We start from the raw sequence: 72,089 nt of genomic DNA on the forward strand, positions 1-72,089 counted from the left end.
ATTAACCATTCCTGACTGCTAAAAACTACACATTTTAAAACTGTATATACTTTATTGGACATTTTATGTTTTCTACATATATATGACGGTTAACCGGTTTAACCGGTTTTTTCGATGTCGGTTAACCGAAAAACCGGTTTTTTAAAAAAGACCAATTTTCGGTTAACCGACAAACCGGTTTTTTAAAAAGTCGGTTTTTTATAAACACTAATGTTGAGTAGGCGAAGTTGAGCTTCAATCATATGTCTTTGAGATTCAATTGTGGTTATTTAATCTGCATCTTTGAATATCAAATTGTGTGTTTTAGAACTCCAATCTTGGATATTTAAGTTGTTGAATTTAAGGATCAATCTTGAATGTTTGAGTTGTCGATGTTGAGTAGGCGAAGTTGAGCTTTGAGATTCAATTGTGGTTATTTACGAAGTCTAAGTTGTCGTGGATCTGAAGTCTATGTTGGCTTTATATCATGAATCTTTATGAAGTGTAAGTTGTAAGCTTCAATCGTAGAGATTTTCCTACCATTTTCAGTAAGATTTCGTATTTTTTTTAACATTACATTTTAATAAATTAAGAACCTTTTCGTGTTTAGATAGTGGTAAGTAAACTGTGACATATATTTCTAAATATATTCTACCTTATTGAAAATCTTAATACATTTATTAAAATATTTAGATTTATTAACCTTGCTCACGAAATCATGGTAGGATACAGCTAATAGCTACCTACTATTGTACGAAAACTACACTAATTGGTATTATTTCTATAAAAAGTCTATACAAATTGTATAGCATTAAAATCTATTTTTATAATAGGTTTATTTTTAGCAATAGACCCAAATTAAATTCAAAAAAACACACGAAAACAAATAAAATTACACAATTTCATAAGAGAATTTAATCATACTCGTACTTGCGCTACTCGAAATATGTATTTATTGCAAAAATACCAAATTTGTGTGTGCTAAAAACCTACATCTTAAACCTAGAAATACTTGTATCTGGTAGATGTAGTAGATGTTGGATGAGTTTGGCGATGGCGGAGTTGGTGGCGGGTGGTTGACAACAAACAAATATAACGTGATGCCTTTAAGGCGATAAACTTTGACTTGAAAAATTATATATTTTTTTTGTCTTTGGTTTCAATAAAAAACAAATTATTTGTAAGATTTTGTGAGAAGAAATAATTAATAAACTCGCAGATAAAGTCAGTATCTGCAGGGTTTTTTTTGATTTTTGTTTATGTTAGAGATCTTTTAGTCGCATGTGGATTTAATAATTCATACATAGATGTAACACAACTGTCAACAATATTAAACAAAGAAATCTATGTAACAAAATTGGAAATTATTTTAATAATTTATATAAAAAAAGATAAAGTTTCTTTCTTTTCCATTTCTTGTAAAAGATTTCATATTACAAAATTATGTAAATTTCATTAACAGGCTTAAGGTTTTTTTTTGGTTTGGTAAAAGAAAATAACGACGCCAAATTCAATTATATGAATTTGATAAGAGTGCGTTTGTTTTGTTGTATTTGGAATTAATTAAAAGGTTTTTTGTATATAGATTCAAAGAGTAAAAAGTAATACTTCCTACAGACTGTTAAGGGGAAAAATAGAAGAATACAATAAAGGTTCACTATTGAAGCTCAGGTTAGACTATATAGATCAGGTTAGACTATATAGATCAATAACAAAGATTTTAGACTACCTAAATATACAAGATAGAAGCTCAATTCATACTTCGCGATTCAAGCTCATCTTAGACTTTATAAAGCCACATGATTGAATATGAAAGACCCAGGATTGAAGCTCAACTTAGACTTCATAAATACCCACGATCGAAGCTCAACTTAGACTTCATAAATATCCACGATTGAAGCTCATTTTAGTCTTCATAAAAATACATAATTGAATCTAAATGACCAAGGATTGAAGCTCTACTTAGACTTCACAAATATCCACGATTGAAGCTCAACTTATACTTCATAAAGATACACGATTGAATCTAAAAGACCCTGGATTGGAGCTCAACATAGACTGCATTAAGATCAACGATTGAAGCTCAACTTAGAATAAATAAAGATCTACGATTGAATCTGAAAAACACGTGATTGAAACTCATTTTAGACTGCATAAATATCCACGATTGAAGTTGAACTTAGACTACATAAAGATCTACGAGTGGAGCTCAAATACCCACAATCGAAGATCAACATAGACTTAATAAATATCCACGATTGAAGCTCAACTTAGACTTCATAAATATCCACTATGGAAGCTCAACTTAAACTTCATTAAGGTCCATGATTGAAGCTCATTCTAAACTTCATAAAGATACACGATTGAATCTAAAAGACCCAGAATTTAAGCTCAACTTAGACTTCATAAATATCCACGATTGGATCTAAAAGACCCTGGATTGGAGCTCAACTTAGACTTCATAAATATCCACGATTGAAGCTCATCCTAAACTTCATAAAGATACACGATTGAATTTAAAAGACCCAGGATTGAAGCTCAACTTAGTCTTCATAAATATCCACGATTGAAGCTCAACTTAGACTTCATAAATATCCACGATTGAAGTTTAACTTAGACTTCATTAAGACCAAGTGATTGAAGCTCAACTTAGACTTCATAAATATCCACGATTGAAGTTTAACTTAGACTTCATTAAGACCAAGTGATTGAAGCTCAACTTAGACTTCATAAATATCCACGATTGAAGCTCAACTTAGACTTCATTAAGACCAAGTGATTGAAGCTCAACTTAGACTTCATAAATATCCACGATTGAATCTAAAAGACCCAGGATTGAAGCTCAACTTAGACTTCATAAATATCCAAGATTGAAGCTTATCCTAAAACTCATAAAGATTCACGATTGATTCTAAAAGACCCAGACTTGAAGCTCAACTTATACTTCATAAATATCCACGATTCAAGCTCAACTTAGACTTCATAAATATCCACGATCGAAGCTCAACTTTGACTTCATGAAGGTCCATGATTGAAGCTCAACTTAGACATCATAAATATCCATGATTGAAGATCAATTTATATTACATAAAGATCAACGATTGAAGCTCAACTTAGACTTTATTAAGATCCATGATTGAAGCTCAACTTAGACTTCATAAATATCCAAGATTGAAGCTCAATTTATACTACATACAGATCCACGATTGAAACTCAACTTGGACTTTATTAAGCTCCATGATTGAAGTTCAACTAAGACTGCTTAAAGATCGACGATTGAATCTGAAAAATCCAAGATTGATGCTCAGCGAACGACTAACCGATTGAAGTTCAACTTATATCAATAATTGAAGCTCAATAAATTATAAAGTACAAGGTGCATTCAAAATTTGGAGAAACCATTCCTTAAATCTCTCATTTTGTTTCATAAATTTTTAGTGTCATTGTAAATTTTTTGTTTATGTTATAAAATTTTTAAAAATTTTCCGGTTTTTCAATTATTATTTTATTGAATTTCTTACATCGAAAATAATTTTTGAATATTGTATTGTGCGGCTGTAAAAAAAGACACAGAAAAATATGTAATTTAAATGTAAGGTTGTTATTTCTTGTTGTAAGTGTAGAGGCAGCAGTCGCAGAAGTAACAACTGCAGCAGCGGCAGTAATATGTAGTTTTCTCTTGAAATTTCCGAGGAACCAGTTTCTTTTGGGGATACAATATTGAACTAAATACCAAAGTACGAGTAACAACCACAAACACCAAACACCAGCAAAACTAAACCTAAGTCAACTAAACCACACTGGCTGCCTAACTGCTTGCTACCACCACCAGCACCAGCACCACTAAAAAGAAGTTTTTAATGTTGAATGCTGTAGTTGTTGCTGGTGATGCTGTTTGTGGCTGATAGTAAGTAGTTGGTGGCAATGGTTTGGTGTTGGTTACAACGTTATATCACTTTTGGTTTCAGTTTTTACTTTTTTTTTTTTTTGTTCATTTCAATTTTCATTGTAAACAAAATTTTGTGCTATTTTTGTATTTTGCGTTTTTTTTATTTTGCACTGTGTCGTTGCGTTTTTTTTTAACTCTGTGAGATAATTATGCAATTTTTAGTTATTTTTTTTTTTTAATTTCAAGCGAAATTTCAGAAATCAATACAAATTAAAACAATAAAAGAAATAAACAATTAAAATACCCCGGGAAGGCAAAAAATTAATTAAATAAGTTTTAAGAAAAATTCATTAACTGCAACCTCAAACTTTGGTAAAAAAAAAACAGACAGACATGCAAACATTTCAGTGCAATGTTTAGCCCCCAAAACCAACTATAGCAACCAACCTTAACTGTATAAACAGCGTTGTCATCTTGCAGCTCCCCCAGCTATTTTTGGCACAATACCCTTTTAATAAAATTAGCTGTAGCCAATAATAATGAATGAAGTCTGTGAGTGTGCTATAAAATTAGCCATATGTTGAGGTTCATGATGATCCCCATAATAACAATCAATGGCCATAAAAAAGGCTGCTAATAATATTTCTCTTAAAACTGTTAAATGCATAACAGTTTTTTTGTTTAACACATTTTTACCAAAGTCAAAAATTACATAATTTCTGGCTGGTAGTCTTCTTGTTTTTTTTTATAAAGATTTTGTTGAGTGTATGGTTGATTGGTTGAATGATTGCGCGATGGCTGTTTAAAAAGCAAACGCTAAAAAAAACTACATACAGATTTTGGGCGAGGAACGCACCTTTAACCATTACCTCAGCTTCATCGTCATCATCATCATCAACACCATCATTATTTTACTTGAAATCTGAGGGTATAGTTTAAATTAGTGTTGTAATGATATTGGGTAACGAGTAAAAATGCAGTTGTATCTTGATATGAAATTTAAATAAGTTTTTTCATTATTTTTTTTTTTGATTGATTGGTATTACAACAGTTTTATATTCCAAAGACAGGTTTAAAAGCACAGATACTTTTTTGCCAAAGAGTCAAAAAAGTGAAAAGGTTTTGAAAAACTCACTGCCCGCAAGCAATCATAAGACCCCGACATCGACGATCGAGATAATGACTAGATGCTAGTGAAATGAGTACCAAATCCAACCTATTGTACTCAGTTATCTAATAAGGTTGCCAATTCTACAGACAGTTCGTTTAGAATAAATTCACTCAGGAATGTAGGTCTTAACAAATTAAGAGCCGGTCATTCACACAGCAGATGAAAACGGGGACGAGGTTTGTATGCGCTTCCGGCAGCTAAGAGGATCGATCGTCATGACTCCGTTTTGACTAGACCACACCACTCAATGATATCGATGAAGTGGATCCAAACTATCGCATACAGGTATACAAAAAGCTCGCACAGACTGGATCCTGATACTTCACGATCACCCCATGTTTGAGATCGGTGACCTAGATCAATACTACTGTATATTAGATCGCACAGTCTGGTTACCAATACCTCAGATAGATCGTTATCCATATGTTCGCTCAGAAATGTATGTCTTAACTAATGAAGAGCCGGACATTCACAGAGAAGGATCCCAACCGTAACTGTTGATAGGAAGTTCAAGTCATTTCTATTAGCGTGGAAATGATTTCCGGTTCTTAGTCATTAGTTGCATATAAATTGTTTCTAATTTGTGCAATATTTTCAATCTTCTGAAGATAGAGTTTGAAGATTCACGTTCAATAGTTCCAAGTTCCTCCTAGTATGAAAAGTACATCTCTTTATATTTGGACTCTCGGGTTAACACGAGGATGAATGATCCAAGTAAGACAAAACGTTACAATCGACTCGTTTCCTCCACCGGAGGGGAGTTGTTAGTTCTATTTACTAGTTTTTCATATTCTCGTCAAACTTAAAAGCAGGAGAAATGGAGGAAAGAAGAGCATTTATAAGATATAGGAGGATAAGGATTGGATATCCTTTAGATGCTACTAAGTAGCAGAATCCGAAATCAACATAAAAATTCCAGTCGAATGTGAAGACAAGGTGGCTTTTGAGGACTCTCGACTCCAACCACTTTAAACTTCAAAATGGAGGAAAGGCCGAAAAAGCAGGACAGGAATTTAAACAGTTAGGATTGGGATTGGAAAAGCTTTAGTTGTTAATACGTAGCAGAATCCATAATCAATATAAACCCCACAAACCCCGTCACCACATCACTGCAAGATTGCTATCCAGCAGACAGTTAAGCCAAGGTGGCTTTTGAGGACTCTCGGCACTGCTACCAACTACATTAAACATCTAAATGGGGGTAATGTAGAAAAAGTATGACAGGAAAGGATTTAAACGGTTAGGATGGGGATTGGAAAAGCTTTAGTAGCAACAACGTAGCTGAATCCATAATCAAGATAAACACCACAAGCCACCACATTATTGCAAGATTGTTATCCAAATAGTTAAGCCAATATGGCTTTTTTGAGGACTCTCGTCACTGCTACCAACCATGTTAAACTTTTTATTGGGGGAAAGGAGGAACAAATAGGACAGGGAAGGATTTAAACAATTTTGTAAGACGAGGATTGGAAAAGCTTTAGTTATTATTAACATACTCCAACCCAATCCAAACTGTCAATATAAAGATATTGATAATGACCATAAGCTACAGCAAGGAGATAGCAGTTCACAAAACCTCAAAAATGTTAAATAGTAATGGATAAGTGGTTGGAGAAGTCACCAAAAACTTTTCTAAATTAATTTGTTTTGTTTACTCCTTATTTTTCCAACTGTACTTGTTTGCACAGTAATGCATGGATATAAAAAGGCGTAGTATTTATCATAATACAGGGATGGTCATTGTTGTTATTAACTGTGGAATTGGGGAGAACTTAACCGAATTTGAGAAAACATAACAAATAAGTTAATTTCGTTGTAAATCAAAATAAAATGGGCAAAGCTAAACTAACTTTTAACAATAAAATTTCTGACTGTGACAAGTAAAAAAATTTTTTTGAAACGATATTGAAAACTTAAAATTTTACATCACTAATTTAACAATAAGGCAGTAAATAACCATCATTTTCCTCTTCATTTATTCCAACTTTTACCGGATCGTAGGTGGGAAAGATGATACATACACGTTGGTAGTGTTACCAATATGGTTTGAAAACTTACTGTTTTGAATATTTTGCAATACAGACAGGAGGTAGGGGGAGATTAATAAGAAAACAACAGCTTTATAAAGAGAAGAAACTTAAAAATATGGAAATAAACATATAGAAATGCATACGAGTGCTAGTAAAGTATGCAGTATTATATGGGTGTGTATGCAAATCAATGGTAATTTATCATCAACAAAATATTTTTATTTATTTTTTTCTTTCATAAAAGAAAAAAATCATAAATACGGGTGTAATATTGATACGTAACGTTTATTCGTGTTATTTTAAAGTTCCGTATAAGACATGCATAAATGTCATGATGCTAAATGACAATCAATGTCAAGTATTCGAAATGAGTTTTTTTTAAAAACTACTCCCATTTAGATTAGATAAATAATAATAAAATGTAGTAGTGTTTGTTTTAAATGGAAGAATTTTTCTATATTGAAGGTTTTCAAAGTATGTATTTGAAAAGTTAAATTTCAAAATCATGAGTCATTTATAATTTCCTGCATTATGTCAATCGATCGTTAACTAAACTTAGCTAGAAATTTAGTTAATTCTAGTGGTTTTATTATAACTAGATTTTTTGGCTAAATGCGTCACTTAAATTAAAAGACATCATTAACTCATGACGTACAATATATACAAAAGCGTCACATTCATATTTAAATTAATTCTTAATAAAACAATAATCTATTTTTTCTTTGTGATCTAGCCATATTTTAATATCTTTTAGGCGAACAATATTTCCACACTGCGATTTAATGCCAATTTTAATACCCTTTTAATGAATTTTAATCATCATCTACTACTTCTTATGTTTGTTTCTATGAGTTTAATTAAAACTCCAACACTTCACTGATCAATCATCATTTGGCCATAAATGGTTACATAATCAAGAATTAACCATTAAAAATGAACAAAAAAAAAATCTAATCTGATACAAATACACACTTACACGGACATGGCTATACATTCAAAAAAACTGTCCGTTTGAATTACGTTTTTAATTCCTTTTGAAGCCATTTAACATGAATTCTAAATCGCGTATAAAATTTACATAAAATTCCACTATGAATGTTAATTAAAATTATTGCAAAATCATACTCGCACAAAATATAATAAAAAAAAAACACAATTTTGGTTTCGTTATTATTTTATTCAATACTTTTGCTAGGTTGACAAAAACAATATTGAGTTAAATTCTAAGTATCTCAAAAGATCTGTATCAGGCAGTTAGACAAACAGACAGACAGCCGATTATTTAACCACGAAAATATTATAAAGATAATCAATATATTTTTTTTTTTTAACAAAACAAGACGAATAATAATAAAACCAGTATCTTAAGGGAAAAAACACGAAATTTAAGAATAAATCATAGAGACTTTGAGTTAAGGCGAATTTGTGGAGCACTACTTGGCAGACATTTCTTTTTTTTAAGGAAATTATTCAATACTAATAAAGTTTTTGATAGAAAATTTTCAATACCAATAAATTCTTTATGTTAATTTGGCAATTGCAATAAATTTTTTATAAAAAAATTTTAAATAGTAATAAATTTCTATAAATAATGTTCAATAGCAATACATTTTTTATAAAAAAGGTTAAAAAGCAATAAATTTCTGTAGAAAACTGACAATAGCAAAACTTTTTCTATAGTAAATTGACAATAGCAATACATTTTTTAAAGAAAATGTTTAATAGCAATAAATTTTCTATAGAAAATATTCAATAGGGATTTTCTAATACAATAGAAAATTGACATTAGCAAAAGATTTTTCATAGCAAATTTAAAACAAACCTGAATATTGTATAGAAAATTGAAGATAGCAATTTTCTATTAGAAAATAGGCAATAGCAACACATTTTCTTTAAATAATTGACAATAGCAATAGATTATCTACAAAACATTGACAATAGCTATGCATTTTTGTTAATATATTGTTGTTGTAACTTATTAAGTTCTTCTTCATCTGGTTTGTTTTGTTTACATACTAATTTTCCTAACTGTGCATAGTTGTGCAATAATGCAGGGTTGTAAAAAAACGTAGTATTTGTCATAAGACAGGGATAGGCATTGCAATTACATGCAGGGTTGGTAAGAAATTAAGGATATTTTGAGTAACATAAGAAATAAGTTAATTTTAGGTTTAGTAAGGTGGAAATCAAAGAAGCAATGTATAATTTATCTTTTACAAACTTCAGGACTAACCAATCTACCATAATATATGTTTCGTAGCGCAGCTTCTAACAAACAAACAAAAAAATATATAACTAATGACGCACAAAATCATTTGTTATGCAAAAAACGTTATGAAATCTAAGAATTTTAATTAATTAACTCAAAAGAACAAGACAAACAAAATAATAAGAATATTGTAACTTTAAGAACAACAAAACAACAACATCTGTTGCGAATAAAATTTTGTATCTTTTTTTTTATTATTATATTATTCAAAAAGAACAGGAAGAATTTATCAACAAGTATTTAAAATTATTTATTTTTTTATTATTCTTATTTATAGTTGTCGCTTTGGTATACTATGTACTATTATAAAAAAAAACATTGACATGTTTTTTTTTTCAGCAACAAAGTACTTTTAAAGTACTAAATCAAGTCATTTATTTACTTAAAAACAATTTGTGTGAATTTTTATGCAAGTCCATATGGTTTAGAAATATTTCTTGTTATTAACTGCTCATATATGTATAAATATGTATGTCGTTTGGTTTGATATACAGGAATTTCAATATTCTTTTGTTATTTGTCTTTATTAATCATTTTCAATTCAATATTATATCTCAAGTTGTTTGATTTTTTTTTTTCTTTTTCCAATAATGCATTTGAAATAGGTATTTTGTTGTTCATGTAATGTGAATATAATATTGTATACACAGTAAACAAGGTGCAAATAGTAAAAAAAAATATATTTATAAAAAAAAAAACATTAAGCAAAAGTAAAAGTTTCCTTAGCTACCAAGCAATGTATGTGCTATGAATGTTGGCTATATAAAAAAAAAATAAAGTTTGAGTACCAAATTGAAATAGAGGAAAATGTGACCAACAGTAATTGCAAGGGGTCCCAGTATTAACTACAAAGACATTTACAAAAACTTGAAGACAGATCAGTTTTCAACTTGGAATGGTAGTATATAAAGAGTTAAATTTTTAAAATTGTAGGGAAATTCGTATAAACAAATCAAGTGAACATGTGAAACAGTTTTCAATAAGATTATTCATTTCAAAAAAAGGGAAAATTACACTCTGATTTTTTTTTAAACTTTTACACAACAAAAACCTGAACAAAATTCCACAAAAAAAAAATACTTTTTCTTGAATTTTTTTCTTGTGTTTGTTTTTTAAAATGTGAAAATTTTAAATTTTTTTGAAATGAATACCCTCAATGTATTATTGTTTGACAATTTTATAATATCAACGACCTTTTGGATATTTTTAATACGCAAATGTCTTTCCTTAATTTCTTTAAAACCCTGCATGCAATTACAATGAACATCCCTGTCTTATGACAAAAATTACGTTTTTTCTACAACCCTGCATTATTGCAAAACTATGCACAGTTAGAAAAGTAGGTATGTAAACAAAACAAACTAGAAGAAGAAGAGCTTAAGGATCCTAATTAGTTTGTATGTTTTATTCCGTAAGGAATCAGATTTTTTAGTTTTTAAGCAGCTCATGCTCCCACCAAATACAAAGAATTGCCTTAGCGCCATGGATATTTGGCTTCGGGTTTCAAGGTCTTTCGGCTTCAATTCGAATGATACCCAATTTCCATGCTTTTGAATGAATTCTGCAGTTCGCAAACGTTTTGAAATGCTTCTTGAGTAGCAACCAATGATTTTGCAAGCTCTTGTTGAGTATTGCAACAATCTTCAATTCTTTTTGGCTGGCCTGGCGATCTTAGCCTTCCGTGTCAAAATCACCACTTCTGAATCTTACAAACCATCTCTCGTTGAAACCGATGAAACACATTCACCATAAGCTTTGATGAGCAAAAGGAGTGCTTCAGCGGCACTTTTTTTTAAATTAAAGAACTAAAGCAAAACCTCTCGCATATGACGATTCGTTGGTACAAAATTTGACATTTTCGGAGCAAAACAAAATTTATTGTTTACACAGTAATGTTTAATAACTAAGTGAGAATAATTGACAGATATGTATACTGCAAAATTACATATACACAGAGAAAACATATTCGTGATGGCAACCGAATTTGTTGCCAATCGAATGATTCGGTTGCACACATAAAATTTTTCGGTTCTATCAACAGAGAGTCAGTTCAGAAAGAAGAATTTCGTTTGAAGCAACCAAACCTTTGTTACCCCATCTAAAATTTTGTAGCCACAACTGTAAAATTCAGTAGTTGGTCACATTATTGCCCCTTAGTTGTTGTAATATAAACTTAATACTTTAAAATTGCATTCAGTGGTCAGTTTATAATGTTCAGTTTTTTTTTTTTTAAATTTTTTTAGATTTGCAACCAAAACAACAACAAAAACCATTCCATCGACATCAACATGATCCGCATCAGCAGCAGAAGTAGCACCAACAATAGAGGAGCTTTTAGTAAAGCCGCAAACAAAACAACACCCTTGTCCACTTCTTCTTCATTTCTTCATTAGATTGTTTCTTCTAAAACTTTGGCCTCTCCTAACCACTACTGCTCCTATACTATATTTATATGAGTTTTATTGAATTTTTTTTTTAATATTTTTTCTCTACTTTATAATTTTGTAAATTATTTTTTATTTTTTTTTCATCTACGATTACAATTCACATTGGAGTACTCTTGTAGTAGCTACAATTGTATTTAGATGTAGTGTAGCTATCTACTTGTTAATACATATGTATGTAGTATTGTGGTGTCATGCCGTGTCGTGCACTCTGCAGTTTAAGTCCAGACTTGTTTCGATCGTTTCGTTATATCGAAGCCGCTCACCTTGAGCAGTGATAAAAGTTATTTATGTGTGTGCGAGCAAGCATTTTTGATATGCTTCGCAAAAAATATATATATATCGTATTTATAAATATATACAGATAAAAAATTAAAAAAAAAATAAAAAAAATATTAACCAAACAGCAGCAACAACACCATATTATTGATAGTATTTCTTTGTTAATTTGGCAAATAAAAAATAAAAGAAATAATAAAATTCGTTCCAAAATGATCAGCAAAGAAGATGATGATGCTGTAATAAATAAATTGTATTGAGATCATTATGTCTGGGTAATTCCCTGCAGGTTTCTGTGGAATTTTAAATTGTTTTTTTATTATTATTATTATTATTTACTAAGTTGGTTTTAAGATTTTTTTTGTTTCAACATTTAAATTCTGTTTATTTGTATAAGTTTTAAAGCAATTACAGGAAGTTCTTAGAATTGTTTTATATCGTTAAGTTTCATTTAGCAACGTAATTATTGGTAGTTTTTTTTTCCTTAAACCTTAATTGCTATAATTAAACTTAATATAGAAATGCCTCATATATATTGTAGAAAATTAATAATTTTTATTTTAATGATTAATTATTAAGACGGTAGTGGTTGGTTGGGCTTGATTGCTGCTGCCCTAAATATCATTTATTATCACTTGATTAAAAACACATTTTTCAAGCATAAATATTGATAGTTTTTGTAATAAATTATTAGAAAAAAGTCATTAATTAAATGAAATTGCCATAATTTGAAACTAGTTTTTGGGATTTAACACAAAATATTTGAAAATTATTTTCAAAACTTTGCCTTAAATAATAGTATTTACTGAAACAGTGTCAGAAATTATTAAGAACTCTGTACGTCGCAGTTAAAACCATTCAGAATATTATTATTGAATCCATAGAAAACATATATTGACGATTTTACCAAAATCAGGAAACCGGGGTCAAAGTTCAAAATTTTTAATATTTAATACTTTCCATAAAAAGCTAACGAATTATTAGGTATTTATTAGCAGATTTTTATGAAACTTCAGTAAAATATTTCCTGAGATATAAAGATAAAGCTTCATAAATTTTGGGGTTAAAATAACCCCCATTTATTAAAAGAAGCTTGAAAACAGTGAATTATTGAAATGTTTGAAACATGAACTTTAAAACGGTTTATTATGATTTTTTTTTAAATAAACAAATTCACCATAATATTTCTAAATCCATAGGAAACATATATTGTAGATTTTATAGAAATCGGGAGATTTTAACCATTTCAAATCCGGGTCAAAGTTCAATTTTTTTTTAATATTTCAAATTTTTCTTAAAAATGTAATTAATTGAATTTATTAGCAGATTTTTATGAAACTTCAGTGAAATGTTTTCAGAGATGTAAAGATTCAATTTGCAACAAAATTAACCCTTTGTTGTACTTGGGGTCTAAATAAAACTAATTTTTAAAAGAAGCTTAAAAACACTGTCTTATTGAAATCTTCGAAACATTAACTTTACACTTTACAACGTTTTATAATGGAGTTTTTTAATAAAACTAATTCACAATATTATTTCTGAATCTAAGGAAACATTAACCCTTTCCCCATAGGGGTAAAATTTCAAAATTTTTAATATTTCAGATTTTTTCACAAAAAAGTAACATATTAATGAACGAATGTTGTACTTATTAGCAGATTTAGATGAAACTTCAGAGAAATGGTCCCTGAAGTGTGAAGATTAAATTTTAGATAAAATGTTGTACTTGGGGTCAAAATAAGCACAACTTTTAAAGACTTTTAAATCACTACGTGAAAGAAATTCTGTTTTATTATGGATTTTTAATAACAAAATTATAAAATTTAACCAAATGCTCTTGAAACACTTTTTTAGGGTGCTAAAATATTTTTTCCATTAAGGCTTAAGTTTCTGTAGTTAATATTGATGGGATTGACGCAACATAGTAAAACTTTAGTGTTGAAAAAATTCAACGAAAATACAACTTTTCTTAACTTCACCTAAACGTAGTTTAAAAATAACTTCATTTAGCTCCTTTCATTGTTGTAAAATCGAATAAATTTTTATATCTTTACTGTGTTTAAAACACCGTTATCAAAATCGCATTAAAAAAAACACCGTTACCTTTGAATCATCATTACCAGCCTTGATTAAAATAAAAACTGTTCATTTCAAGTTAAACAAAACAAAAATTATCGATTTGAAAATAAAATGTACGTGAACACACGTTTCGTTGTTAATTTAAGCAATTGTTGACTTACTCTTGTTAATTTCATTTGAAAAATATAGTACTTATGTCCACAAAACCAAAAAAAAAATAAACAAACCAAACACGTATTAACTAAGTAATTAAGTAGTACCTGCAATTGAGTACTTTTTTAAACATAAAAAAATGCTCAACTTAGCATGTTATTTAAGAAGGTTTATAAGTAATAATATTTGTTTAAAAATCAAGAATTTGTTTATAAATAAATTTTGTTTATTTAATAAATTTGTCAGCATTTGTTTATTTTTTATTAATGCCAATTTTAATTTAATTCTTTTTGTGAAAATTAAGAAAAAAAATAATAGTGATTGTAAAAATCACCCTTATTTGCATAAAGGGCGTTTTGAATGCAAAAATATTTTTGAATTGCAATGACAGTTTATGCAATTTAGAAAGCAAACATATCACCATGATTGAAAACAAGCATCCCTCCCTCCTTGATTCTTAATAATACTTAAATATTTTCATTAAATAGGCAACAAATATTGAAAACTACAGGCATGTTTCCATTACTTAATCTTGACTTGGAATCAATTATGGACATGACTCACTATTCTAAAAATCAAATGTTACCAAAACACATTACTTAATCTTGACTTGGAATCAATTAAGGACATGACTCACTATTCTAAAAATCAAATGTTACCGCTACCCTACATTGCCCTTTCTGCTCGACTACCAATACCTCTAAAGTAGCGTAACCTTACCGAAATAATCGAAAATACCGTAACCTCTAAAATAATAAAAATTTAAAACAAGCTAGAAAATACAATAAAGCATAGTTAACTAAAGATTAGTTAAACTTGGATAAGCTGAGTTTAGGTAGAAAAAATATAAAATAAATAAAACAAAAACATTTAAAAAATAAAATCTCAAACATGTTCATAAATTCAATAAAACTTGGTTAAGTAGAGTTTAGCTAAACTTGGTGGTTAATCTTAATTTAACTGGAAATGAAATGGATTTTTATTTAAGCAAAAGACAAAACATATTTCTAGTTAACTAAAGCCTATCTAAACCTAGTAAAGTTAAGTTTATGTGAAACTGAGTACAGTTTATAGAAAAAATTTTGCTCTTGTTAAATAATTAACAATAGTCATTAACTAAAGTTTAATTAAACTGGGTTAACCTGAGTTTTACTAGAAAAAGGCTATTAAAAATAAAACAAACACATTAAAAAAAAGTTAAATCCAAAACATAGTTAAGTAGAGTTCACTTAAACTTGGTTAATCTTAATTTAACTAGAAATTAAATTGTTTTTTATTTAAGCAAGTATCAAAACATATTTGTAGTTAACTAAAGCATATCTGAACCTATTCAATTTCAGTTTAAGTTAAACTGAGTACTGCTTAAGGAGAAAATGTAGCTCATGTTAAATAAAACTGATAAAAATCATGGTGTGATCAAAGTAATCAAAGCAAGAAAATGCAAAAAACGTAGTTAACTAGGGTTTAGTTAAACTTAGTTAATCGTAGTTTAACTAGAAAAAAGTTATTAAAAACTAAATAAATAGTAAGAGAGCTATATTCGGCTGTGCCGAATCTTATATACCCTTCACCAAATTATACTTCAAAATAAAAATTTTAAATATTTTTAGGTAAACTAAATTTTTTTTTTGTTTTGCAGTTTTTAATTTTTTGGAAAAAAAAATTTTCGAATTGTTTTTTTTTAAATTTAAATTTTTTTTTAATTTTTTTAAATTTAAAATTTTTTTTTAATATTTAGCGAAAAAAACTTTTGGTGAAAAAAAAATTGGGTTAAAAAATATTTTTCCGATTCTGACCCATTGTAGGTCCAACTTACTATGGTTTTATATACGTCATTGCAAAGGTCTTTGAAATAACTATCATTAGATATCCATATCGTCTATATTAATGACTTAGTAATCCAGATATATATACTAGGTCAAAAATCGAGGTTGTCCTGGTTTTTCCCTCATATCTCAGCCATTTGTGGACCGATTTTGCTGATTTTAAATATCAAACTTCTCAAAAGCATGTCTGACAGAATTATTAAAGATTTGGATCCAGAAGATATCTGGGGTCTTCAGAAAATTGATTTCAACAGACAGACAGACCGTCATGGCTTAATCGACTCCGTTATCTATAAGGATCCAGAATATATATACTTTATAGGATCGGAAAATTATATTGTGGTAATTACAAACGGAATGACAAACTTATATGTATATACTCTTCTCATGAAGGTGAAGGGTATAACAAGTAGAGAGCTATATTCTTGAATACGATTCACCAAAGTAACATTAAGAAAAAAAATTAAAAAAAAAAATGTTCTCCAAAAATATTTTTTTTACCATAAAATTTGGATTCTACGGAAACTTGATACAGACAGGTTGACCGTTATATCGATTCCGATATCTACAACGATCCAGAATATATATACTGTTTTTGGGTAAGCAAATTTCAAACTTGTCAAACAAACACTCACGATGAAGTGTAAAAACAAATATGTGTTTAAAAATACAATAAAACATAGTTTAGTAGAGTTTAATTAAACTTGGTTAAGCATAAACTCTGATTTTTCATATTTTTCGTTACGTTTTCGTATGTAGTTTAAGAAGTTCTAGCTAATATTGGTTTTATAACATTCACCATTCAAAAAGTTCTGAGAGAGGTCACAAATATCTATAGAAAAACCCTGAAAACAAGAAATTGTCAAGGAAAAGTATGTAACCAAATTCTTTGAATATATTTAAAATAAATCATGAATTAATATCACGTATATTTCGAAAAAAAAAAAATTTCAACAAAATCTGCAATCTTTATTTAAACAACATTTCAAAATTAAAACATCAAGTTTAGGTTTTTTTCGTAATATTATTTTCAAACAAGTGCAAATAACTGACAGAAGGCGTGATTATCCAGATGACATGATAATGGCGGTTAAACACAATTTAAACAAGTCATAAGTTATAACAATCTCTTTTGGAAAATCTTAAAGATTGAAATGAAAAAAAATTTTAGGCTCCTTTGTTAAGTTAAATAATTTTGAGTTTTAAAAGTTTAATAACCTTTTTATGGAACCTATAAAATATTTCTTTATTACAATTGAAAACTGTTTTTTTTTGTTTTGTTTGTTTTTTTAACTGTTTGATATGTAGTTGGTTTAATGCAAAGTACAAAATAACTTGAGAATATTGAATTGTTTATTATTGTGAATTTGAACACATGGTGGTGGGTAGAGTTTGGTGGCTTGCTTGGGTGATTGCTAGGTAAATCTAGTAGGTACTAGAGAAATAACTTTATGCCACGTTATGAGAACTTTAAACGTGCTATGCATTACAAAATTTATTTATTAACAATTATTTTTTGTTTTTTTGTTAAACAAAAATCAACTTAAAAACCACACATTAATAAATTAAATTATCTTTATAGTTAGCTTGAGTTTATATTTCTGTTTTTGCTAGAAGCTACGAAACGTAGAGATTTAAAAATAAGTTAAAAACATGAAAATAATTAGTATTCACCTCAGGGAGTGGTGAAAATCATTATAACTTCTTACACAAGCCGGCTTTAAAATGAAATTAAATAAAAAAACAGAAATATGTACAACTTTTTTTTAAGATTAAATTATACTAAGAAAACAACAAAAAAAATGATAACATTTTGAAAACCTTTTTTTAAAGTTAAAATATAAATATTTGTAAAAATTCTAGAAACAATTATTTGTTTCTTTATTTCTAGTAAAATTTATGGGTTTAAAGGTATGACATTTAAATGGTTTGCTAATTTGTTATTTATTTTATTGTTTAAAACAAAAATTAATACAACGCCTGCACGACATTAAATGTCAATTTCATCATTACTTGTCTTGTACTTGTATGTTTGAGACACTCCTTAATTTTACTTATTTATTAATACAAAAAATACCCCTTGAAAGAAGTTTTATAATAATTTTTTTTTTTTTTTTGAGATAAATTTATGTAAGAAATTAAAAGTTTTTAAGTTCATGAGAAATTTAATTTAAAGGTTTTTTCAAACTCATCTTTTATTAAAAAAATATTTAAATAATTTGCGCAATTTTGTTGTTAATAATAACTGATTAATTAAATAAATAACAACAATAATAACAAAAAACTGGATTTGAATTTAATTTAAAAAAAAAATATAAAAAACAACAAAATCAAAAGACTTAGGCAACAAAACCTCATCAGAGGTGAGCTGTGGTGAGTTAAAGTAAAAAGGTGAATTTGTTGAAAGAGTTTGTTTTAACCCTCTTCCCCTTTAATTTTGAAATAAATTTTGGTATTTTTTTTTTATTTCTAAATATTTAAACAAGTTATATAAACTTTAAAGAAGCTCCTTTTCGAAAAAAATTCAACGCAAATAAAACCTAAAACTGGATTTGAAATTAAATTTAAATGCATTAATGCATATTAATCAGAAAAAAAGCTTTTTCTTCTTTGTTTGTATATTTTTGTATATTTAAGCAGCTTTCCCCTTTTTATTAAACCAAATATCATATTCAAAGAAATCCACCTCTTGGTAAAGAGAGAAAGATAGAGAGGCTACCAAGAAGTTGTACTCTTTTTCATTGAACTTTTTTTTAGGAGACAAGTTTATCACCTGGTTTATTGGGTTTGTTTAGTGGTTTTAACCATTATTTATTCACCATTCTGCAAAAGTTTTAACTTTGTGTGTTTTCAAGTGTTTTGTGCATCTTAATAAATAGAACTTGCTGCTAGCAGCCAACACCTAGTGTAATCGTGGCTGTGTATTGAGCAAGTACGCTAGCTAACGTTTATAGTTTATTTTAAACTATAATAATAAAAAGTTAGTATTACTAAATATTTTTTGTTTACTGGTGACAAGTGTTTAATTTTGAATTTTTTTTTTAATTTTCTCCTTTAAAGGTTTTTGTGGTTAAACCCCCCTCAGTCTACACTAAACAAAGAAAAAGCACATACGCAAAATGGCGCGTGTGTGGCCTGTTTTAGGTTTATTTATGCTGTGCTGCGCTTTAGGTAAGTGTTTGATGGTTTTTTTCATATATATTTGTAACTAAAACAAAGAAATTTTGTTAAAAAAAAGTATTAAAAAAGTGTTTGTGAATTTCAATAAAAAAATAAAATGGCCAATTGAAAGAAAAAGGAAATCAAGAGGGCGCCATTAAGAAATTTTTAAAACTAATTAGTGATGCCACCACATTTTAATTAACCATTTAAAATGGCAAACCCTAAATTATGGGCATAAATTTTAAGTGAAAATCATATAAATTTTTTTTAAAAAAGGTGTTTTAAATTTTTTTAAGAAATTAAATTATTTAACAAAAATAAATTTCAAATGATTTTATATTCTTTATATTTTCATTTTTAAATCACGTGATTTTGTCAAAAAAAATTTAAATAAGTTCAAAAATCAATTTTATTTGTTAAACTCTCTTGACCTTTAATAGTTAGAATTTTAAATCAATTTCGTTTTGCAAATCTTGTTCAATTAAAATTCTGAGAATTAATATAATTTTTTCTTTCTACAATGGCTTATAATCATTGTGTTTATATTAACACACCGCCTAACCAAGGTTAACCACTTTAGCTACAAGCTTTAAAAAAAAAAACAAACAAGAGTTTAAACTCAAGATTGACTAAACAAACGTTAACTGTTTTAACAAACAAAACACTATGGCACTATAATAAATAGTTACTGCAAGCTTAGCTTGACATTTCATTAGCTATTTTAAAAATTAAACTTTTTAAGGTGCAGTTTTTATTTAAAAAAAAAAACAAACCAACCATTCAACTTTACATTTACAGCCCCTGCTTAAATATAAAAATATATTTACATAATTAACTGTCATAATATCCTCCATCATACTAATGAACCACCTTTACTGGTTAGCTAAAACAACTCTATATTTATTTATGCAATATTCCCAAGGCAAAAACTGGTTAAACCACTTACTTTACCACTTGGCTAATGCATAATCAAACAAACCTATCTCTATTTAACTTGCATTTAAAACTTTTACTCTTTTGCCAAGCCAAGGAGGAATGATTCAGTTTTTATGCGGAAACTGCTAGACTAGCTTCATTTCCCTTTCGTTTTCTTTACATTTGTGTAAATGATTGGTAATTTAGAGGATAAATATTTCTGTTATAACCAGTTTTACAATTGTGTAATTATAAAAGCCGGCTGAGAAAATAATATTAATGACACATGTTACATATGTATGTACGTACATGTAAACAAGTTAGCAATTCAGTGGCAGTACCTTATACAAAACAAAGATTTTACAAACTAGAAACCATACTAAGTAAATGGAAATATTTTTATATTTTTTATCGTAAAACAAAAAAAAAAAGTTTGTTAGTTTTTGTTACGACCCTAATCCAAACTCTAATTATTTTCAAACTACTAGTATTTGTGACAAAGGGTTAACAAAATTCTCAAAACTAAAGAAAACTATAAAAAAATCCTTTAATATTTTGAAGTTGCAAATAAAATGTACTAATTTAGCGTTATTTGTATAAATATGCCATTGGCAATACTAATTCACACTCTCACTCGCTTTTGCTCTCTCACTCACTCCTTTGTTTATATTTGATGAAGTGATAAATGTGTGTGTTTACATTATAGCCAGGAATGGAAAAGTGTAATCGATTTTAATTTTTGTTATGCTTTTTCATATTTCAATTAATTTCTTTAGAAGATCTTGTGAATTATAGTATTTTCTTTAGAACATCTTTTGTATAACTGTATTTTCTATAGAAAATTTCTTGCATAACAGTATTTTCTATAGAAAATTTTGTGTATAACAGTGTTTTCGTTACGGAACTTTGCGTACATCAATATTTTCTTTAAATAATCTTGTGTAACAGCCTTTTCTATAGAAAATTTAGTGTATTTTCTATAATTGAATATTATTATAACATCTCTGCTTAACAGCTTTATAAACAAAGAGAGTAAAAACTAATTTTAAATAAAGCGATACAACCAAGAAGTTCAATAAAAGAAAAATTCCTTAATAAAACACTATTTTAATACTTTTTTTATAAATAATATTATTAAAAGTTTCATTACTAATTGTTTTTTTTTTAATTTTTCAACCCTTTAGCCGCCAGTCAAGATCAACGTGATAAATTAGAAGGTGTCGATGTTGAAGAGGCCTGTGCCGACAGACCCGCCGATGAATATTTCCGTTTGGATTCTGAAGGCGATTGCCGTGAAGTCTACAGGTAAGTCGTCGTTTGCCTTGAAAGGCCTATCTATACAAACAACATATTTTATTTGAATTTCATGAAAGAAAATCTTTTGAAAAACATTTTTCCCAAGATCTTTAGTAGGGCCCGATTTTCTAAAGCTTACATCATTGCTATATATATACAACATACTAGCATAATATAAATTTTATAAAATTTGGTATTAATTTGAAACTTCAAATATGGTTTTTTATGGAAACTTGCAAAAACTATATAAGACAAACTTTATATTTTTTTTACACAGTAAAAATTTTTCATAACATTCACAATGTTAAAATAAAAAGTACAATATACATATACATTAACAGTCAATTACATACATATACATAATAAATAAAATAAAAATTTTGTATTTCAAATAAAGATGTGATAAAGGTGAAACGGGTAAAACTCGTTTAGCATCAATTAAATGTTCTGGCGGTTTGGCATTTGATGTTATGAAACAAACATGTGATTGGAGAACAAATGTTAAAGATTGTGATGTAATTGAGAGTAAGTCTAATTATTCTCCTCAACATTTCTTCTTTCTACTTTTTTTTCTCGGTGTATATAATTACTTTTTTTTACTGTTATCTACTGTTAAACACATCAATTCTCTTGATGTCTCTCTCTAATCTAAACAAACAAAACAAAATGGCTAAACTATTTAATGTTGTCAGTTATATGTACTGTCAACTTTATTTTTAGTGCTAAGACTTGGTCTTTTTTTCCATGGATCTTTTGTCTATGTTTCTGTTTTGTGTGTCTAAACCTGGTGATTTGTGTATATTTTAAATAATTTTTGGAAAAACAAAAAAAAAAAACAACAAAAAAACTTCTGGCAAATAATAAAAATTTTTAACATTGTAACCAAACTTAAGTATGACAAAGAAGTCATGGGATGTGCTAGAGCTCTTTTTTGTTTGGTACTCTTTTAAAATATTCAAAAAAAATTAAATATTTAAAAATTTATTGTTTTAAGTGTTTAACTAACTTCATTTTTCGGGTATTTATTCTATATGTATATTTATATTTAAATGTATGTGTGATAATACTATTCTCTCTCTGTATATGTGTTTCTCATTCTATTTATATTTATAAAAATAAGAAAATAAGACAAAAAAAAAAAAAATAAAACAAATTTCCGCTTCCTACAAACCAAAGTTCTAAGCTGTCAAAACGCCCAACCAACCCGTTACAATTTGAGATGTTTTTGTATATAAAATAAACCAAAAAAAAAAACAAAAAACGCTTACAAGATTTTTGTGGAAAAATACAATTTAAGATTTTTAGGCATTCCAATTAACTAAATGCCATGCAATGTACCTAAAAATATGTATGTTGTAGATAAAAATTATAAAAAAAAACAAACATGACATATGAATGAAAAAGACCCTTAAATATCCTGCATTTTCCACCTTTTTCTGTGTGTTTTTAGATGTACGAAATCAGGTTTGAAAGAAATCCAATGCCCCTCTGGTTTGGCCTTCGATATTATGAAACAAACTTGTGACTGGAAGGCTAAAGTAACTAACTGCAATGAAAAAGAAAGTAAGTGGCCAAGCTTTACACTCCCTCTCCTCAATCCAATAAACAAATAACAACAGTAATTATAATAACTACAACAACTATATAAAAACAAAAACAACACAATTTGGAAACGGACACAGGGCTCACAATTCTTTTATATTTGTAAATACAATATAGAATAGAAAACAATTATTAAGAAAAATATAAATCAAATATATTATCCCTCAGTTAAAAATTAGGAACTTTGGTTTTGGTTTTGACTAAAAAAAAGAAAAAAAAAATAAACCCCCTGTATTAACCCACTCAAATCTTTTGTTTGTTACTAACACTTTAAAATAGCTATAATATATTATTATATCAATACTGCTTGAAACTAATACTTTTTTTCTAACTATCTAACTAGCTTAAACGAAAAACAAAAACTTTTATAAACAATGGAGACTAATTGAAATAAAATTTCTTTTAATAATTAGAGCCACGCAAGGTTAAGCCCATCTTGAAAACCGATGAACCTATTTGCCCCGAGGGTAAATTGTCTTGCGGTGATGGTGAATGTCTTGATAAGGAGCTTTTCTGCAACGGTAAACCCGACTGCAAAGATGAATCCGATGAAAATGCTTGCTGTAAGTTTGATTTAAAAAAGAATTTTCTTTTTTTTAATTTATAAAATTAATAATTTTTATTTTTCTTGTAATTTACAGCTGTCGATGAAGATCCCAATCGTGCCCCCGAATGTGATCCCACCCAGTGTGCTTTGCCCGATTGTTTCTGTTCTGCTGATGGCACCCGCATTCCCGGTGGCATTGAACCCCAACAAGTACCTCAAATGATCACCATTACCTTCAATGGTGCCGTCAATGTTGACAACATCGATTTGTACGAAGACATCTTCAACGGTCAACGTCAAAATCCCAATGGCTGCTCCATCAAGGGTACCTTCTTTGTTTCCCACAAATACACCAACTACTCGGCTGTACAAGATTTGCACCGTCGCGGTCATGAAATCTCTGTCTTCTCGTTGACCCACAAGGATGATCCCAACTACTGGAGCAGTGGTACTTACGACGATTGGTTGGCTGAGATGGCCGGTTCCCGTTTGATTGCTGAACGTTTCGCCAATATTACCGATGGTTCCATCATTGGTATGCGTGCTCCTTACTTGCGTGTGGGTGGCAACAAACAATTCGAAATGATGGCTGATCAATTCTTTGTGTACGATGCTTCCATCACCGCCTCCTTGGGCCGTGTACCAATCTGGCCATACACCTTGTACTTCCGCATGCCACACAAGTGTAACGGCAATGCCCACAACTGTCCATCTCGTAGCCACCCTGTCTGGGAAATGGTCATGAACGAACTTGATCGTCGTGATGATCCTACCTTCGATGAATCTTTGCCCGGTTGTCATATGGTCGATTCGTGCTCCAACATTGCCTCTGGCGATCAGTTCGGTAGACTTTTGCGTCACAATTTCAACCGTCACTACAATAGCAACCGTGCTCCTTTGGGTCTCCACTTCCACGCCTCCTGGTTGAAGTCCAAGAAGGAATATCGCGATGAATTGGTCAAATTCATTGAAGAAATGTTGGGTCGCAACGATGTCTTCTTCGTCACCAACTTGCAGGTCATCCAATGGATGCAAAACCCCACTGAATTGAATGCTTTACGCGACTTCCAGGAATGGAAGGAAAAGTGTGACGTCAAGGGCCAACCCTTCTGCTCCTTGCCCAATGCCTGCCCCTTGACCACCCGCGAATTGCCCGGTGAAACTTTGCGTCTGTTCACCTGCATGGAATGTCCCAACAACTACCCCTGGATCTTGGATCCCACTGGCGATGGTTTCTCAGTTTAAGACACCGCTCGCTAGCTAGGCAAGGGAAGTAATTTATATAATGTTTAAGTTTTTGTTAGGATTCTATTTTTGTAGAAAGTCTTCAAAAAAAAAGAACATAATAATTTTTTTTTTATATAAAAATCTAAAAACCCAGAGAATTACGTTATTAAAGTAGTTCCAACTAGAGTCTGATTAAAAAAAAACAAACAAACAAACAAAAAATCGAAATAATAATTCACAAAATATAATGCTTTATATGATACTAAATCCTAAACTTGAAAACTCTACAAAATACTCAAACGCTACCTTTCAACCTGTCATCATCTGTCAAGTAAATTTCTTTCCGTGTAGTTAATAATTAATTAATTCTTTCTCTATCATTTTTCCAATTTCTTTTTTGTTTTTTAAGTGTTACTTTTGTTACTTCTTTAAAATTGTATAAATTTTCTGTTTATTATTATGATTTTATTTTTTTTTTATTAAATAATAAGTGAACCTTGTTTCCTTTTTGTTTTGACTAGAATTTAAAAAAAGAAAAGAAAAACACACAGCTGCCTTTCCATCTCTTGTTTTCTAATTTGTTATAAGAACCAAAAAAAAAAATAATTTTCTCAAAAGCAGCTACAATAATTTTTTTTAATTATTTTAGTATTTTTTTAAGAAATACAAAGAAAAGAAAAAAACAATTTGTAAAATATAAATAAAACAAATAAAAAAAATTATAAAAAATATAAAAAAAAATGATGTTTGATTTTTTATTTAAATTGGGGAACAAGACAAAAATACAATTCTGATATTTTTTAAAGAAAATTTAACGAAACGAACTGCAAATTATCAGGATCACTTTGGAATTGAACGGAACAGCAACTTTCGAAAACCTAAACGAACGAATTGGATTGTTTTGAAATACATACTTAAAGAATTGGCATAATTTAAAGAAAATTACAATTTTCAAGAAACGAACAAACAATATGTTTAGGAAACGAACAATTTTGTATTTGAATAAAGGACTAAAAACAGGATCACTTCGAAATTGAACGCAACAGGAACTTTCGAAAATCCGAAACGATCGAATTGAATTGTTTTTAGGTCAATCGTGGGGTCAATATTAAAATACTTATGTGGTATTCAAGCAAAAATAATAAAGCCAATGGCGTTGTTCTTAACAAAACAAACATTTATTGACTCAAATCGCACTAAAATCATTGTTTGTCAATTAAGGGATGTTCTTTTTTTCGAATAATACAAATGTCAACAACATGTTTGTTGTTTTCTATAGACCTAATTTTGATTTAGCTGGAAAAACAAAAACACAAAATAATGCAGTCATTACTGCTCTAATTTGCAGGTCTTTTGTTTAACCGCCACATTTAGCTGTCTTTGTCAAATATTCGAATAGTTTTTATGTACGTATATAGAAATAAATCCAATTAAACAACAACTAATTGCATTAAGTTGAAAACAACGGCAACATAACTAATGATTTTCAAAAATCACTTGCTTAGTATTGAAACGGCTGTTACAAGGAAAACTTTACAAAAAAAAAAACAAAAAAAAAAATATCTGAATTTAAAAATCAAGGAATAAAAATAATTAGATTTTATTGAATCGCTGTAAACAAATCTAAAAAAAAAAATAAAACAAAATGCCGAAAGTCGATCCCGAAACACAAAAATTATACGATGAAATTAATGGATTAATAAAAAAATTCCAGGTGAAATAATAAAAAATGGTTTTAAATTAATAAAAATAACAATTTAAATAAAGCTATCAATAATTTAAAGATATTTTGGAGCGATATCTGGCGTATAGTATAAAATGTCAAGGATTGAAGCAGAAAAAAAATAATTTGAAAAAAAAAAACAAAAAAATATTTTTTTTACTTTTTTTTAAGAAACAAAATGAGGAATTAATTACACTTATGATTGGAATCGAATTCTGTGTTAGGATTTGGAACTAGTTTTTGGTTTAATTTAGAATTTACGAAATGCGTTTTCGTGTTAAATATTTAGTTAAATTTGTCGATTTTATACCCTGCGACTCCCATGTCCGTCTGTATGTTAAAATCAACTTTCCGTGATTGTTGCATCATGCATCAATGCATCAATATATAAATAAAATAAATAAATATCCGCTATATACCCGGTTAGATTTTAAAATCGATAAAATCAGCCCACAAATGGCTGAGAAAAATCGGGATAATAATATTTAACCGAATTTTTTTGATACAAAAAAAAATTTCTGAAAACTTGTTTTAAGAAAAAAATTTTGAAAGAATTAAAAAAAAATGTTTAAAATTTTTTTTTTAAATTTTGAAAATAAATTTTGTTGTAATATTTTTTAAACTAATAAATTAAAAAAATTTAAACTAAAAATTAAAAAAAAAAATTTTATCTAAAAATATTTCAAATTTATATTTTAAAGTATAATTTGGTGAAGGGTATATAAGATTCGGCACAGCCGAATACAGCTTGTTTTTTATTTTGTTAATTAAGCTTAAATTGAATTAATTAATTTGATGCTCTGAGCATAATTAATTCAAAAAGTGCTACATTTTTTGTATTTCTACAAAAATCATAATAATCTTAAAGAAAAACAAGTAAGAGTGCTATATTCGGCTATGCCGAATCTTATATACCCTTCACCTTTGTTGTGGATGCATCATTATTTTTTATAATTAGTATATAGGTATGTATGTACATTGCCCACTTTCAGCTTACAGCATCCTAAATTTATCAAGAACACAAAAAACAACAACAACGCCAAACGAAACAGAACACCAAAAGAAAAAACAAAAACAAAATACGCAAGGCAATGAAACCAACACACATCCAAACATACGTTTAATTGTATAAAAAACAACAACAACGCCAAAAGAAAAACAAAATACGCAAAGCATGCAAAAAAACCAACACACAACCAAACAAACGGTTAGTTGTATAAAAAACAACAACAACGCCAAAAGAAACAAAACACATAAAAAAAACAAAATACGCAAAGCATGCACATCCAAAAACATACGTTTTGTTGCTTTTTTGTCAAAGCATGCAATACATTGTGTTTTTTGATGAAATTTTCAGAGGTTGTCTCGGATTTTTGCTCATATCTCCGTTATTTATGGACGGATTTTGCTGATTTTAAATAGCAAAATTCTCGAAAGTCTGTCTGACAGAATTGTTGAAGATTTGGATCCCGGAGATATCTGGGGCCTTCAGAAAATTGATTTCAACAGACAGACAGACAGACAGACGGACAGACAGACAGACAGACAGACGGACATGGCTTAATCGACTCCGCTATCTATAAGGATCCAGAATATATATACTTTATAGGGTCGGAAATGAAAAATGTAGAAATTACAAACGGAATGACAAACTTATATATACCCTTCTCACGAAGCTGAAGGGTATAACAAGTAACAGAGCTATAATCTTATATACCCTTCACCAAATTATACTTCAAAATAAAAATTTTAAATATTTTTAGGTAAACAAAATTTATTTTTTTTTGCAGTTTTTACATTTTTTGGAAAAAAAATTTCGAATTGTGTTTTTAAATTTTAAATTTTTTTTGTTTTTTCAATTTTTCTTTAATATTTAGCGAAAAAAAAACTGGGTTAAAAAATATTTTTTCCGATTTTGACCCATTGTAGGTCCAACTGGTTTTATATACGTCATTGCAAAGGTCTTTGAAATATTTATCAAAATTCGAGGTTGTCCTGGTTTTTTCCCCATATCTCAGCCATTTGTGGACCGATTTTGCTGACTTTAAATTGCAAACTTCTCGAAAGCATATCTAACAGAATTATTGAAGATTTGGAATCCGAAAATATCTGGGGTCTTCAGAAAATTGATTTCAACAGACAGACAGACAGACGGACATGGCTTAATCGACTCCGCTATCTATAAAGATCCAGAATATATATACTTTATAGGGTCGGAAATGAAAAATGTAGAAATTACAAACGGAATGACAGACTTATATGTATACCCTTCTCATGAAAGTGAGATTTTTTTGACTTTCAATTCAAAATATCTGATGGGTCCATACGATAACTGGGGGTTTAAAAAACGTATTTCAACCAATAAGCCGACGGACATTCTTACATATAAATAATATATCGAAAATAAAATTATAAATTTTTGTTTAACGAAAATACAGCAGCAGCCAAAATATTTAATATTTTTCTTTAATTCAACATAAATTCTTTCTCTTAGGATGACCATAAAGCCAAGGCGGATTGTACAATGCAAGAAAAATGTGGTGATATGTCCGATATACCGAAAATACGTCTATCATCTAAGAAAATACTTAAGGGCCATATCAACAAAGTGAACTCGGTACATTTTGCCGGAGATTCTAGACACTGTGTTACCGGTTCACTGGATGGCAAATTGATTATATGGGATACATGGACGGCCAATAAAGTGCAGGTTAGTAAACTTTTACCGCCATATTAGTAATCAAATTTTTAATTTATAAAAGGTTTATAAAACAACCTTTCCATACACAATCAGTTTTATAAACCTTTAATAAATTTAAAAAATTGATTATGAATAAGGCCTAAATATTAATTATGATAAATAAATCATTTAATTAATTTGCTTTCCAGGTCATACCTTTACGTTCGGCCTGGGTAATGACTGTGGCATTTTCACCCTCCGGCAATTTTGTGGCCTGTGGCGGCATGGACAATCAGTGTACCGTGTACGATGTTAACAATCGTGATGCCTCGGGTGTAGCCAAAATGACTAGAGAATTGTTGGGCTATGAGGGTTTCTTAAGTTCTTGTCGCTTTTTGGATGACACCCATTTAATAACAGGTTCAGGTGATATGAAAATGTAAGTAATCTGTCAAAATAAAAAAAAAAAATTTTAAATATTTCTTTGTTATTTGCTTCAAGTTGCCATTGGGATTTGGAAAAGGGTGTTAAGACCATGGATTTCAATGGTCATGCTGGTGATATAGCCGGTTTATCTTTATCGCCCGATATGAATACTTATATAACGGGTTCTGTGGATAAAACGGCGAAATTGTGGGATGTACGCGAGGAAACACATAAACAAATGTTTTTCGGTCATGAAATGGATGTTAACTCGGTTTGTGTAAGTATTTTTTAAGGAATAGTAAAGAAATTTGTTATAAATTAATAAGAAATGTTGTAAGTATTTTGAAATGGAACAGAAAATTTATTAGTTTTTAGTTAAAAAAAAAAATATTTAACCAGTTTTTCAAATAAGGTTAGGATTTAAACTAAATTTTGGAGTTACAAAGTAAAAATAAGATTTTCTTAACATCTATTCATTTTGCCAACATTTTATACTTTTAGTATCATCCTAGTGGCAATGGTTTTGCTTCAGCATCAGAGGATCAAACTGCTCGTTTGTATGATATAAGAGCCGATCAACAAATTGCTTTATATGAGCCGCCACAAAAGAATACTGGTTTCACTTCATGTGGTAAGTTACACAAATATTAACAAAATCCCTACAAACTTTCCTAAACTATTTCTATTCTATTTTACTTCAAGCCCTCTCGACCAGTGGACGTTATTTATTGTGTTCAGGCATCGAGGGCAATATACATTCGTTCGATACCATGAAAGTATGTCATAATGGTAAGTAGTTTGTATTGAATGGTTGGTTTTCCTTGTTAATTTAATTAATATTGATTTTGTTTTTTGTATTGCTTCTTGGGCAGGTATGCTGCAAGGTCATGAAAATCGTATTACATGCATTAGCTTGTCACCAAATGGCATGTGTTTGGCCTCTACTAGCTGGGATCAACAAGTACGCTTGTGGCTTTAAGCTTAATTTGTGTAATTTATTTGATATCTTTATTTATCAAGTAATAGTTTTGGAAAAACAAAGCCATTTCATTAAGACATTTATGTATAAAAGAGAAAAAAAAAACTTTTGAGAAATACTCGTATTTAGACAAAATTAAAAATACAATTTATGATTAAATAACAACATAAATGTTATATTAAAACAAAAAAATCAAAAGTAAACAATAAGAAACTGTAGTTTTGAAATAAAAGCCAATTTAAACGATGACTAATTTTCAAATATAATTAAAGAGTAAACAAACAGCTAAATGAACTTTAAGTGAATATAATTACGGATTTGTTTTATTTACCCCCATAACATTTTCTCAATTAGTTCAAGTTTGAAATATTTTATAAATTCTTGATATTATCATTATTTCAATGGAGCTATTTTCTAATATTGATAAATTTAGCATACTAATTCGAACATATTACTCGTATTTTCGAATTTCGTTCAGAGCCGGACTTCAAATTAATGGATTCAATTTAAGCTTAATGCACTAAAATCTTAATTCGGAATTGGAAAATGTCAGCTAGTCATTCCCTAAATCTAATACTTTAGCTTCATTAAAATGCTTTGATTTAACTAGAATTCATTCAATGTTGAATTTATTCATAATAAAATTCACTCAATCCATGAAGGTTTAAATTGTTGTTAGATAAAAACTAATGCAAAATGAATGAAAAAATGTTTCCTTCAGTCAGTTTTATTTTTGTATCACTTTTAATCATTTTCAGAATGAATCTAAAAAAATTGTCTAAATCAATTTTGTAATAGCTTTGAATTGAAGACAAATTTAATCATTCTATAAATTTTATTAAGCAAATTTGAATGGATTTGAATCACAGAACGGAATTCTATAAATAAATTTTCAAACGAATGAATTCAATACGTTTGAAGAACTAAGGAGTTAAGATAACAAATTAATTCATGCTGAATGCTTTAATTTGATTATGAAAATTGAATAAAAAATTGGTTCGGAGTATGCCCCATTGTAAAAAATCGTATAACTACACAACTAAAGAAACCTACACATTATTTATAAAAATTTTAACATAAATTTAAAAATCTCTTATATTTTTCAACATTTTTCATAAATACTCTATAAATGTGGCTTTATTTTATTTTTATTACACTATAAATTGCACCCTTAAATCTAAAATGTACGTTTTAAAATAAAAATAAAAGAAATGTATGTATAAATTTTCTACTCAATACATGGCCATGATTTGTTTCAAGTCACGATTTAAAAACTGATTTGTCCAATCGTTCTCTGGATTATCTAGATGATTATCAAAGTCGACAACATCTTTCATGGCTCCTCTTTTCAATAAAGCTGAAACGGTCTGCAAAGTTGTCTCCGCCTGTACAAGTTTAAAGTCCGCCTTTGACCAACGTCCCGAGTCGCTGCCACAACCAAAAACTTTAATAGCCGGCACCTCTTGACCCAATGTCAGCAATTTATTATCGATAAGCACAAAGCAGGCATTTTTATAATTCTCCTGTATCTTATCGGCAATTTTGGCTGCAGGAGCCTTGTCAAGGGTATTATCATAGAAATTCTCGGCAGCACAATAATAGCCAGCCACCACTAAATTTTCACGTTCAGCATAGGCATCAATCTTTACACATAAATAAGGGCCAATTAATAATGACATACTTTTAAGTTAATTGAAAAAAAAAATAACTTGCCTGCATAAGGGCTATTTCCACCATGGGAGTGACATACAAACATTGATGAAACAGCGGTATGGCATCGATAATTTCGCTTTCAGTTTTGCTAGCCAATAAAATACCATTTACAGCCAAGTGTGGATATTTGGCAGCATGGAATATCATTTTAGCATAAGCACGTTCACTAAATTTATACAAAGTCATTTTAATTTATTTAATTTTCTGTGAAAATTCAACTAAAAACACGTATTTGTTTTATCGGGGCAAAGTAAATGAAGAAAAAAAAACCAATGAAAAAAAAGTTAAATGAATGAAGTGTCAGATTAACAAAATCTGTTCGCAGAACTAGGTAATTTCAAATGCAACACTGGGGTAATGTAATTGAGGTGAATTAAGTAAATAAACAAATCAACACAAATAATTTTTAATAAAGTCTCTAAATAAAATATACTTAATTATTTAGTTCTAAAAATGGTTTGAATTATAATAAACCATTATCTTTATTTATTAATTTATAATTCTTGTTTAACTTCTTTGCTTTGAGCAAACTAACTCACCACTTTGAAACAAACAACCCTGTTTTATAGGTAAACAAAAAATTCTTTTGGTCGTCAACTATTGACATTTTTTTCTTATTGTCAAATATTTGACATTTCAATTTATTTTTATCACTATAATACAAAAAAAAATAGAAAATTTTTGTTTTTTTACCATTACTTTTGTTATAAAATTAATATAAATTACTAGTAAATGATTAAACTGCATAACAGAGATTTAAGCCACTAAATAGAAAATGTGTATCCGTTGAATTAAGCCCAACAAACTATGATGGAAACTTTAGCATTAAGCTCCACAGACAACCAAAACAATCAAACGCTCCACGTAGCAGCAGCTGGAGGTACATTTTACTTGTTTTGCATTAGCAACATTTTACCAGGAATTTATTACAAATATTTTGTTTGTCTAATAACAAAGTTCTAGACAGCCACCATCATTCGCCGGTAGAAGAGGAGCAAATGATGAATCTCAGTGATATGACAGATTTGTCACAGGAAATACAAGAAGACATGGTGGTGACCATGCCAGTGGCCAAAGAAATTTTATTGATTTCATTGGTCTCCCAAGAGCAGGCCCTTTACAATCCTAAACATGAAAACTATAGAAATACACACAGAAAAGATATGAAATGGTTGGAAATCTCGGAACAATTAGGCTGGACAGGTATTTATGAAAATATGATTAGATAATTATGATTTCCTAAAGCTATTTCCTTTAAATAGAATTACAATGCAAGGCAAAATGGAAGGCCATGAGAGATCAGTATTGTCGTGAGTTGAAAAGATCAAAATTTAATAACAAGGTCAATGTGAAGTGGAAATATTTCAAGGAATTAGATTTTCTAAGGCCGTACGCATTGTCCAGAAAGTAAATACCTACTTATAGTTAATAGAAAAATTACTAAAAAGATTTTTATTAATATTTTTTTTATTAAAGCTATCGTCCCCGTCTTCCACCTGCCATTAATACCAATAATACTAACAACAATAATTCCTTTACTTGCTCTCCTGTGGCCACCACTACCAATGGTATTAACAATGTGGTAACAGATGACAACAATTCAACACCTAAATTTACTACCATTAAAATCGAGGGCAGTACCACTATAAATTTCGCTACTTGTGACTTCTCATCAAACAAATCGGATACATCCAATAACCTAACAGAGGAACAACTTTCTTCGGTGTTACAGCAACAAACAGATGAACATAATTGGACTTATATCACGGGCTCCAATAACTCCTCCAACAATAATACACGTCTGGACAATCACTCTCTGAGTGATACACAACATTTACTCACCACCGCCCATCATCATCATAATCCCGATAACCAGCAGCATCATCAACAGCAGACTGCAGATGAAACCCTGTACAATGTATTGGTAGATTGTATGGGACAAATACAAGAGCAACAACAGCAGCAGCATCAACACCAGCAACAGGAACAATTGTGCCAACAGCAAACGACACCAAATAACGAGGACGAAGATGATGATCCTATTCACACGTTTCTAAATATTGAAAGCTATTTCGAAAAAGAACTAATTGGCTTGATACGCAATGTGGATATGCTGTACAACAGTTTCAATCCCAATTATCGCAATGTCAAACTTAAAATTGAGGCCTGGGATGAAATTGCTCGCAAATTGAAAAAGACCGTTAAACAGTGTCGTCTCAAGTGGAAGGCTTTAAGGGATCAATTTATAAGGGAACATAAACGTTTGAAGAATCGTGAGAACAGTGAAATGTTGCCGCGATGGAAGCACTATGATGCCTTGAGCTTTTTGCAAAAGTTTATAAAACATAAAGGAAAGTAAGTATGAAACAAGTAGGAGATCTATACTGAAACTTATATATATCATTCACCAAAGTACTTTAAGATAAAGATTGAAAATAATTTTTGAACGGATACAAATTTTTGGTAAATATTTAACAAAATGTTCAGTTAATTTCAAAACAAACTTAAGTAAGATTTTTAGGTGATTTTTGGTTTAAAAAAATTTAATTTTAACCCATTTTACTTTCAACACTTTTTACCAGTTATAATCCCCATCTTTTATTTTCCAGTGATTTTGATGCCACCAAAAACCTTTTGCAAATGTCCAAAACTAAACTCGATGGCGATATGGATGATGGCAGCAGTTCACCGCTACAACAAATGTCGGCGGTCAGCGATGACCAGGGTATGCAGCAACAAAACGATCATGGCGATAATTTGTGTGTTAGCACGGGCAGTGTGGGCGGTTACGATGACATGGACATTGACAATTATATTATTGGTGATAGTGGCAGTGTGGTAGACGAACACAATGATGGCGAAGACAATGAGCAAGATACCGACGATCGTAAATCTCAACAGGAGTTCTCAGTGTTTAGCAATCATAATACCAACATAAGCATGGGATCCACAGCCATGGAGCCAACAGTACAGGCATTTAAAGAAGAGCACCCACAGCTGCAGCAACAGCATCATCAAGAGCCGTCCCAGCAGCAACATATCAGTATGCCCTCTTTGGATATAAATGATAATGCGCCAAATAATTTATTAAATCCCAACAATTTGTCCAACAACCATCCAGTAGCCACTAATAATAATAATTCCTATCAACATCAAAACCCCTTAAACACTAGCAACAACAACAGCAATATCACTTTGGCCTCCGCGGTAACAACGTTGGATATTTGCTCGGGCTCTGTACAGCTGTCAGCGCCACCGAAACCACCACCCTTACACCAGCTGCCCACAACATCAGAAGCCTCCACCAATACCCAACCTTTGCAGGACAATAATAACTTCTCCAATACCATTAGCCATCATACGAATGCCGTTACACAGGAGGATGATGAGGTGGGAGCATTTTTCAAAGCTGTTGCCATGAAAATACGTAATGCTAACTTATCGCAAGTGGCCTTAACTGATTTGGAAATTGATATATTACGTGTGATAAACACCTCTTTGCGTAATCATTAATTTATTTCCTTTAAGTTATACAGGTATGTTCTGTAATCCACGTGATTTCAAATCACATGCCGTTTTAAAATCACACGTGTGATTTGTGCCTGTTCTGTAAATCACACCGTTAATGAATTTTTCGGTGTGATTTGAAATTTTCGAAAGCACAAGAAAACAGCTGATTCGTTTATTTTAAATGTTTTGTTTTGCAAATAATTTTGTAGAAATATTAAAGTGAAAATAAAAAAATGCCTGGAGCTTCTGTTATATCTTTAATGGAATTAAAAAGAATGGAATTACATTTTATAAAAATTTTGCAAAAACTATGGCGCAAGCTCAACCACTATGTCAAAAAGAAAACAGAACAGCAAAGCTGCCACAGTACACAATGGCTTTTGGTTACCACTTGCTTCAACTTTGTTGCAGTTTTTTTTCCAATTAGCGCAAAAAACATAACGCATATTGATAACTTATAATATAATGTAACAAATATTATAAATTTTATGCTGAATTCTATAATTAATTTAAAGATATTGAACATATTTTAGACAACCATTAAAAAATTTTAGTCTGGCAAGCTTCCATGTATTTTCGAAAATCATAAACAGCTGACAACTGAAAACAAACCTGAAATCACAAAAGAAATCACACAAGCAAAAAAACTTTTTACAACAGAATAGGTGTCTCTAGATTTTTATTAAATTTTAAGTGTTTTTTTAATAAAACAAGTAATTCTATAAGAAAATTAATAAAGGACATATTGTTTAATATACTTAAGTAATTTATTTTAATATTTTCCATGTAGTAGCCGCAGAACTAACCAAGTGATTTGAAAACATTAGTGACTTTGCTGAACGTTTTAAAATCACAAAATTATGTGCACAGAACACCTTTTATGTGATTTCAAACCACTTTTATAAAATGTGATTTGCAGAACATACCTGATAGAAAACAAAATTTACACAGAACACCTAACTACAAAAGGGGATCAATTATAAATATTAATTTTAGAAACAAACCTAAGATTTTAACAAAATCTTAAAAATTTTTAAAATTTCCTTGACTCAAAATTTATCTTTTTATAGACACATTTTTGAAATGTTTTATTATTTAAGTTACCCACATTGTTAAATATTATTCGTCATTATTGTTTTATACATACATACATACTACATGTTTTTCCATTGTTTTTTTCTTCTTATATTATTTTATTATATAGATTTTTTATTTATTATATAAATTCTGTAATATCTTGAAAAAAAAAGAAAAGAAATTGTAAACTAAGATAATTTTTTGGCCATTGAAAATTTGTATTTTTTTAGAAATGTATTTGTAAAATATTTTATATGAAAAAAACAAATTGTAAATTAAACTTAATACACCTTAGACACATCATTTGCCAGGCAAAAATTAAGCACAAACAAAAGTTACAACAATATAAAACAAATAATAATAGATTCTTTTAAAAAATAACCAAACAACCAATAAATAGTTTTAGCATTATATTATTTTGTACCTTTAAATAGATACATTTTAACATCAATGTATGTTTTGAACCACTTATTACAGACAACAACTTCATACATATTTTGTAAATAAAACAAACACTGAGTTTACTAAATTTCATTTTTATGCGAAACAAAATAAATTTGTATTTCTATTTATTTAAACTTTGTGACAGAAAACATTTGGTAGTAAAAGATAAAAGTGGGTGATTTAAACATTACAAAAGAAACTAAATGGAAAAAACAATTGCAACTGGGATGAAACTGCCAGGAAATTGAAAAACTACCATTAAACAGAGTGGATTCGAGAGCAATGCTTTAAGGGATCAATTTATAAGGCAACATAAACATTTGAAGAATCGTGAATCATTGCCGAAGTGGATGCATTGTGATGATTTAAAAAAAATAAAATTTAAACAAGAAATAGTGCTTGTTTAAATTCGTCTGTGCCGAGTCTTATATACAAGATTCACCAAATTATACTTTAAAATAAAAATTTAAAAAAAAATTTCACAATTTTTTTTTAATTTTTTTTTTAAATTTTTTTTCTCCAATTTTTTTTTCTGAAAAAATTTTTTAAATTTTTTTCTCAAAATTGTTTAAAAATTGATTAAATAAAAAAAAAAAAATTTGTGGTGTTAAAAAATTTGGTTTAAAAAATATATTCCTGATTTCGAGCCATTGTAGGTCCGACTTACTATGGCGTTATATACGCAAAGGACTTTGAAATATATATTGTTATTGACTATATTAATAACTTAGTAATCCAGATATAGATCAAAAATAGGCCAAAAATTTTATGTCTCAGCCATTTGTGGTCCGATTTTCTCGATTTTAAATAGCAACTGAACCGGGACTATAGAGGATATACTGATGTATGTAAGTTATTTGGGGGCTACGGAAAGTTGATTTCAAAATACAGACGGACATGGCCATATCGACTCCGCTATCTATAAGGAAAACATTGTTTGGATAAAAATATGTCAAAACATCAAGATATTCGAGGTTTTGAAAAATACTAAGATAATTATTGAAAACAATTTTTGGTGAAAAAAACTTATTGTAAAAAGAAAATTTTTTGATTAAAAAAAAACTATAATGAAAAAAAATTGTGAACATTTGGTGAAAAAGTGGAAAAATAATTTTGGTGAAAAATAAATCTATAAATCGGTTGTTCAAACATTCGACTTTTTGCTTGAAAAAGTCGAAAAGTCTAAATCGACATTTTGGTCAGAAAAAAAAGTCAAACACGAAAAATATTAGCGTACAAATTTGGTATACTTGCATTTTTTTCTAGTGTATAAAGAAATAAATAAATATATTTTTATAAAATAATGCTTTCTCTTTACACAAAATTCATCCAATATTTTTTTTATAAAAACTATAGTTTTTAGACATATCGTACATAATCGAATTGCAGAAACTTTAAGAATAGTGTTGATTATAAACATACCATTGAAAAAAGTCGTAAAGTCGACTTTTCAAAAATTTAATAAGTCAAAGTTCAAAAAGTGGACTTTTTAAAAATCGAAAACTCGACTTATTATTTCAACTACATAACCTTAATGTAGTCATGATTTTTTGCTTAAATTTCAGGCATTTGTGGCCGTTTTTCTAGATCTTAAATAGCAACTGAACCAGGACTATAGCCGACATATTGATGCAATCAATAAAGTTTGTAAGTTATTTGGAGGCTTCGGAAAATTTATTTCAACAGACCGATGGACATGGCTATATCCACGATCCGCAATATATATGGGCATTTCCACAGAAAGCTCTGTTTATTGTACTGTTGTAACCAACCAGCAGAGACCTGCGCCGAACGCCTAAGTGTCGGACCTAGCCGAGCCACTAGGTCGTGAAATATTAAAACATTATGACAATATGACATGAAAGGATACCTTGTGAATCCACCAAATGTAGTTCCAGCTAATTTGATTTGTTACCATGAGAAAATTGAACTGAAAACTGATAATATTGGGAGTAGTATGACTTAAAAATGCGAGATTTTTTCAAATTTTTAACTTTTATTTTGAAGCATTTGTACAATATAAATTTTTTTCCCATCTTTCTAGCCATGGATTCCGATCTAAAAGAACTGCTCTTCTTTTGAGGCCAAGAACGAATACTATCGGATACTCTGTCCTAATGTGAACCGTATCCCAAAGAGTGTGTTCTGCATCGATCGAAACAAATATTAGTCGGACGGGGCAAGGTCTGGACTATAGCGGCGGATGAGACAAAAATTTTAACAGGTATTGCAACATGTGGCCGAGTGTTGTCATGATGGAATATTATGGTTTCAAGTCTGGCCGCATATTCTGGGCGATTTTCGGCCAATGCTTGCTTCAAACGAATCAGTTGCATTCGGGACCGGTTCCCTGTGATGGTCTGGTCAGATTTAAGCAGCTCATAATAGATAGAACCCTTTTACTCCCTCAAAATACATAACATTATCTTATCAGCATGGATATTTGGCTTTGGTATAGATTCAGCTGATTGGCCTGGCTTCACATACGATCTCTTATGCTTCGGGTTATCACAATGGATCCCTTTCTTATCGCAAGTAATGATTAGGTGCAAAAATGTATCAATTTACCCTCGTACACAAATAAATCCATTTCATTTCCACTACAAAAACAAACTACAGGAAGTTAATTGCAGTCCTTAAGAATATACAAAAACAACCAAAAACGAGAACCCAGAACGAACATCACTTGTCAAAAATAATCAACAAAAAAAAAACCAAAAATAAAATGAAACCATCTAAAGAAAATAAATGAGCAAAACTACCAAAATATCAACAGCAACAAAAAAAATAAATTAACAACAACATTACTACATAAAATACTTGATGACTATGAAATAACTACCAGCAATAAGTTGACTCGACCGACTACTATGTACTGTGGCACATCCTACATACCTACTTACTTTCCTATATACAACAAACACACATTCATACTCTTAATATACAACAGTTTTCTTATAGACTGCTGCTGCCTGCGTACGACAACGAGACACTACACAAATCAACAACAAATTCATAATTTTTACTTCTTTAACTTAAAACAAAAACAAAAGTAAATAAGAAAGAGATAACCTAGCTTAAATAACTAGGATTGGTAGAGCCTTAACAGCCAATAGCAAACAAGCATATAAAGAGCGAAAGAGATAACACAATAGAGGGAGGAGAAAAACCAGCATACTCCATTTATTGTTTTTTTCTCATCCATACATACTTCCTTTTAATTTTAACAACAACAAACAACCGTTTTTCAATGAATTGAAATCAACTATACAAGTGTGTGTTTGTTTTTTTTTGTTGTTTATATAAAAGAGAGTGTGTTTACATTAAAGTACATTTTTTTCTTTCATTTGATTTTTCTTTAATTTTTCAGTTGCCATTTTGTTTGTTTTTGTTGTTTTGCTACGAATTACAATTGTTTTCGGTGTGTAGTGATGCATTACTTTAGCGCTTGATTGATTTTTGTAGTTTTTATTTTTTCATTCGATTTTGCCTCAATTTTATTATGCCCGTGTGTTGTGTTAAGTTTCTTCTTGCTGGCTATTTAGGTGTGGTTAGTTTTGGCTGACTACTGTGTTCTCAACTACTAATTCAAATTCTATTGTTTTTCGTTTGTATACCTACCTACGAGTGATTTTAGTAAATTTTATTGCAATAATGGCTAGCAAAAAGAAAAAACAATTTGCAATTCATCATTTAGATTTAACTGATTAAATTTACGTAAATGTTAAACAAAATTTATTTCAATGGCCATTAATAGTCTGAACGCATAAAATAAATCTAATGTTAAACAGAAATGAAGAAAAATTTACTGAATTTTAAATACAGAATGTTAAAGTTATTGAAGGATGTCGGTATGAGAAAGAAAAAATATTTAAAATTTACAAATAAATTAATCACAAAACTTACTGAGAGTTCTTCTGTGGAAAGAAAATTTAATCAAAAATATTTTTTATGGAAATCATTCATAAACTATTTTGAGAACTAAGATGGGAGGGTGAGAGTTTGGATCTAATTCGGAAACAGGACGGACAAATTATTTTAAAAATTGTGTTAGTTTTTAAATATTTTTTACATTCTTATCCGTTCTTATCTCTTTTAAATCTTTAATTTCAGGATTGAAAATATTTTCATTGGTTTGAATTTTATAGGCAGTTCCAAATTTTACTATGTTAGTTTAACTTTGTATCCATTTAGTGGACATGTGGGAAAGAAAAGTACATCTGCAGTTTATATCATAAGAAAAAAAAATGTTGTGTATTTTTGAAAAGTGTGCCAACCTATAAATTCAAAAAATTAATTTAGAAATGGTTAAGTCTATTTTTTTTCTCTTCAAATTTTTTTTTTTTTTAATAAATCTGCTCGATTGAGCATATTTTCTTGGATATGAGGAAAGAACTATAACAGTCAGTGATAAAAAGTTACAAAATTAAAAAAAAGTTAACATAACTTTCTGGTCATGGATTGAAGATCTTGAAATTTCGTTAAAAATTTCAATATTTCTAACAAACAATGTGAAATTCCACAATTTTTCATGTCAAATTTCACTATTAATCATAAAAAGTTATATAACCAATTTTTAAACAAAAAGTTAAAAAAAATGTAAATAATTTAGTTCTTTTTTATACCTGACTGAAAAATTCACCATCTCTAACCAGGCTGTCACTCCCAATATTTATCATTTAAGAATAAGACAAATTTAAATAATTTTGTTATTTTTTAGCGCAAAATTAAATATTGTTCATCATTTTCTTTAGCTAACTATGAACAATTTTACTATAAATCTGTAAAAAAAACTTGTATTGATAAAATTGTATCAACAATGCTTTGAAAAAGATTAATTATTTTGTTATTTGTTGTTCCAAACAGTAAAATTTTTAAACTTTATCTTTAAAAATTTTACCATTTTCAAAATACACATCTGCTCAAAATAATAGATACACCAAAATTTATTTTTTAAAAACGAAAAAAAATAATGGTATATTGTAAAATTATAAAAAAAATTCAGTCGATTTTTATTTATAGTTAAAAGGAGAGTAAAAAACAAAATATTTCATAATTAATAATAATTATTATAAAGTAAATTAAATTTCTTAAATTTCGAAAAATTTGGTGCTCATAATAATAGATACATTTTTAAAAATTCTTATTAAACAAAAGCTAATAAATTTTATCTTAAAAAAATTAGTTTATTATTAAAGTAAAGCTAGTATCCAGTATATCCACCTTTGTTTTGTAAAACTTTCTCCACTCTTCTGGGCATACTGGATATCAAGTTCTGACACTTCTCCAATGGAATCTCGTACCATATTTTTTGCGTTTTCTCCCATAAATCGTCTTTATTTTTGAAAACTTCCTTCGAAAGCCTTATCTTTAATTCACTCCACAAGTTTTCTATTGGGTTTAAATCAGGGGATTGGCTGGGCCAGCTTAAAACAGCTACGTTATTCTCCAAGAACCAGTTTTTAACTAATCTTGAACTATGTTTTGGGTCGTTGTCCTGCTGGAATGTCCATATTAATGGCATATTTTCCGATGCATATGGAAGCATTACGTTTTCCAATATGTCTCTATACCCACTAGCATTCATGGTATCTTCTATTCGGAATATCGGACCAACACCATTCCATGAAAAGCAACCCCAAACCATTATGTTTCCCCCGCCATGTTTTACCGTCTTTTTTGTAAATTTAACGTGGAATTCTTTTCCTTTTGGTCGGCGTACATTTCTTTGGCAGTCGTTTCCAAACAAATTTATTTTTGTTTCGTCGCTCCATAAAATATTTCTCCATTTTTTTTCGCCTTCACACCCGGACCATTGTAAGTGCTCTTTAGCAAATTCTAATCTTGTCTTGATATTTTTTTGGCGCATTAGTGGCACTTTTCTGGCAATTCTTCCCGGCAATTTAGCTTGTAAAAGACGACGACGAACTGTTTGTGGACTGATTTCGTTACATAGCTCCGCAGAAATAGCTTTCGATGATATGAAAGGGTCTTTTTTAACCATAAGGACGATCCGCCTATCTGTTTCTGGACTGGTTTTCTTTGGTATACCGCGAGTTTCTCTTTTTTGTTTTTTAGATAAAGCATTTTGGACAAAATGTAAAGATCTTCCTATGCTCTTTGCTATTTCCCGTAATGATTTTCCTTGATTTCTCATCGTTTGAACAATTTTTTTCTCATCTTCGGTACAATGATGATTTCGTCCCATTTTCTTCAAAAGAGTCCTATTTTTTATAAAATTGTTGCTAAAATTTAAATTATACTTACTGTTTCACGTAAATAGGAACAAAAAATTGCACAAAAAAAAAATTGTATATAAACAAATTACAAATTACTGATGTGTATCTATTTTTATGAGCAAATAATTTTTTGTAATTCAAATAAATTCGTTTTTAAAAATCAACATGAAAGCAAATAGTTGCCAGATTTTTGACTGACATGACATTGCCAGATAGAAATTTTAATAATATGATGTATTCTTAACGCTTGCGAGGAAATTTTCAATGTTACCGCCATTTCAATTTTTTCCAATTAGGTAGGTGTATCTATTATTTTGAGCAGATGTGTATATATTAAATTTGATTTAAAAATTTTGAAAAGTCGACCTTTTGACTTTTTCCATTTTTTGAAAAGTTGATTTTTTACTTTGAATTTTTTCTTTCAAAACTTTATAATTTTCAAAATATGTATATTGTTTATTAAATTTGCTACAAAAAGTCGACTTTATACTTTTTTCAAATTTTAAAAAGTCGACCTTTTGACTTTTTCGAGTTGAATATTTTAAATTTTTAAAAGTAAAACAAATTCCGAATTTTTAAAGAACTTTGGTCAAATTAAACTCTTTGATATTAAGTTTGTAGACTTTACTATAAAATAATTGATTGTTCGACTTTTTCTGCGCCCAAAATAATTATTTGGTCTTTTTTAATATTTTCTACATCAAATTTCACTATCCATTTATCATTGAAAAACTGAAAATTCATCCTTTTTTCAACATTCTTGAAATTTAATTAGACTTTTCAAATTTTAAAAAGTCTATCTTTTGACTTTTACCATTTTTCGAAAAGTTGACGTTTTTTTTTAATTTTTTTTATAAAAGTAAAACAAATTCGGTATTTTAACGAATTTTATTTAAATTTTAAGATTTTTGCGATAAAAACATCGATTGTTAGACTTTTTTTGCCAGCAAAATGTTTATTTCTTTTTTAATTTTTTCTACAAAGAATTCGTATGTTAATAAGTCGATTTAAAAAACCTTAATGATGTCAATCATGTCAAATTCCACTGTCAATTAAACATTCAAAACTGAATATTCAATTTTTCAATGTTCTTGGAATTTAAATAAACTTTAAATAGAAAATTAAGCTTTGACTCAAGCCTGTTTTTATAAAAATGAAAATATTTTTAAACATATTTTTATTTTTATAAAAGACCTAAGGCTTGAATAATATTGTATTAAAAATAAATGAAGAAAAAACAAAATAACTTAAATAACTTTTTAAATTTATTTAAGTTTATAGATTTTTGCAATAAAAAAAATTGATGATTCGACTTTTTGAAAAGTCGATGTTTTGACTTTTTCCACTTTTCTATTTAATAAACCTTAATGATGTAAAAACCATGTCAAATTCCACTGCAAATTAAACATTGAACGAACCTTTTCAATATTCTTGGAATTTAATAAGCAAAAATCAGGCAAACTGAAACCTAAAGAGTACTTTTTTCAGTTAATTAAGTTATTATTTATTAATCTAATAAATAAATTATTTTAAGGTGTTTTTGTAATTTGTTCCCGTTTAAGGAAATTTCGTCTTTTTAATTTGAAATAAGTTTTAAAAGGAAATAAAATTATAACAGGATGAAGAAACATATCACCCCCTAGATCCGCGCTTGTACTAGTCTACTAACTTCGTAATTTATAATAATTTCACAATCGGCCCCTATGTTTGTTGCAAGACAACCATTATTTTACTTAGAATAATCTAATTTCTTTAAACTATTATTTAAATGGTTTAATTTTTTAACTTAGAATTTCAATAGGCAAAATGAGAAATGATAAAAGGAAAAAACTTCCGGGAAATTTTTTTTCATAATTGGGCTGATAGAGTAAAACTGATCGTAATTTCTTTATTTGAAATTATGGCATACGATAAATACGAGCAATAAATTTAGTATGTATATTTAATTAATTAATTCAGATATCGAAATCATTTTCCAGAACAATTCTATTATATTCGCTACAATTTGACCTTAAATGTTGCAGAAACATGTCAAAATTTGTTTCAAACATATTTTGTTGGGTTTTTTGTTTTTCATATCTTTTGACAATCTTAACTGATGTTGTTGACTTGACTGAGACTAATCAATAAACAAATGTAATCATAAAAATTTGATTTGATTTGCATTTTTTTTGTGTTTTTTGCTGCTCAAAATCAGATTATGTAGCGTAATAAGATTTGTGGTAATCCTCACGATTTTTTATAGCTCTCTAGTGGCGGCAAAAACAATATGTTTACACAAAATGTTTTTCCTCAATTGATAGAAGAATTTGCAACAAAAAACACAAACAAACAATAACATGTGAAGTAAACAAGCCAGAAAGAGATGTAAAAAAGGCAAGAGAGGCTTTGTTGACACCCTGCTTCATCAGTGATGCCAATTGTGTAATAAAAGCAAAACGAGAGGTGAGTAAAGAAAAGGAAATGGATAGAAAAGGCAATTAATTGTTCTTTAATGTAAAAAGAGATATAGTGAAATATTATTGATTGTTAGCAAATATAAAATATACTTTTTGATAGCTAACATATCAGACGTAAATATTCAACGAAATTATCTCCGATATTTAAAAAGTTTTTATCCCACAAAAAGAGATTTTTACCCAAAACTATTTCCCATAATGTCTCCAACACCTTAACAAACTAAATAATTATCCTTAAACAGTGATGCTACATTTAACTTAGCACCGAATAGAAAAAAAAACAAACAAGACAAATGCCGCTTATGCCACTTGCAGAGAAGACACTACTGGTTCGGCCAACCTACCACTGGTAGCAGCAGTAATATAAGGAAAATGCTCATGATTTAAACGAGATATAAACGTGAAGATATGTAATAAGATCTGAACACAGAGCACAAAAAACAACAACAATAACAACAGCAACATAAAAATTAGCATAGTGAACAAGTCAAGCGAGCGCAAAAACTCATGAATAAAACATTTTTATTGCAGTGTTCAAATACGGGCAACCACAGATGCAGTCGAGATGATGCACAACATGGAGAATATGTTGTTTGTCAGTTTGGTTATATGTATATGGTGATTTACAGGCCATACCAAAGCAGCAAATAAACCAACAAACGGTAGCTGCATTTGCAACAAATAGTGGTGATACATTTTGTGTATTAAGCATCTTTCTCTATAGCAGTGGTCGGCATAAAGAGAACAAGGATTATGCACTTTCCTTCTCTGCTGGAATATGACTAGCTATAGATTGTGATTTTTGTTTTTTTTTTCTTTGCTTATTTTTCCGAACATTATAGGTAAATAACCAATTATATATATCCCCTGATGGCTATGAAAGTCGATCACTGCTGTATAGGCAGCAAAAATGTAATTCCTTTTAGCTCAAGCATAGCCACAACGGTGTTTAGTTTTAATATTGTTGTGAAAAGCTTTGAGAACTCTATTGCTACGTCTCTGATTTGTTAAAAGTTGCACTATATTTTCCAAAGCCTGTTTTGGCCAGGCCAGCAAACCAAAAGGTTTTAGTTATAGTAATTTTCTATTAGCTCTTAGATTTATTTTGTTATGCTATCAACATATAAAGTTCTCTTGTGTGTGTTTGGAACTTCCTGGAAACAATTCACTTAGAATTGTCCATAGGCTCTTCCACAAACTTTTTGTCTATAGAGAATAGTGTCTTGGGGAGAAGACACTTTTTTATATAGAAATAGTGTCTGGGGGGAAGACACTTTTCTATATAGAAATAGTGTCTGGGGGGGAAGACACTTTTCTATATAGAAATAGTGTCTGGGGGGAAGACACTTTTCTATATAGAAATAGTGTCTGGGGGGGAAGACACTTTTCTATATAGAAATAGTGTCTGGGGGGGAAGACACTTTTCTATATAGAAATAGTGTCTGGGGGGGAAGACTATATAGAAATAGTGTCAAGAGCAGCTTAAAACTGTTTCACCTTCTTTTGCATAGAAACTCTGTGATATGTCTCAATATTGTCGCAGGTCGCCTGGCGACATACATTCCAAATATAAAGAGTACCTAAGTTTATTTCTCTTAAACTTTTTTTTATATTTTTAAGATTTAAATACTTTTTTTAACCTCTTTTAAAATATCATAATAAACAAAATCCTCACCTAAGGCCTTAAACAAAATATGAGCTAAATGCTTATATAAACAGTTTAAAAGAAAATTGTACATTTACCCGTAGCTTAAGGCTAATTTTGTTTTATATATTTTTTTCTCAAATAAAAATAATCATCACTAACATTTGTGTCACACTTATTTTTCGTTTAGTTGACTGCCTGCCTGCCAGTTTCGCAGCAGTTTCTGACTGGCTGCCTGATAATGATGATGATAAAAATGATTTTGATTTTATACTTTTCATCTTTATAAAAATTCTATTACTATAATGTTTGCCATTTAATATAAAATTAGTGCAACCAGGCGCGAAAATAGTTTCCGCTTTAAAACGAAATTATATGGATTTTTTTTTTCAAATTAAATCGAAAAAAGTGTTTAAAGTTTTTTTTCACTAGGAAAAAAATGGAAGAATAAAAAAAAGGAGCCAGCAACTAATGTTTAAAGAGAACATTTTGAAGTATTTATAGAAAATAGTTAAATTTTGCTTTTTTGTGACTTTATGATTTAAAATTTAGCAGTTTGATTGATTGATTTGAGGATTTTTGTTTAATATTTAAATAAAATTTAATCACTTACCTAAAGTATTAACTTGTTTAATCTGCAATTAAATAAAAATACAAATTTGTTAAAAACTTTATAAAAATATAAAGAAATTATTAATTATGGGTTAATTTAATAACAAAAAAACATTAAAAAATTTTACTATTTGGCCGAAAATAATATTTATTCTGAATTTTATTACAATGAAAAAATTTGAACAAAAATGTTTTAACAATCTTAAATAATGTTTATTTATAAACATTTCCATCAGTATAAACCTCTACTTATCAATAATGTTGATAACACGCTGTTATTGTAATTATGACAACATTTTCTGTTAAAGCTACTAACATTAACATTAAATTAGCTAAAGGCTCTAGTAAATAAAACATTCTAGTTTTGTCCGTTATATAATTCATGAATCTACTAGCGAGTTGTCAGTCAGTTAGTATATAGTAGGCGTTGATAGAATTAACATCAGTGATTTCTTATAAATTATAAGGTGTGTATATTAAAAAAGAGAGAGACTATTTAAATTGTTGTGTTAGTTTCAATAAATAAAATCTACTGATCGCTTTTATTTGCAATTAAAAGAATACAGTTTATTTAAAAGTAATAAACCACCTTTTTTAAAAGGTAAAACCATAATATAGTTAAAAAAGGTTTAAAAATTTTGAAATGTTTGCAGTAAACATGTACTACTATATTTTTCTCCTAAGTGTAGTTTAGTATCAACAAAATTTAGTTACAATAGTTTATACTACATCAATTTTAATTTTAACTTTTAAAATGTTCATATTTTCTTTAAATTTCATACAGTTTTTCAGGCAATTTATTATTGCTCCAACCCAAAAAAAAATGTTAAACACTTGCAAGCTTAAAAAAAGGACTAAACAAAAAAGGTGGAAGGAGAAAAAAAAACTACATGATGTAAGAAAATAAATATAAAGGGATGGATGTTAATCGCTCAATTTACAAATATGCACAAGTGAAAGAGTATGCGGTTGTTACGCTTTAAAAAATCGCAAATGGTGCAGAAGAATAAAACGTACTAAACGATTGTGGTGACAATAGTTTGGAAACTAACACTGGGCAAATGATAAAAAAAAATATTATAAACATTGAATGTTTTGTTTCCTTTTGGGTATAAAAACCTACACAAAAAGGGCAAGTAATGTGGGTTAGAGATTAAGGTTTGAAACAATTACATTATGTCCCTTTAAGGGGAACAAATTAAGTAAAAAAGTATTCGAGAAAACGTTCAAGGTGCTTTCGAAATGATAAAAAACTCAATCATTCTTTAAAAAAGTTTGCAAAAAATAAAATACGGATTAATTAAGAGAAGTTTAAATTAATTTCATCAAAATTTGCTAATAAAATTTTTATAATTACCAGGAATACAAATTTCCCGGTTTTTTAAATCCCGAAATTCTTACATCTAATATCAACTGTCATTCTGACAGTTTCACTATCAATTAGAGTTTTGCACAGCTTTTATTGTAAATTCTATGTTGAATAGAGCTAATTTTGAACAATTATTATTAAAGATTTTTTATTCGCTCGGCTATTTAGCTTACAACTAAGTCGCCTTTTGCCAACTTGTAGTATTTTATAGAGACTATAAACAAAAAATACCATCGTAGATATTAGAAAACCAAAAACAACGAAAAATACACAATAAACAAGGGAAAAACATTTGAAAAATTTAATTTTTTTCGTAAACTAAGTGTAACGACGACTGCGACAACGGCCACGATGATGATGATGATGTACACGATATGATCCTTTATCCTGGTTACATGTAAACAACCAGGGAGTGGGGTAGTTGTACATTTAGTTGTAAAATGTACAAAAATAGTTGTTGCTTACAATGTTTTTCTAATGTTTTAGATGGTAAAGTGAAAAATTCTCTAAATTTCCTCGCTGTTTTTTTTCAGCTTGAGCTTGACAAAGTTGCCTGGATACATAGTACCAAATAGCGCAAGGGAAGAGTGTGTAGTTAGTGTAAAGCAGGCAGAGAGCCTTGTCGCATATTTATGTGCGACAACCCACATGTGTTAAGTACTTTTCACACTAAACTAAATGTTGTTTGTTCGTACACATTTTAGAGCTTAGTTTTTATAAAATATATGGATTTTCTCTATTACTTTACGTACACAGAGATAAAAGTGGGTAATAAAGCGTGCATGATGTTAGTGTGGGGGAACGTGGGAGTGGGTTTGATAAAAACTGAAAAGTAAAGGATTTACAAAGTGTTATTTTGGCAACAAAATAAAAATGACAACGGAAAATTTGTGTGTGGTCAAATGTGGTGTAATGTGTATATGTGGAAATAATATGGTTTACAATGTAAAATATCTTTATTGCCGAATGCTTCAATGAGTTTTTTTTTATAAGGTAATTTAAAAAAAGTGGCAAAAATTTCCTTTGAAGCTTCAAACAATATTACTATTTACAAAACAATATAGACCCAAATTTTAGTATTTACATATTTACATTACAAAATTACCTAAAGTAATGAAATTTTAGACGAATAATAAGCAATTTTTTTATAAAAATCAAATTTATCCATAAGTAATCACTTTGAAAACTAATCGTTACATTTATAAAACTGATCGAAATTAACTCTGAGTAACATAACGTATACTTAACTCTGTCTAACATAACACATACTTTTATCGAAAAATTATGAAATTTTAAGCGAGTAACCGTTTGTACTTCGTAGAGTAATCATGAATTTAGCTAAAATTTATTTCGAAACTTATTATAAATATCTGGAAAAATTAATAACCAAGAAATTTTTCACTTAAAATCAATAACAGCAAAAAGTAACCACTTTGAAAAAGTACTCGTTACATAGGAAAATCAGATTTAAATTAATTCTAATTTACATAACATATACTTTTTTCATGAAATTATAAAATTTTAAACGAGTAACCGTTTGTATTTCGTAGAATAATCCTTTATTTAGCTAAAACTACTCTCGAAATTTATTGTAAATATTTGGAAAACTTAATAATCAAGACATTTTTCACTTAAAATCAATAACAGAAAAAAGTAACTACTTTGGAAAAGTAGTCGTTACATAGAAAAAACTACTTACAATTAACTCTGAGTAACATAAGGTATACTTTTTTCATGATATAATAAAATTTTAAACGAGTAACCGTTTGTATTTCGTAGAGTAATCGTTTATTTAGCTAAAACTATTCTCGAAATTTATTATAAATTTTTGGAAAAATTAATAACCAAGAAATTTTTCGCTTAAAATAAGAACAGCAAAAAGTAACCACTTTGGAAAAGTAGTCGTTACATAGGAAAAACTGCTTAAAATTAACTCTGAGTAACATAAAGTATACTTTTTTCATGAAATAATAAAATTTTAAACGAGTAACCGTTTGTATTTCGTAGAGTAATCGTTAATTTAGCTAAAACTATTCTCGAAATTTATTATAAATATTTGGAAAACTTAATAACCAATAAATTTGTCACTTAAAATCAAGTATAGCAAAAAGTAACCACTTTGAAAACTAATCGTTACACATGTAGAACTGATCGAAATTAACTCTGAGTAACATAAAGTATACTTTTTTCATGAAATAATACAATTTTAAACTAGTAACCATTTGTATTTCGTAGAGTAATAGTTTATTTAGTTAAAACTATTCTCGAAATTTATTATAAATATTTGGAAAAATTAATAACCAAGAAATTTTTCACTTAAAATCAAGAACAGCAAAAAGTAACCACTTTGAAAAAGTACTCGTTACATAGGAAAAACTGCTTAAAATTAACTCTGACTAACATAACACATACTTTTTTTGAAAAATTATGAAATTTTAAGCGAGTAACCGTTTGTACTTCGTGAGTAATCATTAATTTAGCTAAACGTTTTCTCAAAACTAATTATAAATATTTGGTAAAATTAAAAACCCAGAAATTTTTAACTTAAAACCAAGAACATCAAAAAGTAACCATTTTGAGAATTAGTCGTTACATAGGAAAAACTGTTTAAAATTATCTCTAGTTTTCATAAAATATACTTTTTTCATGAAATTATAAAATTTTAAGCTAAAACTATTCTCGAAATTTATTATAAATATTTCGAAAACTTAATCAAGAAATTTTTCACTTAAAATCAAGAACAGCAAAAAGTAACCACTTTGGAAAACTAATCGTTACATATATTAATACACATACTTTTTTCATGAAATTATTAAATTTTAATCGAGTAACCGTTTTTATTTCATAGAGTAATCGGTAATTTAGCTAAAATTGTTCTCGAAATTTATTATAAGTATTTGGAAAAATTAATAAACAAGAAATTGTTCACTTAAAATCAAGAACAACAAAAAGTAACCACTTTGAAAATTAGTCGTTTTCTCGAAATTTATAATAAATATTAGGAAAAATTTATAACCAATAAATTTTTCTCTGAAATTCAACAACAGAAAAAAGTAACCATTTTAAAAATTAAATTAAACATAGGTAAAACTGTGCAAAATTAACTGTGTTTTCAAGAAATTATTATATTTTAAGCGAGTAAACGATTATATTACGTAAAGTAATCGTTAATTTTAAAAAGTACTAAAGATATCAACCTTTTTAAAAAAGTACCAAAAGAATTTGCAAGACATCACAAAGTGGTAATTTTCTAAATAAAAATGTACCTAGACACAGAACTTGGAAAGAAGTACCAAAAATACAAAAATTCTATAAGTAAAAGTTACAAATTTTCAAAAAAGTACCAAAAGAATTTGGTACTTATTCTTTACCAAACATCAAAAAGTGATAGTCTTGCAAATAAAAAAAGTACCAAAAACTTCCAAGTCAAATGTACCAAAATGTAAGAAAAAGTAACAAATTACAAAAAAAATGTTCACTAATTTTTCAATGGAAAATGGTTTCTGAAATAAAAAAAGTACCTAAGGTACCAAAATTTGCCAAAAAAAAGTACCAAATTACTGAATAGTTGTTTTTCACTAATTTTTCAATTGGAAATAGTTTTCAAATAAAAATAAGTACGTAAGGTACCAAAACTTGCAAAAAAAAAAGTACCATTATATAAGAAAAAGTACCAAATTACTGAATATTTTGTTTTTTTTTTCACTAATTTTCCAAATGAAAAATAACTTTCTAAAGAAACAATTTATTGTATTTTCACAACATTTAACAACTTTTGGCCAAATCTTCCTCCCTAAAAACTACTACTCCCCTTTGAATTGTAATATATTTTAAAAACAACCAGATTTAAACAAAAGTTTAAAAGAAAAATCAGATTTTAAAACAGAGATAAAAATAATGCATAAATCTTTGCGAAAAAAAAAGAAAACGTTAAATAAAAATCAAATAGGAAACGGATACAATGGTTACATATGAGGAATTTAAACATACACGTGCCAACAAAAACATATGAGCCAAGATAAATAAAAAAAAACAAATTCCAAAGTGTAATGATTTGAATTTTTGTAAAAGCAGCAACACAATACTAATAAAAGCTTATAATGCGTAGCAAAATGTTAATGTTTTAAAGCCAACAAGAGGGTTGTGCGATTTACATTTGCAACACAAATGTATGATTATAGGCATTTTATCCTATTGCTTGGTGCATATGTGTAATGGTGGTGTAATATTAACAACAACCAGACAAATTTTATCATTAAAAACCTATTAATTCTAAAGTTACAACAAAACACAATTCGTCATGCTGCATTGACGACTCTGATGACATTTCAACTTCACACCACAAATCAGCAACGTGTTCCTGGTCGCTCAAAATTTTTACCATAGAGGCCACAGGACTTTCATATTCTTAACTCTAAGGATGAGCTGTGTTAAGGCATTAACATTCTTGATAATTAAGTAACTTAGACAGCCCTCTTCCCCCCTAAATTTCACTCTATGTTGCATACATACTTGCTGTTGCAACATATGGTTTTAATACTGATGCAGCCTTACTATTTAATCAATGTCACACATAAAAGTTAAGAGGAAAAAAGATTTTTAGCAAAAGAAGATGGAGACATATTTTGTTTAATTACTTGAATATTTGTTTCTTTTCTTTGTTTAAAGGTTTATGATTTCAACATTTTCACACCTTTAAACAGACACTTTTAAAGGAAATATTTCACAAAAAACATATTTCTTTAAAAATTTTGATTTCTTTTAAAGCTCCTGTGGTTTCTTGTCTTGTGATCCTGCTGTATGATGTTGTCGCGACTACTTGCTGTGAACAACGCGTGAAAATTGCTGCCAAGTTACACGTTGCCTTTTTAAAAATACAAACCTTTAGTTCAATTTTGTTAATATTTAACCACTTTTGTGTAAACAGGGCTTGTGGTTGTCGCCACTGATTTGTTTTAAACACTTAAGTGTGTGTGTGTGTTTGTTTTTTAATGGTTAGCAAAGTTAGCCAGGAAAAACATTAAGACATCTTCATCATATTCATTGTTATTGCTGTTGTTTGGTGGAAAAATCAACAAAAACTCTTTAATAAAGATGTGACATGATGAAATTGTTTTTAAGGTTTTTTTTATCATTAAATGAAATTGTGGAAACTAAGCGACTTTAGAAAATACCCTAAAAAAACTGTTTGCTAAAATTAAAAACTGATCATAAGTAACCACTAATTATAAATCGTTGCTTATGTACAACTATTCCAAATTAACTGTGATTTATATAAAGTATACCTTTTTTCAAAAATTAAAAAAATTTAAGCGAGTAACCGTTTATATTTCGAAAAGTAATCGTTAATTTGGCAAAAAGTTTTGGCTAAATTTATTGTAAATATTTATAAGAAGCAATAAACAAGAGATTTTCCACTTAAATTCAAAAACGGCAAAAAGTAACCACTTTGAGAACTAATCGTTACATACACAGAACAGATCGAAATTAGCTCTAATTTACATAACACATACTATTTTCACAAAATTATTAAATTTTAAGCGAATAACCGTTTATGTTTCATAAAGTAATTGGTAATTAAAGCAAAAGTTTTAGGCAAATTTATTATAAATATTTAGAAAATGTAATAACGATGCAATTTTTACCTTAAATTCAACAATAGACAAAAGTAACCACTTTGATAAATTAATCGTTACTTATATAGAACTATTACAAATTAACTGTGATTTATATAACATATAGTTTTTTTGAAAAAGTACAATATTTTAAGCGAGTAACCATTTATATTTCGTAAATTAACCGTTAATTTAACTAAAAGTTTTACGGATATTTATTAAAAATATTTACAAAATGTAAAAACCATGAAATTTTTTACTTAAATTCAACAATAAACAAAAGTAACCACTTTGAAAATAATTCGTTACTTATGTAGGACTAATCCAAATTAGCTCTGATTTATTGAACATAAATTAATTTCGAGAAATTATGAAAATTTAAACGAGTAACCGTTTGTATTTCCTAAAGTAATCATTAATTTAGCTAAAATTTTTTACGAAATTTATTCCAATTATTTATGAAGAATAATAACCGGGAAACTTTTCACTTAAAATCAATAATGAACAAAAGTAACCACTTTGAAAGTTAATCGTTACATGTGTAGAACTGGTCGAAATTATCTTAAGTTTACGCAACATATAATTTTTTCGAGAAATTATTAAATTTTAAGCGAGTAACCGTTTATATTTCGTAAAGTAATCGTTAATTAAACAAAAAGTTTTAGGCAAATTTATTATAAATATTAAGAGAAATTAAAAACCAATAAATTTTTCACATAAATTCAACAATAAACATAAGTAACCACTAAAAATCTACAATGGTCATAAGTAACCACTTGGAGAATTAGTCGTTACATATATAGATATGCTCCAAATTAAACATGATTTGCTTAACACATACTTTTTTCGAGAAATTCTGATATTTCAAGCGAGTAACGGTTTGTATTTCCTAAAGTAATCGTTAAGTTAACTAAAAGTTTTAACGAAATTTATTACAAATATTTAGGAAAAGTAATAACCCGGAAATTGTTCACTTAAAATCAATTTTGAGCAAAAGTAACCACTTTAAAAGTTAATCGTTACATATGTAGAACTGCTCTAAATTATCTTAATTTTACGTTACATATACTTTTTTCCAGGAATTATGAAATTTTAAGCGAGTAACCATTTATATTTCGTAAAGTAACCGTTTATTTAGCTAGATGTTTTATAGAAATTTATTATAAGTATTTGGAAAAAATAAAGAACTAGACATTTTTTACTTAAAACCAATAATACTCAAAAGTAACCACTTTGAAAATAAATCGTTTCTTATGTATAACTAATATAAATTAACTGTGATTTTTCATAACATGACCTTTTGAAGAAATTATTTAATATAAAGCGAGTAACCGTTTATATTTCGTAAAGTAATCGTCAATTTTGCTAAAAGTTTTACTCAAATTTGTTACAAACATTTAGAAAAATAAATAACCGAGAAATTGTTCACTTAAAAACAATAATGACCCAAAGTAACCATTTTGAAAATTAATTGTTTAACTCTGATTTATGTAAAGAAAGTAACCGTTTATATTTCCTAAGGCAATCTTTAATTTTCTGTTCTTCAGTTTTTGTAGAACTGGACTGTAGCGTACTTGATTCGTTTCTTTTTTTTTTGTTTTTCAAACATAAAAAACTATCACCTCAACTTAATACTTCTGAGATTTGTGCCGCCGATATTTGTTTTTATTAATACTTTTTTCATCTTCTTTTTAAAATAATCATAACTTTTTTATTTGTCATCAACTGCAGACGACTGCTAACTTAAATTACCAAAAAGAAAAAAGTTAGCTGCTGTTGACACATGACATCCTCTTTAGATTCTACGAACTCTTGTTCTCAGTTTTTTTTTTAGTAATTTTTTTAGGGCGCAAAACGATCACTTTTAACTCAAACAATATTATAAAGTTTTAGTAAGATTTTTTTCTTAAAGAAAATTGATCGCTTCTTAAATGACGGGAAGTCAATAAAAACCAATTTCTGAAATTATGGCCGAAAAAGGTACCCCAACTACAACAAAAAAAAAATATAAATGGAACAACAACAGCAACAAGCTTCTATAACTTTAGTTAGAGTAGACATGTTGACGTCTTCTTCATCTGCTTTAAAAGTTTATATGTTGCAGCTACCACAAACTCTCCTTTTTTGGAATTTCAATTAAATTTTCATGACAACATAAAAATATCGTCATCAAAATTGTGCAACTCCCAGCACAGAAGAAACAAGACAAATAAAAAAAACATCCAACAACTACTACTTGCAACACAGCCTTAGCTCAGATCATCAGCTCATCATTGTTGTACATCTCTCATCTCAACTCTGATCATGGCTGGTCTCTAGAGTCTTTGTGCTGATGTTCTAAAGATGCTTACTGTATGGACATGTTTTGTCGTGTTTGTCATACCAGAAGGTGCAACAACAGTCGCGTTTCGAAACACGATTTAATCATAAGTTTTTTTTTCTTTGATTATTTTTATTGCGTTTCCAAGTCCTTCGTATTTCGTTTGTACCGCTAACGATAATTGTAATGAGTCGAAACATTTGAGTTTATTTTTGCAGACAGTTTTTTCTGAGCTGATCTGAGCCAGCCAGAGATCCTTTGGTGTTTCTTTGGCAATTTTCGTTTTTTGTTGAGTTAATGATGTGTGATCATGGAATTTTTTTAAAGCACTTTTTTAGCGTGTTGCAATATGCGACAGAATTCCAATATTTAATTTAATTTAATAAAGTTGTCATTTTGTAAAGGTCTCACAAAAAAAAACTTAAGGAAAGAAACCGACGCATAAAAAGTAACCAAACAGCAAAGACAACAAAACCAAAAATGCAAGGGACATTAAACGTTTACACTAGCATCAAGAATTTGGTGCTAGTAATTTCAAATTGATTTTACCAGATGCTGAAAGTATTTGCTTCATTATGACAATTAATTTTGTAAATACACATAGATCGGACACTCTCCTGTCAAAGACCTAACTCAGTTGTCAAAAACCTTAGTGGTGTGAATGTAATTATATCGAGTAAAGTTCATTTATGTGTAGGACTTCCTTAAAAAAAAAACCTAAGTACTTTTCTTCACATTTGCCACTTTTCTCTGGATCGTTGCCAGTGTGCCTGCCGTTTAGACTCTCACATCTCCTAACCGATTTTTTGTACATAAAATTTGTAACAGTGTGATGTTGTTAAGTAGATCATTTATGAGAATGCATGTTATTAAATTGATCACAATTTTGCTAAACAGAAATATTTTTGCAAACAAATCAAAATCATACTGAAGACAACGAACAACTGGATCAACTGAGGTGGAGAAAACTGTAACAATATGTTTTGGACTTTAAGATTTTTGGAATTTTAAAGCATATAGTCTCATAATGCAGTCACACTAAACTAAATAGCCACAATAATAAAGACAAGTTGTAAAGAATAACAAGTTTTTATAAGGAAATTCCAAAACTAAATTGTAGCAATAATAACTTTGTAAATATGGGTATATTAAGGAAAGTAATAAGACAATAATTCCTAATTTTATAAATAAGAGAAAACAAGATCAATCTGCGATCACTCATAAATATATTTGATCCAAAATCGATGAATAATTTTTCAATCTTAAAAATACTTTTGTTAAAAATCCAGACTCAATCTAATTCTAATCATATTCTTATAATTCTGATCGATTTTTCATATAGAAAACTAAAAATATTTTAAATCTTTAAAAAAATTTGTTAAAAATCGTTTATATTCTGATAATAAATCGATGTTTTCTTAAATATCTTAAATTAATAATAAATTTATAAATAAGTTCTTAATAGAAAAAGAAGATCAATCAGAGATCGCTCTTATTTTTTTTTATCAAATAAAGATTTTTCAAATATTTTTTACAAAAAAAAATTTAAGTCATGGCAAGACTGCAACAATCCTTAATCGTCAATAATTTTTAAAGGAGCTCAATCTCTGATTATTCATATTTTTGAACAACAGAAATCAAGAACTCTGGGAGCTCAATCTGTGATCATTCATATTTTTGTACAACAGAAATCAAGAACTCTGTTAATGAATGTTTAATGGAGACATGATCAATCTGTGATCTCTCATAATTTCCAACAAAAATCCTGTAATCCTTAATAAATTTATTAATAACAGTTCATTTTACAAAAATCCAATTGTTTACCTGAAAACCTCACGAATCGTTTACTCGTCACTAATTTCCCAAACGATCCATTAAACTAGTAAAGAGGCTTCATTAATGATCACTTATATTTTTAATCAAAAAACTATTTTTTACATAAAAAAATACCCTAAAATAACGTTGCAAAATAAGCGATCGCGAAATGATCAGTCTTAGATCACTCATATAATTTTCTTTGAAATCCATTAAAAACAAAATTCCTTTCAAAAGCAGTTTTGCTTTGGAAGTCAATAATAAAAATAGTGGGAAAAGGTTTCAACACTTATTTTGTAGATCAATAACTTTGTAAATAAACATTTAAATAGGAAAATGTTCTCAATCATATTTTTGTTTAAAAATATTTTTATTTGAAAAATCCAAACAAATTTTAAATAATTTTGAAAATAGGCATGATTAAAACCCACATATTTCCACAAAATATGATATTTTATGCACGACTAAACTTTTATTCGATTAAAGATCAATCAGTGATCACTCATATTTTTGACAAAAAAAAATTTTTGTCTGCGATCACTGATATTTTTGAGCTAAAATAAAAAAAAAACCTTTAATCGTCCATAACTTTGCAAATATGCATTTAATGAAGATGAAATAATCAGTCTAAGATCACTAATTTTAAGCAAAAAAAGTAGCTCAATATTTGATCTCACATATTTTCAATAAAATTCTTAATTTTATGAAATACAACCTTTAATATTCAGTAACTTTGCAACTAAGCAATAATTAGATGAAAGATCAATCTGCGATCACTCATATTTTTTGATTATTTGCAAAATGAAGCACTATCTGCTCAAAAAATCGTTTAATCCTAATATTTCCATAAAAAAATGTCAGTAGATTTACAACTAAGCATTTATTCGATTAAAGATCAATCAGTGATCACTCTTATTTTTGAACCAAAATAAGTTTTTATTTGTAAAAAAGATCACAGAACAATCTGTGATCACTTATATTTTTGACCAAAAATAATATTGAAAATAAATATTTAATGGTAGAGATGAAAAGATCAGTCTATGATTTTGAAAAAAAAATCAGGAAAAAGAAAACTTTATAAATAAGCGTTTAAGTGGAAAATGAAGATCTATCACTGATCTCAAAATTCCTATATTTATCATTAACTTTGTAAATAAGCTTTCCAATGGGAAACTGGAGAATCTGCGATCACTAATATTTTTGATGAAAAATCAATCTTTATTATGAAAACCAAAATGTTTTTTAAACGATCACTCAAATTTTAATACAAACAACTTAAATATAGCTTTATAAATAATATTTTTCACAAAAAATTAGATTATTCAATGAAATATAGATCTGTAATCACTAAAATTTTGGACTAAAACTCCATTTTTAATATAAATAAAAAATTGCTAATAAGCATTTAAACAGAAAATATGATCACTTGAGATCACTTCTATTTGTTACCAAAAAATCCCGGAAAATTCATTTTAGATACAACAATTTTGAATTGTGTAAATAAATGTTAAAACATAAATTAATATATATCGATTTCCATATTGTAGCACTTTTGGACAAACCAAAAAAACACATATATGTATTTATGCACATTAAATCGTTTCTGTGAATAAACAAAATTCAATCTTTTTATTGTTAAACATGACTCTTAACTCTTACCAATTCCACAGCAGTGGTAGCAACAACAATGAATTTGGAAAAAAATCCAAAAAAAAAAAAAAAAAATGTTAGGTACAACAAACGAAGCAACAACATAAATTTACATTGAACGTATTTTATTTTGTAAAGTCCAAACATGTTGACATCATTCAAAACCATTCAAAAGCCAAAAACAATTACAATATCAAATGCAAATACGTACAACGAATGACTACAAGTACAAGTAGTCAGAAACAGCAGTAGCAGCAGCAGCAGCTTACAAACAACTGCAATTGCTGTTTAATACTTGCTACCGTTTTTAGTAAAAACATCTAAACAAACCAAAAAAAAAAAAAAAAAAAACAACTACTACCATTTCTACTGAATACACAACAAACGTTCGTACAACAATGACAGACAAACCGACGACAAAATAAAAATCTAAATACAATACAAATGTTCACCATCCCAAAAACCAAAAAAAAAAAGAAGGCTACCCAAATGTATGTTCTAGATATAATGTTGTACTTTCTCCCCTCCTTGCAAACATTCTGTTTAACATTTAGCTGGGGCAGAAACAATAGTCCTACATTCAAACATACACACTCTACTCTCTATATAGCGGCATTCAATGTTTTTATTGGAATGTTAAACACTCGTATATAAACAAATAATGATAAATGCTTAAACACTAAAACCTTGTCCAAAATCATGAAACACACACAGCTAGCTACACATACTACTTGCAACATTTAAAGACTAAAGGATCCCTGATGACGATGAACGATGGCAAGCAATGTTGTAGAGGATGATGATGACGATGATACCATAAAACTAAAACTGGCCAAATGAAAATATTGGCGATTACACACACAGTTTGTTTTTATGTTACGTTGTTATATGTATGTTAAAATATATGAGCAGAGACACATGAAACTGTCAAAATTTTAGGCGATTTATTAGCGCAAATTGAGTTTAAAACAAGTAAGAGTGCTATATTCGGCTGTGCCGAATCTTATATACCCTTCACCAAATTATACTTCAAACTTTTAAATATTTCTAGGTAAACAAAATTTATTTTTTTTTTTTCCATTTTTTTAATTTTTTGGAAAAAAATTTTTTTCTATTGTTATTTTTTTTTTTTTTAAATTTTAAAATTTTTTTTTTTAATTTAAAATTTTTTTTTTTTTAATTTTAAATTTTTTTAAATTTAAAATTTTTTTTTTTAAATTTTAAAATTTTTTTTTTTTTTTAAATTTAAAATTTTTTTTTTTTAAATTTTAAAATTTTTTTTTTTTAAATTTTAAAAAAATATTTTTTGTTTTTTAAATTTTTTTTTTTTGAAAAAAAAATTCGGGTTAAACATTTTTTTCCCGATTTTGACCCATTGTAGGTCCAACTTACTATGGTCTTATATACGTAGTTGCAAATGTATTTGAAATATCTATCATTAGATATCCATATTGTCTATATTAATGTCTTAGTAATCCAGATATAGGTAAAAAAATAGGTCAAAAATCGAGGTTGTCTTGGTTTTTTCCTCATATCTCAGCCATTTGTGGACCGATTTTGCTGATTTTAAATAGCAAAATTCTCGAAAGCATGTCTGACAGAATTATTGAAGATTTGGATCCCGAAGATATCTGGGGTCTTCAGAAAACTGATTTCAACAGACAGACAGACAGACGGACAGACAGACAGACAGACAGACAGACAGACAGACAGACAGACAGACAGACAGACAGACAGACAGACGGACATGGCTTAATCGACTCCGCTATCTATAAGGATCCAGAATATATATACTTTATAGGGTCGGAAATGAAAAATGTAGAAATTACAAACGGAATGACAAACTTATATATACCCTTCTCACGAAGGTGAAGGGTATAAAGATGCTGCTGCTGTAGTTTAAACTATAAAAAGAAAGACAGCAAAAACAAGTAAGAGAGATATATTCGGCTGTGCCGAATCTTATATACCCATCACCAAATCATACATTAAAATAAAAATTTTATATATTTTGGATTTTGTTTTTTCAAAATTTTTGAAAAATATTTTTTTAATTTTTTTTCTTAAATTTAAAAAAAAAAATTTTTAATTTATAACTGAAAAAAATTCATGCCAAAAAATTTTTTTTGTTGAAAAAAAATTCGTATAAAAATTATATACCCTTCACCAAATTATACTTTAAAATAAAAATTTTAAATATTTTTAGATTTTGTTTTTTCAAAATTTTTGAAAAATATTTTTTTAATTTAGTTCTTAAATTTTTAAAAAAAAATTTGAAATTTTTTAGTGATAAAAATTTTTAAATTTTTTAGTGAAAAAAATTTATGCCAAAAATTTTTTTTATGAAAAAAAATTCGTATAAAATTATATACCCTTTACCAAATCATGCTTTAAAATAAAATTTTTAAATATTTTTAGATTTTGTTTTTTCAAAATTTTTAAAAAATATTTTTTTTTAAATTTATTAGTGAAAAAAATTTATGCCAAAAAATTTTTTTTGTTGAAAAAAAAAATTCGGATTAAAAAATATTTTTCCCGATTTTTACCCATTGTAGGTCCAACTTACTATAGCTTTATATCCATCGTTGCAATGGACTTTGATATATCTCTCAATAGATATCCATATTGTCCATATTAATGACTTAGTAATCCAGATATAGATCAAAAATAGGCAAAAAATCGAGGTTGTCCCGTGATTTTCCTTATATCTTGATCCATTGTAGGTCCAACTTACTATAGCTTTGTATCCATCGTTGCAATGGACTTTGAAATATCTCTCATTAGATATCCATATTGTCTATACTAATCCAGATATAGATAAAAAAATAGGCCAAAAATCGAGGTTGTCCCGTGTTTTTCCTTATATGTGGGCTGATTTTCTCGATTTTAAATAGCAACCGAGCCGGTAGAATTCCCGATATATTGATGTATCAATCATGTTTGTAAAATAAGTTGATTTGCTATATCGCCTCCGCTATCTATAACGATCCAGAATATTTGTTGGTTAAACTCTGGTTAAAATTGTTACCTAAAATATGATTTGTTGGTTAAACTCTGGTTAAAACTGTTACCTGAAATAAGATTGCTCCTCAATTTCTTTTTTTAGTAGTCAAAACTTTATAAGCTAATACGATTCCAACAGAAAGTTGTTCTGATTTTGATTCCAACCCCCCGGGGATGTCATTGTCATTGATTATATTAACCAGAGTTTAAACTCCGATTCCTAGTAAGGTTTGTATTTAATATTTAGCCAGTATAGGGTATTTTACTACTTAAGACTCCAAAATAGACAATCTCATACATTAAACAAATTATGATGTTGATTTGCTATATCGCCTCCGCTATCTATAACGATCCAGAATATTTGTTGTTTAAACTCTGGTTAAAACTGTTACCTAAAATAAGTTTGCTCCTCAATTTCTTTTTTTAGTATTCAAAAATGTATTTAGTAACACAATTCCAAAGGAAGATGTTCTCATTTTGATTCCAACCCCCCAAGGATGTCATTGTCATTGTTTCTATTAACCAGAGTTTAAACTCCGATTCCTAGTAAGGATTGTGTTAAATATTTAGTCAGTTATAGGGTATTTTACCACTTAAAAGACTCCAAAATCAACAATCTCATACATTAAAAAATTATGATGTCGATTTGCTATATCGCCTCCGCTATCTATAACGATCCAGAATATTTGTTGGTTAAACTCTGGTTAAAACTGTTAACTAAAATATGAGAATGTTCCTCAATTTCTTTTTTTAGTATTCAAAAATGTATTGAGTAATACGATTCCAAAGGAAGATGATCTTATTTTGATTTAAACCCCCGGGAAGTCATTGTTTCTATTAACCAGGGTTTAAACTCCTTTTCCCTAGTGTAGTTTGTGTTAAATATTTTACCAGTTATAGGGTATTTTTACCACTTAAAAGACTCCAAAATCAACAAACAATCTCATATATTAAAAAAATTATGATTTTTTTTTTTCAGTGAAATATCAACACACAAAATTTATAACATTCTCAGGTTTTTGCCAGCGACGAGTTATTATATGAGAATGATGAGTTCCAAAGAAAAATATCATCAAGCTAGACAGACATCATTGGAAATGAAGAAAAAAAAAATAAAAATTATGTTTAAGCCCGGCCATAAACTATCATCAACCTTTATATTTTTTCGGGGTTTGTGGTCATTGATTTCTAAAAGATTACTTTGATTTTGAAACATTTTGGCGGCTTTAGGAAAAACACCAGAATCTAAGGCATCACCTATCAACTAAATGACAAGTGTTTGGATATTTTTTTCTAGCTACATTCAGGAAAAACCTCAACCTTATACGGGGTCTATGAAAATTTCAAAAAGATTTTTCTTTGCTACTTTAAACACAAAACTGTCTGTCAATATTGTGTCACCCAGCGAAATTGTTATTGGACACAGTAACAGCATCAGATCAGATATAAAGAGAAAAAGTCTTTGATGGTCACTCACTTGAATGGCTGAGCAAAGGAAAATAATGTAAAAAAAACAACAACAAATAGTCACTGTTAACGACATGCAAAAACATGTTTGTTTTGTTGGTAGTCAGTCGTATGTTAAAACATTGATTGTCAACATAAACATAAATCGTCAATGTTGTTGTCGTTTTTTTTTATGGCGACAACAATAAACATTTTTACATACATACATTGGTTTAACAAAAAAAATAAACAAATAAAAATGATTATTTTTAAAATTGTTTGCGACATTTGATTTGTATCTATTCACCAGGGGCAAAACAGTGTTGAAATCTTAGTGATTCTGGTGGAAAATTGGGTGATTTTAAAGGCTTTAAATGCTAAAAATAGCTTGAAAAATCAATCGTAATACTTAGTTCAATGTTTCCTTTATTGTTTTCTATGTTGAGACCTAGTTTTATTAGTTTCTTCGATTTTAATAACATTGTATTTTGAAAGTAACTTTAAATAATCATTCTAATCATTAGCCTGATAATTTTTCTATTTTCCAATATTTCGTTATGTTTTTGTATAGAAATTTTCCAAACCTAGACAAAATAGTTACAAAATAATTTGCAAAAAATCAGGCTAAGATTCTCCTTCTTTAATATTCTGTTTATTTTTTGCTTTAAAATAAAGTTTGGTTGGCTACATTGCATATTCAACATTTATCATGCTTAAAACAACTTACTCTAAGAAATATGTGAAAAAATTAACTGGCAAAGGCGAAATGAGTTGAAAAAAAGAAACTAATAATAAAATTACCACCCACTAATCAGCATATAAATTTTCCACACAAATACTTCATCTTAATTTTATTGCAATTTCTTTTATTTTAAGCTCACTTGCTTACACACTCTCTCCCACCCTCTCTCTATCTTTCACTAGAACAATATAAAGAAAAGTAAACAAACAGGTTTGCATATATACAGCCACATGTACATGCAGCGTTTTTTGCATGTGTGTGCCGTTTAAAAGGAAAAATTAATAAAATCATATTTTTTTGCACACTCACTTTTATTAATAACTGTTTATTTCTTCTCTGTTACATATATTTATTCTCTTTACACCGTTATACTCATAAACAAGACCCGTATGTTTTGCTCCTTATAATGTTGTTGTTGTTGTAGTTTGGTTTGTTTACATTAACAAGCCATAAACATTATATAGCAACAAACATACAAAGTAAGTCTGTGTCTTGTTTGGTTGTACCTTTTTGCTAAACATATTTAATCATGTGTGTAAGGTATGTTTACTGTAGCATACTTATATGGTTTTTATATTTTCATGTATGGATGTCAGTGCGTATGTGCGATTTTCATTGTTCATACTGTTATTATGTAGAATAGTAACAACAATTATTATTAGGCAAGATGTATGCGCGGCATGCGTACCATGCCTAAAATGCTAAATTATTACAATGAATTATTATTTTAATTTTGCTGTTATAACTTGTACTTGCGGTTATTAATGTGACATTTCACATATAAACACAATGAAAGGAAGAGAGTATAAGCAAAATCGCAAATGTAACGGAAAGGGGAATTTTGTATTACTGCTTTTTTGCATTGGAAAATAATCAAAGGTAAGAAATCTCTTTAATATAATAAAATAAAATTTAAATATGATGAAATTTAAAAAATCATATTTTTTTAAAATTCAAAAATATAAATTGTTCTAGTAGTAAATAGCATCTTAAGTGTGCTAAAGGTAAAAACAATGATTTAAAGGTTCGTGGCAGAGAAAATAAAGTTTCGTTAAGTTTTTTTTTTAAAGCAAAAATACGAAATTTGTTTATAAATGAAAAGTAATTAATGTACTTTGATTTAATGTAGAAAAAAATCACTTCAAGCTAAAATATTTAAAAAGAATAAACTTTCGTTAAATTATTTAAATGGCCAAAATTTAATTTTTGTTTCTATATTTAAATAGTAATTTAGGTATTTTTGAAGAATATTAGTAACATTTTATTTAAATGCTTTAGCTGTAGAAAATAAAGTTTCGTTAAGTTTTTTTTTCAGGCAAAATTATGAAATTAGTTTACAAATAAAAAGTAAATGATGTAATTTGATTTAATATAAAAAAAAATAACTTCAAGGAAAAATATTTAAAAAAATAAACTTTCGTTAAATTATTTAAATAGCAAAAATTTATAAATTTTTCCAGATTTAAATAGTAGTTTAGTTATATTTAAGAAATATTGGATACATTTTATATAAATGCTTTCGGTTTTGAAAATAATGTTTCGTTAAGTTTGTTTTTAAAGTCAAAAATAAGAAATTTCTTTAGATTTAAATAAATGATTATAAATTTTAAAGAAATATGTAAAGAAATATGTAAAAAAATATATTTTTTTCAATTTTGTTTAAAAAATAAAGTTTCGTTAAGTTTTTGAAAATCTCTAAATTTATAATTTTTTATGATTTAAATAGTAGTTGAGATATATTTAACGAATATTAGTAACATTTTATTTAAATGCTTTCGGTTTTGAAAATAAAGCTTCGTTAAGTTTGTTTTTAAAGTCAAAAATAAGAAATTTCTTTAGATTTAATTAAATGATTATAAATTTTAAAGAAATATGTAAAAAAAAAATATTTTTTTTAATTTAGTTTAAAAATAAAGTTTCGTTAAGTTTTTGAAAATCTCTAAATTTATAATTTTTTTTAAGATTTAAATATTATTTTAGATATATTTAACGAATATTAGTAACATTTTATTTAAATGCTTATGGTTTAGAAAATAAAGTTTCGTTAAGTTTTTTTAAAAGTCAAAAATAAGAAATTTCTTTAGATTTAAATAAAAGATTAGGTATTTTAAAGAAATATTTAAAAAAAAAAATAGTTTTTAATTTTTTTTAAAAAAATACTTTCGTTAAATTATTTAAATAGCCAAAATTTAAATTTTTTTCTAGATTTAAATAGTAATTTAGGTATTTTTAAAGAATATTAGTAACATTTTATTTAAACGCTTACGGTTTAGAAAATAAAGTTTCGTTAAGTTTTTTTAAAAATCAAAAATACGAAATTTCTTTAGATTTAAATAAATCATAAAGTTTTTAAAAGAAATATGTATAAAAAATAAATTTTGTTTAAGGAATAAAGTTTCGTTAAGTTTTTTAAAATCTCCAAATTCATAATATTTTTTAAGATTTGAATAGTAGTTTAGGTATATTTAACGAATGTTAGAAGTATTTTATTTAAATTCTTTTCGTATAGAAAATAAAGTTTCGTTAAGTTTTCTAAAAAGCCAAGAATACGAAATTTCTTTAGATTTAACTATGTTCCACAAATATGTTAATAAATTTCGTTTAGTTTGTACTATTAAAAAAATAAACTTTCGTTAAGTTTTTCAAAATGTGCTAAACAAATAGCAGTGATAGTAGTAGCAATTTCTAGCACTGCTGGTGTTGCAGCAATAACTCAAATTTAAATTTTGTTATTAAATTTAAATTTTTAACTCTCATTGTAGCAACAATACAAAAATTCCTATAAATAATAATTAATTTTATTAAATTTCAACTTTCACAAGAGAGAAATTAAAAAATAATAAAGAATAAACCATAGTTTCTGTTTGTTTTTATTTTTGTTCATACAAAACTTATTGCAGTCATCATAATTGGTATCAATAACAGTCCAACTTTTGTTTGTCATTTATTACTTTTTTGTGAAATGATTTTTTTTTTTGCCCCAGCATTTTTTCTACAATTTAAAACATTTTTAACATGTTCACAAATGAAAAAAATTAATGAAAAGAAAGAAAAAAAAATTGAAATTGCAAACATCATAAATCAGTGGCCAACAGTTGTCGTTTGTTGACGTTTAATAAACACCATATTTGGTTAGCCATGATGTTTTTTAAGCCATTTTTAATTTATGTCAATATATGAACATGATTTAAAATACAAATACTCAAACACACAGCAATACATACATTTTTATTATGTATACAGAGAGACTAACTGTCATACAAGCCTACAAATGCAGTGTTAAGAGTTTGTTTTTTTTTTTGTTTAACTCTTTTACCAAGTTAACGAACAATTAAGACGATACAAGCAGATTGCCTGAAACTGAGTAAACACAGAGAGAGAGAGCGAGATTTTTTTGTTGCAGTGGCTGGCCAGCTGCAAGCAACTTAATGGTTATTAATATACCAAAATTTATTTAATTTTTTGGTGACATTTTTATAGGCCTTTGTATATACAACCAGACAGACAGACAGACATATTTTTTGGTTAAATTTTCATCAACTAAAGAAATGTTTTACAAACACTCCCATTTTCAGCAATGCAATTCAAACACATTTATTAAAAACTTAATGAATTTTTCATTAACATCATCATGGTGTGTGTTGTGTATTTTATTATTATGATGATGAAATTGCAAAAAGAATATTGTTTTCCTATTTCTTTTTTTTTTCACAGTTCCAGCAAGCAGCACAATCAGCCGTTAAACAATTTGTTGGCTGGATGATGGTTGACGACGTTATTGGTTCTTTTGGTTTGGTTAGTGTGGCTGGCATATTTGGTTTTTCAATGAATGTTTTCATTGGGATTATGCAAAATGCTATCAAACGTATTATTTTTAGTTCGTTAACTTTCAGAATACATAATAGTATGTACTTGAAACTCATACTTGTTTTAAGCAACAACACAAAAATATTCTAATAGGAGGAAGGTTGAAAAAAAAAAAACATAAATTAAACAGAAATCTTTAACTGACTTAGGATGAGGTCACACTGGCAAAGGAAAGTACTTTTTTAAATAAAAAGTTTTATTTACAAATATTTTGAAAAGTACAAAATTCCACAAAAAGTATAAAATTCATATAACATATTAAAAATACCCAAGTATGTATAAGAATTTTGAAATTTTTATTATTTTTCTAAATGATTTTAATAAATTTGGTACTAAATATGTATACTAAAAAATGTACTATTTTGATGAGAAAGAACAAGAGTGAAAAAATGTTTATATTTTTGTAAAAACTTTACTAACAGGTACCAAACTGCTTAAAAAAGTACCAAATTCCATACTAACTAAATTTTTTAAAAAAAATCTAAAATTTTTATTTGATTTTAATTAAATATTAGGAATTTGGTAATTTTTTATTATTTGCTAAAAAATTTACTAAATTTGGTACCAAATTTTCCAAAAAGTACTTTTTTAATAGAAAGTACCACATTTTCAAACAGTTGATAACATGAGAATCACATAAAAATATTAAAATTTACTAATTTTAGTTTTATTTGAAATAGTACCAAACTGTAAAAAATGTACCAAAAATTATTTGAAATAGTACCAAACTGGAAAAAAGTATCAAATTCTATCCAATTTTTTAACTATTATAATCTGATCTAAAGTATTTAGATTTTTTTTTTTCTAAAATAAATATTAAGTTTAGTACTAAATTGACAAAAATTCAATTTTTAAAGTTGATTTTAATATCATAAAATCCACTTTAAAATATTTACAATGTTTGTCTTACTTCGAAAAGTACCAAACTGAAAAAGGTACTATATTTTATAAAGCGTGCTAAATTCCTAAAAACAACAATATTTAAATTATAAAAATTTAATAATTGCAACATTTTATAAATTAAGTACTATTTTCAAAAAAGTACTTTTTATTAAAAAGTATCAGACTTTAAAAAAAGTACCGAAATCATAAAAAAGCTAATTTTTAAAATAAACAAAAATTCACAAAGCTTACTAAAATTTAGTACGAATTTGCAACATTTTATAAATTTTCAAAAAAGTACTTTTTATACTTTATAATCAGACTTTACAAAATGTACCGAAATCATAAAAAGTCTAATTTTTAAAATAAACAAAAAATTCACAAAGCGTACTAAATTTATTACGAATTTTCCAAAAAAGTACTAAAGGTACTACTATATTTTATAAAAAGTGCAAAATTCCTAATAAAAAATTCACCAATATTTAAATTATTATGATAAAAATTTAATAATTTCAACATTTTATAAATTAAGTACTAATTTTCAAAAAAAGTACTTTTTGTCAAAATGTATCAGACTTTACAAAATGTACTGAAAACATAAAAAAAGACAAATTTTTGAAATAAATAAAAAATTTACAAAGCTTACAAAATTTTGTACGAATTTTCCAAAAAAAGTAATTTTTTGTCAAAAAGTACCAAACTTTACAAAATGTACCAAAATCTTAAAAATGGCTAATTTTTAAAATAAATAACAAATTTATGTTCGAATTTCCAAATTTTAGAAAGGGTACGAAACCTTAAAAGTATGCAAAATTTGGAAATTAATTTAACAGTTTTTTTCTAAAATAAATTTAGTAATGTCAAAAAATTATTGTAAAAAATCTATTTTTGTTAATTTTTTAACACTATATATTTACAAAACGTACTAAATTCCTAAAAAAAATCACCAATATTTAAATTATTTTGATATAAAATTAATAATTTAGACATTTTATAAATTGG

At 28.1% G+C, this 72,089-nt stretch overlaps 4 protein-coding genes across 5 annotated transcripts; 3 read left to right on the forward strand and 1 right to left on the reverse strand.

Annotated features, from left to right (window-relative positions):
- Positions 1–19,083: 19,083 nt before the first annotated feature.
- verm (LDLa and CE4_CDA_like_1 domain-containing protein vermiform) lies at positions 19,084–25,612 on the forward strand. Of its 2 annotated transcripts, none has more exons than XM_065505086.1 (6): positions 19,084–19,102; positions 19,183–19,293; positions 21,384–21,504; positions 21,893–22,020; positions 23,511–23,660; positions 23,739–25,612. In XM_065505086.1, exons 2-6 carry the CDS (start codon positions 19,242–19,244, stop codon positions 24,887–24,889), a joined length of 1,602 nt encoding a protein of 533 aa, XP_065361158.1. In that variant the 5' UTR covers positions 19,084–19,102; positions 19,183–19,241; the 3' UTR covers positions 24,890–25,612. The 2 variants fall into 2 exon arrangements, with proteins under 2 accessions (XP_065361158.1, XP_065361159.1); XM_065505087.1 differs by lacking the exon at positions 21,893–22,020 and adding an exon at positions 22,946–23,058.
- An 815-nt stretch (positions 25,613–26,427) lies between these two features.
- On the forward strand, positions 26,428–30,961 carry Gbeta76C (guanine nucleotide-binding protein subunit beta-2). Its single transcript, XM_065505433.1, has 7 exons — positions 26,428–26,585; positions 29,089–29,304; positions 29,484–29,713; positions 29,776–29,977; positions 30,202–30,331; positions 30,403–30,489; positions 30,573–30,961. Exons 1-7 carry the CDS (start codon positions 26,517–26,519, stop codon positions 30,677–30,679), a joined length of 1,041 nt encoding a protein of 346 aa, XP_065361505.1. The 5' UTR covers positions 26,428–26,516; the 3' UTR covers positions 30,680–30,961.
- An 837-nt stretch (positions 30,962–31,798) lies between these two features.
- EMC8-9 (ER membrane protein complex subunit 8/9) lies at positions 31,799–32,656 on the reverse strand. Its single transcript, XM_065503295.1, has 2 exons — positions 32,393–32,656; positions 31,799–32,322 (listed from the first exon to the last, which is right to left on the reverse strand). Exons 1-2 carry the CDS (start codon positions 32,576–32,578, stop codon positions 31,912–31,914), a joined length of 597 nt encoding a protein of 198 aa, XP_065359367.1. The 5' UTR covers positions 32,579–32,656; the 3' UTR covers positions 31,799–31,911.
- A 404-nt stretch (positions 32,657–33,060) lies between these two features.
- LOC135954846 (probable WRKY transcription factor protein 1) lies at positions 33,061–36,160 on the forward strand. The gene is made up of 5 exons (XM_065505084.1): positions 33,061–33,272; positions 33,350–33,595; positions 33,655–33,799; positions 33,869–34,747; positions 35,002–36,160. The coding sequence occupies exons 1-5, from the start codon at positions 33,200–33,202 to the stop codon at positions 35,903–35,905; spliced, it is 2,247 nt and encodes a 748-aa protein (XP_065361156.1). The 5' UTR covers positions 33,061–33,199; the 3' UTR covers positions 35,906–36,160.
- Positions 36,161–72,089: the final 35,929 nt, after the last annotated feature.

This window comes from Calliphora vicina, chromosome 3, assembly GCF_958450345.1.
Source record: "Calliphora vicina chromosome 3, idCalVici1.1, whole genome shotgun sequence".
NCBI classification, from domain to species: domain Eukaryota; kingdom Metazoa; phylum Arthropoda; class Insecta; order Diptera; family Calliphoridae; genus Calliphora; species Calliphora vicina.

Excerpts from the sequence above, each read along its gene's own strand:
- verm (XM_065505086.1), top strand. The coding sequence starts at position 19,242 with ATGGCGCGTGTGTGGCCTGTTTTAGGTTTATTTATGCTGTGCTGCGCT. Across the intron at positions 21,505-21,892 it reads GATTGCCGTGAAGTCTACAG|ATGTGATAAAGGTGAAACGG; the intron begins GTAAGTCGTCGT and ends TTTCAAATAAAG. Across the intron at positions 22,021-23,510 it reads AGATTGTGATGTAATTGAGA|AGCCACGCAAGGTTAAGCCC; the intron begins GTAAGTCTAATT and ends TTTAATAATTAG.
- EMC8-9 (XM_065503295.1), bottom strand. The coding sequence starts at position 32,578 with ATGACTTTGTATAAATTTAGTGAACGTGCTTATGCTAAAATGATATTC. Across the intron at positions 32,323-32,392 it reads TGGAAATAGCCCTTATGCAG|ATTGATGCCTATGCTGAACG; the intron begins GCAAGTTATTTT and ends TTATGTGTAAAG.
- Gbeta76C (XM_065505433.1), top strand. The coding sequence starts at position 26,517 with ATGCCGAAAGTCGATCCCGAAACACAAAAATTATACGATGAAATTAAT. Across the intron at positions 29,305-29,483 it reads GGACGGCCAATAAAGTGCAG|GTCATACCTTTACGTTCGGC; the intron begins GTTAGTAAACTT and ends TTTGCTTTCCAG. Across the intron at positions 29,978-30,201 it reads TGGATGTTAACTCGGTTTGT|TATCATCCTAGTGGCAATGG; the intron begins GTAAGTATTTTT and ends TTATACTTTTAG.
- LOC135954846 (XM_065505084.1), top strand. The coding sequence starts at position 33,200 with ATGATGGAAACTTTAGCATTAAGCTCCACAGACAACCAAAACAATCAA. Across the intron at positions 33,596-33,654 it reads GGAACAATTAGGCTGGACAG|AATTACAATGCAAGGCAAAA; the intron begins GTATTTATGAAA and ends TCCTTTAAATAG. Across the intron at positions 34,748-35,001 it reads TTTATAAAACATAAAGGAAA|TGATTTTGATGCCACCAAAA; the intron begins GTAAGTATGAAA and ends TTTATTTTCCAG.